Consider the following 72089-nt stretch of genomic DNA (forward strand, 5'->3'; position numbering starts at 1 on the left):
ATGGTAGGATTAGACGTGGGCCCCAAATCACTGCATCACTGAATTTTAGGATGTTATAATTATGGAGTATACTACCATGATAATAACTTTTCTTTACTCACCACTTGGTCCCATCAAAGCCACTATTTCACCTGGCCGTGCTCTACCATTGACGCCTTTTAAGATAGTTTTATCTTTGATTTTGACGGTGATCTTGTTGAATTCCATCTCCATGCCGCGTTGCGACTGGAATTCCGTCATAAGTTGAACTTCCTCCACCATTTTTTAATAGGTTATAGTACGTTGTCCTCACGATCAAATTCAGGTCGGGATCTGTGATGACCTGGAAGTTTGCGCTGACTTCGCTGTTAATTTGTATTTGTTTTACGATTTCCGCTATTTACTTATTAAAAATGTCTGGTGAAGCCAGTAAAATGCTGCCAATGAATCCCTCCGACGCTCCTGAAAGAAAATAATCACCTAAAAAAGTCCAACAAATTCGTCGCTGGCTAAGGTAGGCAGGCCGAGTGCGAATGGGGTTGGACGGGGATGATACAGATTGATAGAGGTGTCCGGATTTACGTTCTACACAAACCCGATGAGAATTTACAGAACATGTGCGAAAGAAGCGATGAATTATTGAATAATCAGATATTGTGCAATCCTTTTCAAAAAGGTTGTTGACCTTAACACTGGACATAAAACCATGCAATAAATATTGATTTTTATCGAACATTGGAATAACATTGTTATTACCGGCATCATCAAACGTTTTACAAGAGTAAAATATAAGTTGATAGTGGATGAGTGGAGTCAAGCAACAAGTACGTAGATTGACTATATTTTGGCATGATGACAACGCCGCAGTATTCACAACACGTGTGCGATGAAGGAATAAATAGTAACATCCAAAGCGGCAACCACACAGCTTACAAGTCCCTGTGGAGCATATGGCGGGGTACACACGCTCATCAGTGAAAGTGATACTTACAATACATGATACTGCGTGTATATTGACATGCAAAGTTGTATCGAAAAATTTGGGTTCAATGGTACTCACACCCTGTCTTCTTGTACTTCATACTATCTTTCATCTTGTGTAATCCAACACTCAACGGGGGCCTCAAATCACCAGCCGTGCTTGGAAGTATTTCGAGTAATGTTACACTGCACTGTCGCCCTTTACACCGGTAAATTCTTCACCAAAGAGACATACAAACCACGTGTATCATGCACATACATACGTTGAAAGTAGACTCACCTGCCGTCCATTCAATAATTTGTTATACACAATACAGGAACGGGAACTCTGATATTAACAAAAACGCCTGGTGCGAGCCCCGTTAATATATTACAGGCAGAGGTCACTCAATTATCACGAATATTAACAGTAATAAAGACGCGTTCCGTGGACACTAATTACATAACAGGGGATCATCACTTCATACACTTGTTATATAACCTGTCTCATACACTTGTTATATAATCTGTCTCAATTTTTTCGTTAAATTTATACAGTAAAATTTCAAAATAAAATAAATGAATAAAATAAATAATAAATAAATAAATAAAAATATCATTCGACATCTTTCGAGTGTGTGTGTGTGTGTGTGTGTGTGTGTGTGTGTGTGTGTGTGTGTATGTGTGTGTGTGTGTGCGCGCGCGCGCGCACACACTTTGTAAATCCTCAATTCCTTTCTTACATTCTCGCAAACCAGATCAGAGTTATTACACGTATTTCTATCATTACACTTCGAAATAAAAGTAGGGACCAGCTCGTTAAGAACAGTACCGTAAAATGGCCGTGTATTGCGACGATGCCGTTAAAGTAGAAAAAAAAGGTTTGTAATTATATACGAATTTGTGAAAAATGTTATTGTTCGACGTGAAAAACTATCATTATTGTTTATGAATAGTACAGATTAGTAATTCTCTCGAAAATTGACATTATCAAAGACGTTAAAATGTAACGGGATTATTATTATCGTAATGTATGTCCATTTTTCTTTGTTATCGTGTCTGATGGGGATGACGAAAATATGTGTCGGTTCCCCCCCCCCCCCTCCCAATTTTGGGATGTGTTTTTTGAAATGGGTTGTTCTTTTTCAAGCTGTACATTTTTAAATAGGGACTACTCTACATGATTTTTTTTATTTTGTTTTGTCTGAAATGGGGCCGCGGCTAATTTCTTGACCAATTTTTATACCCAAATTGCTGTATGGTCTAAAATGGGGAATTTATTTTTGGTCAAAATGGAGTCTGGGGTTGGCAGCATTCTAAGGTTGCACAACACTACCAGATAAAGCGACTGGTACCCCCCCCCCCACCCCAGGTACGATGCAACGTTGTATCTCACAGATTAGGATAAGGTGTGAGAGAGAGAGTAAGAATGAACCCTCGATCACCACCTTCATCATGTAGGCCTACATACTGAGAAGGAAGTCTGTGGCCTACATCAGTGGAAAATTAATGCATGATTATAGAAACCCATATCGTTCTACCCTTTTAACATATCGGCCATATAAGTCAATATTACATTTAATATTGATAATTTCCATTCTGAAACACACGAGCAGGTTACAAGCGTCTGTGTTACATGAAAAGTACATATACTAGTATATAACAATAGGCTGGACAGTTTTCAATAGACTTTGCACTTTCGTTATCACAAGTATACTATTTAAAGACTATTTGTCAAAGGGGAATTCCAAAATTACTGACAAACAATTTATAACAACTGGGTAGTGCGTATAACTATATATACTGCACAGAACTTGGAACGGCGACGACTCTCCACACGACAGTGCAATTACAGTGTAGAGTGTAACATTTCCAAGACTTAATTCACAACACCCGCACCTGTATTCCAGAAAGGTGTTTCGTTAAACACGTAAGTTTCTATTTTCACTTATTAAGAAGCGACACTTGTTTTAAAAAGGGCTATGCTATCATACTGCACACATAGCCAACAGTAGGAGGGTGATATGTGTACGTTTTGATACCCAAATTACATGAATCCAACCGCTTATAAAGCAATATTTTTGTGAATAGCTTGACCTGAAAAGTGCGTTGACTCTCCCATGTTCCGATAATGAAAACAGCAGACTGGTACTCGATGAATGACCCTTCCCGAAAATCGTCCGTGACAATATACATATAACAGAAGTAAGGCTAATTCGAACGTAATTCAATATTTTCAGATATCTGTAGTACTGTAAATTGAACTGGTTGGACGATCTTTCTTGTAAATATGGCGCAACATGAAGCATACATCCGTCAACATTTGGCAAAGGTAAGTATATTGTGTAAGAACCAGACTCGGATACCGATACATAGGTTACATTTTTAATTTACAGTTAATTTTTTATTTACGACCATCCCCTATCCACAGACTCTGTGTCGCATTATCATTATGCAAAGCTTATAAATATCTGCCTGGAATAACCGAACGGGAATTCCCCACACGTCACCATTACGCCAATATATATATATATATATATATATATATATATATATATATATATATATATATATATATATATATATATATATATATATATATATATATATATATATATATATATATATATATATATATATATATATATATATATATATATATATATATATATATATATATATATATATATATATATATATATATATATATATATATATATATATAACTGAACGACCTACAGTGGACGGTCGTGGTTTGAGTAAAGGCGTAATAATGTTACTATTTATAGCGCTTTCCCACACTGTGCTCAAAGCACATTCAAAACATTACCCCTGGCATGGACCTATAGTAACACAACGGCGTTTATACTTCCCTTAACGCCCTGGGGAGCATACAATCCATTACAGCCTCTATAAGCACATATTACTACTGAGCATTTGTATTGTAACCTCTAACCTACCAGGTCCCCTTTGTATAGCTAGCTGGGTTGACTACAGGGGGCCCAGGAACCGTGTGACAAACAAAACAAAACAAAACAAAACAAAACAAACAAACAAATGAATAAATAAATAAATAAATAAACTATCAAATAAATGGCAAATGAACAAGCAAATGAACGAACGACAAGTATAGGGACAAATAAAATATTTAAATATACTAGATATGTTTTTTGTACCCATCGATCACTATAAAAAAAATTATAGTGATGGGTACAAAAAACATATCTAGTATACCCCTACGAGTATCTGTTTATTTGCTGGTTTATTTAATTATTTTATCTGTCCCTATACTTGTCGTTCGTTTGCTTGTTCATTTGTCATTTATTTGATAGTTTATTTATTTATTTATTTATTTATTTATTTGTTTGTTTGTTTTGTTTTGTTTTGTTTTGTTTTGTCATACAGTTCCTGGGTCCCCTGTGGCTTGACTAGGGTACAATCATGTTTTGGTACAAACTGCAACCTGAAGATTCCAAGCCAACCTCTCTAACCATTCGACTATCATCACGCCATATTTAATGCATATCCTTGTTTTATGATGGGTGACGTTTTGTTTCGACATTTACGACATTTGTGTTTCTTTAATACAGTACCAATACAAAAATTTGGTCATGAGGGATTCCCTGAATTTAATACAAGTCTACCGAGATCTTCGACCAAAGATGGACTTTTATGGTGAGTGTTTGTAAAGTCATTGCCTTGACAACATAACACAACAGAATACAATAATGTATATAATATTCTACTTTATGCATACAAAGTCGTATTTGACTATGTCTTTCCACCCGTGGTAAAGCTGGAGCAGAGGATGTGTAAATGTGGCGCATGCGCGGTGAGTATGAGACGACGTTCCACCTTTGACTTAATTTACCCCCCCCCCCCCGTGATCTCTCACCTCGGCCTGGGGTTGTAGACAGTCAAAAGTGGTACTTCATCTCGTACTACACCTGGACAGAGATAGTGGTTAGGTGGGTCACAGGTAAGGTAAAGGTTGGGTAAATTTGACTTTTCGTGTATATGTTTACTTTTTATATGTATCAAATCATTATTAATATTTCTGCAGTTTTCAATGATGGCACAAGAAAAGAATTGCTGAGTTTCGAAGGTACTATACCAGTCACATATAGAGGTAAGCTTAGAAGAGAACATTATGTCACAAGCGGAGTTCTTGAGACATAAATTAGAGGAAGTGATAGTGTAGGCGAGTAGATGGCGTGCAGTCCTCTACTGGGATTTAGCCACAGTACATCAATTCTCTTACATTCAATATTGAAGCAAATGCTTAGAAATGAGATATTAGACTTGTATAGTTTACTGGATACGACTAGGAACCGACAGCAATGTACTGAATGAACACGACATAATAGTTAAATGTATACGCAAATGAAGGCAAGTCGCCATATTAGAGGTATATCATATCTTTCATAATGATTGATAAAGAAATCTTGATGTTATGTTTAAACTAATTTTTATTCGATTTCACAATTTTACATTCATGACTCCCTCGCTGTTTTACCCTCTGTGTCTATGTGTACTGTAGATTACTTACGAATATTCTCCAGGACCAAAGAATGAATTTACTTAAGGAAATACAACGAGGCGCTACTAATACCACGTCTCCCTTTGTTTATGATGACACGGTGGTGTATATGCAAATGTGTCCTTATTTTAGTAACGTGGTATTACAAATATAACAACGCACAATTATTTCAACATTGAGCTTGCGATCTACGCTGGATGACGATGTACCAAACTGATGAATACGTTTGATCACCCCAGTGTGTTTCTTTCATCTCTTGTTTTGTTCAAGGTGGTACATATAACATACCAGTTTGCTTTTGGTTGATAAACACCCATCCTTACAATGCACCTATGGTGTTCGTCAAGCCCACCAGTGAGATGCTTGTCAAGCCATCAAAACATGTAGACGCCAACGGTAGAGTCTACCTACCCTATTTACATGAATGGAGGCACGTAAGTAAGGTCAAATATAAATCCAAAGTTGCAGTATTGAAAAAGAAACAAACTATATCCTCCTTAACGACTTGTGATGATTCCCAAATATTTCTCTTCGTTCAGCCACGGAAAATACGAGTAACCTAAGGTCCTAGTCACTACCAGTCGAAAGATGAGTATAGTGACGTAACTACTAGTATTTCTGGCTGATGAAGGAAAGGAATGGGAATAATTGTGAAAAATCAGAAGAATTAATGGTGATTTTATTTTGAACAGCGGAAGCAATTATGACGTAGACGTGCGACAGGGTATAAAAACAAGTTTAATCTCCAGGTACAAAATATGTGATTCAATCAATGAATATCTTTGTTTTCTGTTTTTATATGTGCCTCTATAGCCGTCATCAGATTTGATTAGTCTGATACAAGTTCTGTGTGTGGTGTTTGGTGAGAACAGTCCTGTTTACTGTAGGCGAGGCGACCCTTCAATACAACCTTATCCCTCTAGGCAGACAACTAATTCATTGCCAAGTCCATGTGAGTATTACAAATTGTAATTATATCGTTAACGCATTGTCGAGAATTTATGCATGCAATCAATCAAATGCCTGTTATATTAATCTTTCTAATGTAGCTTAATAACTTATAACACATAGTTTCCATACAGCATTCAATGATTGGCTTAGACCGTGCCATGTGACCCATGGTGACCTCAATTTGCATAGACCGTGCACTTGTCACATGTTCTATTCCCCCTAAAGGACAATATTCATGAGCATGGGAGTCTTTCCAGTAATTTTCTTTGACTATGGAACGAATATGTGCTTGGGAATATGACGTGGTATAAAACACTTATTACCTGGCCTTTTTAGGGCACTAGCAGACACCATATTACCCTCGTGCTGTTATGTAGCAACTATTTCCCAGGCTTTCAATCTCGGGAAATAGTTGCTACATATTTTTCAACTCTCATGGTTATATACATCTTCTGTGCCCTTATGGCCAAGCAATGAGTATATTAGAGCTGGATGAAGGGGCACACAGCACAAAATCACTTATATCCCACACAGCCATTCTCACTGCAACCTATAGAATGGATACATAGTATTTTGCAAAAGAAGATTCTCAGGTTGTTGATGACTTTGAATAAAAACTATACTGATATTATATTATAGTAATATTAGGTGAGTGTAATACTAACACAATCTTATTTTCCAAGACATTGCTGAGAGAAAAATAAAATCTGTATATATGTATATATGCATATGTATGCCTATATATATATATATATATATATATATATATATATATATATATATATATATATATATATATATATATATATATATATATATATATATATTATATATATATATATATATATATATATATATATATATATATATATATATATATATTAATATATATATATATATATACACACACACACACACACATATATATATATACACACACACACACACACACACACACACATATATATATAGTTTTGTTTACCTTTCGTGGCTGTTCCATTCTGGGTCTGGTAGCTGGTTGAGTAGAGTGCTCGACTTGGAGGAGGAGCGTATGTAACTCGGTGAGTATCAATCTGCTAAGACAGTGCTCTATACCGCAGTGGCAGAGCGTAATAGTTAAAACTAACGTAATAGTTAAAACTATTACGCTCTGCCACTGCGGTATAGAGCACTGTCTTAGCAGATTGATACTCACCGAGTTATATATATATATGTGTGTGTGTGTGTGTGTGTGTGTGTGTGTGTGTGTGTGTGTGTGTGTGTGTGTGTGTGTGTGTGTGTGTGTGTGTGTGTGTGTGTGTGTGTGTGTGTGTGCGTGCGTGCGTGCGTGCGTGTGTGTGTGCATAGTTGCTCGGCTATGATGTAGGAATGTTATTATTATTTTACAGCAACTTCCGGAAGTCTAACTTCCAGAATGTCAGTACTGTCAATCGACAAAGAACCAGATGAAATATTGGGAGCTGTCCACATAGAAGAAATACCATGTTATCCAATGAACACAGACCCAAGGGGGATATGTGTTATCTTCAATGTGGAAACTTTTAAGCAGGATTTCCATACTGATGGAAGTGAACAGTTACCAGACAGACATGGTAGTTCTGAGGATATGAGTGAGTGTTTACTACTAGGCATTAATACCACATCTAAACTGAATGCATGTGTTTTGTCATAATCAATGTATGTACCAAATCATAATATTATGAAATTTAAAAGCATGCATTTTTAAGATATTGCCCAATTACCGGTAATGGTTATTTATGACAATGTTGATTATGATGTTTACCAGAATCTTATCAGTTGTTGTTACTATCATAAGGAACATGTGTAGTAAGTTCCATTATAATTAATTCAGTAATTGTTTAGGTATCATGACAACAGACAGACAGGCAAGCAGGCAGGCAGGCAGGCAGGCAGACAGACAGACAGACAGACAGACAGACAGACAGACAGACAGACAGACAGACAGACAGACAGGCAGGCAGACAGACAGACTGACAAACAAGCAGACAAAACTTAAACATAACCCCACTCTCTGGGCGATTTTAAAGGGAGTTTACAACAGTCAAGAAATTCTCTTACAGCTTACTTGCATCAACTGAAACTTTTTTCGCCTCAATTGTTCTTTCAGTAATGCACCGTTGCCTCATGGGTCTTAGCAGACATGAATATTTATTAGCTTCCAATACATATCCATGACTATTTATCTGAAGGAAATTAGCAAGGCCTGTTTTACGGCACCGTTCATAACGCACCGTCCCACGTCAGGCGGAAGAAATAACAGCTCTGGTTTGCGAGAATGTTCTCCAGAATGTAGAGTCACTGTGGCGTTCCCCTTTAAATGATGTTTGTCCGACTCCACACTGATGAAGTAAAGTTTCATTTTTATTCTATTCACAGATAAGTTGTATAACCTTTTCAAGAAACTTGGCTTTGAAGTGAAAGTGAAGATGGACTTGACATCATTTCAAATGGAAGATTTTTTAGAAGAGATTGGCAGCTTTGACCATTCTCTTTACAGCTGCTTTGTATGTTGTGTTCTGAGTCATGGTGGAAAAAACAAGGTATACGGTTCCAATGGGATTGCAGTAGACGTCGAGGATCTGATGGGCACTGTGAAGGGAACAAGATGTCCATCTTTGATCGGTAAACCCAAGCTTTTCTTCATGCAAGCATGTCAAATGGATGAGACGGGTACCATGGCAACAGATGGGGCAAATGAGTTAGCTTACACCATCCCAAATGAAGCTGATTTTGTTCTCTGCTATTCTACAACACCTGGGTTTCATGGTGTGAGAAGCCAAAACGGGGGATCATTGTTCATCAACACGTTTGTCAGTTGTATCCTACGGTACCACAAGAATCACGATTTGCTGAGTATTATGTACAAAGTAAATGATGAAGTGTCTCGTGGTAGTGCCAATGTTGACAGTCGACGACTCAAACAAGTGTGTACTCCAATGGCTACACTTCGTAAGAAAATCTACCTGCAACCGGCAGTGATTTGATACGAAAATCATTAGTTCAGAGCAACCGAGCGCAGTAAAACTAAAACTGTCTGCTGGCTGACTAGGTTGGTCTCGTAAACAGAGCTTATTTTGCTTCTGTGGTGATACATCGAATATGTTTACCAACAAGTAGGAACAAAGAGGATCGCTTTCTATAGGTGTGAGTCGCCTGTGTGACTCATCCTGACATTATGTCAAAGCTGAATAAATAAATAAATAAATAAATAAATAAATAAATAAATAAATTAGAAAAACACACACTTAAATTATAAGTATACAGAAATGCACATAAGGAAATTGTTCAAAATAAGTAAATAGTTATCACTACATTACCCTTACACTTCCAGTGCAGCAGTCGTCTGTTGAACACGCTTGGGGTCCCATGCTACGAATAAAGCTCGCCAGTAACTAAAGGACAAAACAAACAAAAGAAATTTACATGAGTTATGAAAGACATTTCCGCAAATGAACTCTAACCGCGGCCTCTTCAACGTAGTTGTGGTCGGAAATTGGGATAGGTAAGAACTTACATGGCATTGGTAATGATTGTGCAGCGATTTTTGGTGAGCTAATGTAAAAGACAGATGTAAAAGAAATCCAATTCGGTGGACTCTGATCTAAATTCGAATGTAGTAGTTTTGTTGAGCCAGACAACAATAAAATGTAGCAATTTGAGTATTTTTGTTGAGCCAGACGATATATAACAACAAAATATAGCAATGTGAATTGCTATCCCAGAAATTGTGAGTGTTTGTCATTTTTTGGATGTTCAGTCATTTGAATACCCTTCCCTCATCTTTGCACCATACGTCATAACATATTACAGTTGCTATGTCCTTCGTCTTAGTTTATTCGCAAAATGTTATCAATTTTTGAATATTTATTCATATTACTACACTACCCAATGTACACTGTGGCAGAGGGTGCGTGTGCGTGTAACAGATGCCGACGATAAGCTTACTGGTAAAACAAACAAACAAGCAGCAACAACAACATCATCATCAGTATAAGAATACGAAAAATAATTTTGTGTAGTCGACTGCGATTCACATCATCCCAATTTCAACTCGTCCCATTTCAACTCTCCCCATTTTTAACTCGTCCCATTTTCAACTCGTCCCATTTCAACTCGCCCAAACGTCAACTCGCCCCAACAACACTAGTAAACGTTTATAAATCTAAACGATACATGGACTCGAAGTACGGGGACCGAAAAAAATTACATGATTTTACCTACGCGGCCAGTTGAATTGAAGAGTAGCATTTCGTAGCAGAAAGTAGTGTGGATTTTGGCTAAGTGTTTTCTAGATCTAGAACTTATACTAACACAACAACTGGAATATCACTTTTCACATTAGGACTTCATGTTTACAACCCAAATAAGAAATAGTGATAATAACCTGGGAGATATTAGCGTGACTGACACGCTCACGACTTCCGCGCGTACGGGTTTTGGATGAAGACGTGTCTCCTCTCCCTCAACTAAGTATTGTAGTATGTGTTTACAGCGCAAGTGGTACTTCATTAGTGGAATACGAGATACCACAGACCCTCCAAACTGAGTACTACTAGCTTCGATTTCATATATGCACAGGTAAATTATATCGGAGTGTCTACTACAATTATATTGTAAAGAGTTGGGGCGAGTTTAAATGGGGCGAGTTGAAAATTGGACGAGTTGAAATGGGGCGAGTTGATCCGTTTATTTACAGAAATATTCATAAAAGATTCGAAAACTCGAAATTTCACAAATATGCTGAAGATAGCGAGTAGAATTCTTTATATAAGACATGTAGAGTAAATGGATATATATAGGAGTAGCCCACATGTACTAGTACTTAGTCAGTAGCCTAGATCCATGGCCTAGATCTGAGTAATGCCGTGGAACGTTGTGTAATAGCGCACTCTATAGTTCAGATGAAGAAATGACAGCTATGATTATAAAGATGGCTATTTAAGAATTGCACAATAAGTACGTAGACGAGTCACATTGCACACTCGATGAACCAATATTTTGCATGTGATAGCTGATTAGTTTGTGACCAAATATTGCCAAGTGGATATTCGTGAAAGGGTAGGTGCTAGCAATATAGGTTTGAAGAAGGGTGAAAACCAGAGATGAGAGTACACGGCTACGCAATCTCGAGGTTAATTACCGCATGGAAGTAGAACCCATGATTACCGGATCCTTCGTCGCTGATCGATCGATCACAGAACAGAAGGCAGCTCACCACAGCTGACCTGTAGTAAAAGTATACACTAATAGTTGTTTAGACTGTCGACAGTCGCTCACGCCTTTTTTCCTACGTTTATCTAAACTTAAGTCGTCGCCGCGCTCCTTCGGCTCTCGATATCAGTATGCGATTATATATTACTTGTAGTATTGCGACGGATCGGAGCGCCGCAACGACTTAAGTTTAGATAAAACGTAGGGAAAAAAAGGCGCGAGCGACTGTCGACAGTATATATTGTTGGATCACCCTATGTGATGTGTATGTAGCGAACGGAATACTACTAGTATGTTTTAGAGCGTACTCATACATACATACATACATACATACATACATACATACATACATACATACATACAGTACATACATACATACATACATACATACATACATACATACATACATACATACATACATACATACATACATACATACATACATACATACATACATACATACATACATACATACATACATACATACATACAGGATTGATTGATGGGTGAGTGGGTGGGTGGATGGACTGATAATCAATCTGTTACATAATAACATAACACATACAAAAATAGAGAAATTATGTGAATACAATCCTTTATTAACAGACTGCTGGACAACTGTTGAAATCCACAAGAATTTTTAAAGAGGAATCATCTGAGGTCAAAATATGCAAAAATGTACTTTATCTAGATATATAGACAGACAGACAGACAGACAGACAGATATATAGACAGACATACAGAGATAGATGGATAGATAGATAGATAGATAGATAGATAGATAGATAGATAGATATATTGATAGATAGATAGATAGATAGATAGATAGATAAAATAGGGAAATAGATGGAGGAATGGATGAAGGGATTGGTTAAGTTCTTTTATCAAGTGACACTTTGCATTCTTTATTCACAGCCTGAAATATCTACACTGTTGTACAACAAAATAAATTAACAGCATGCCACATGTAAAGATAGAAGAACTTGGTTTGAGTACCATATTTAGCAATCAGAATGGTATGAAGTTAGAGTTTAATAATGTAAGTGTCAAGATCAAAGACAAGTTTATCTTGAACAAAGTCAGCGGTATAGCGAAACCTGGACAAGTGGTTGCCTTGATGGGCCCAAGTGGTAAGCATTTTTTAAGTTTATTTGTATTAGCATTGTTGTTGCTAAGGGTGGTAGGTACCCTGGTAAGGCCAAACAAAAACAATTGTGTAGTTCCGATTACGCTCAATTTTAGAATAGGTGGGAGGTAGATAGAATTTTTATTTCATTTTCTGTCTAGTTCAGGTAGTTATGTTTTCCGTTGTTTTCCATATAGTCTCTGTGTTATTGGTTTTATCTCATCAGATGTACAGCTATTACAGATTGGGAAAACAGTTTTATTTGTCTTTTTAAGTTGATGTCAGTTTCTGCATCTACTATTTCTTGTGAGACTTCACAATTTTCAAGATTTATTATTTTTTCTTGAATGCATAAAAAAAGTTTAGGGTCGGCAATGAAAAACTAGGTGGGGTCGGGTAACCGGAACCAAACAATTTTTATAGGCCTAAGGTGACCCCATTTTTTAAAAATATTTCTCATTACTTTTTCATGGCAACTATGGGACGGTCGGTCGATTAAAAAAAAAGTAAAAAAAATAACAAAATCTTCTTCATGTTTCTTTGCCTCTCTGTTTCCTCCTCTCTATCTTCTTTTTATTGGATTCCTGGTAACAAGCCCTTTCCTAGACTCTAAGATACGTCGTGACGTTTCGCCCTCTTAGGGGTTGGCCAATGTTTGAGGGCGCCTCATCACGGCGTACCTTACAGACTAGCCCTTTCCCAGCTTCTCTACACAATTGCCATGTTCTCAGCCCCCTACTTGAATAACTTCTATGAAGACGATGATAAGACGTAAAAAAAATAATTGTTTGGTCCCGGTTACTCGACCCCACCTAGCTTTTCACTGCCGACCCTAAACTTTTTTTTACACATTCGAGAAAAAAAATAACAAAATTGCAAATTGTGAAGTTTCATGAAAAATAGTGGATGTGGAAACTGCCATCAACTTTAAAAGACACTCAAAAACTGTTTTTCTAATCTGTAATGGCTGTACAGCTGATAGAAAGAAATTAACAACACAGAGACAATTTGGAAAACAATGGAAAACCTGAACTAGGCACTCAAACAGAATAAAAAATACATAATGAAATAAAATAACAAATCTACCAACCCCACTTATTCTAAAATCGAGTGTAACCATACCGGAACCACACAATTTTTTTTATTACGCCTAACCATGGTTGCCATGGAAAAGTGATGAGAAACATAAAAAAATTGGGTTACCCTTATGGAAACAATGAGATTAAGTCTGCCTATACCCATAGACCCTCCACCCTGGAGGGAGGGTCTATGGCCTACCTAACCATCAGAGGTCTCTGTGTGGACTACTCATAGAAAGCTGCCTACCTAACCATCAGAGGTCTCTGTGTGGGCTACTCATAGAAAGCTGCCTACCTAACCATTCAGAGGTCTCTGTGTGGGCTACTCATAGAAAGCTGTCTACCTAACCATCAGAGGTCTCTGTGTGGGCTACTCATAGAAAGCTGTCTACCTAACCATCAGAGGTCTCTGTGTGGGCTACTCATAGAAAGCTGCCTACCTAACCATCAGAGGTCTCTGTGTGGGCTACTCATAGAAAGCTGCCTACCTAACCATTCAGAGGTCTCTGTGTGGGCTACTCATAGAAAGCTGCCTACCTAACCATTCAGAGGTCTCTGTGTGGGCTACTCATAGAAAGCTGTCTACCTAACCATCAGAGGTCTCTGTGTGGGCTACTCATAGAAACACATGTGAAGTACACTAACAATCTATCAAAATATCTCACTGTCATGTTCACTTTCACACTCCATCAATCTAAAAAGTAAACCTCCTATAGGTAGGTTGATAATTAGGAACTGTACAATACATTCTGATTGTGTACCATAGCAAGTTTAGAATGTACGTGATGTCTGCATTCAAGCATACCGATGACCTAGATTATGGGATGAAATGTCACAAAATATCTACTGCCCCTTTAGTCAATGTTAGAATGTACTTTGGATGTGAAGACCTAGATATGAGGGTAAGGTCACAAAATATATAGAGCCCCTTAAGTCAGGGTTAGAATGTACTTCGAATGTCTGCATTGATGTCAAGTGAAGACCTAGATATGGGGTCAAAGGTCACAATAGAGCCTCTTAGTCAAGGTCAGAGAATGTATTTGTTGTTTGTGTCAAACTGACAATGTATGTAGGGGAGTTCAACAATCTGATTAAAATCTGGTGTGGTGAAAGCAGCTAAATGCAAAAAACAAATGACACAAAACGAGGTAAATAAGCATTTAATCAGATTTTAATCAGATTGGGGAGTTCATTATTTTGTTACCATTTCATCGCTGTACTTGGTTCCCTGATACTGATAATGGTGACACTTTCAAATAAAAAAAATTGTATCTTGACATTTATATTCAAATTTTCATAGACAACAACCAGGGAAGAGTTACAGTAATTGAAATATGTTGTTTTGGAAATTTTATTTCACATCTTGAAAAAACGGGGTCTATATGTATAACTGTCTTTACCCTTTACCCCTCCCTCTCCCCCTCCCCCCTCCCTCTCCCCCTCCCCCCTCCCTCTCCCCCTCCCTCTCCCCCTCCCCCATCCCCATCCTAATTTAGCTTATGCCTCTTTCAATCAAATTTTGTCTTAACTTCAAAAATTACCCCTCCCCCTCAAAAAAATACACATGTACAACTCAGATTGACCTTTGTGTCTCCCCTCCCCTCATATTTACTTTATATCATTGCCTTTTTAAACTTAACTATTTTTTTTGTAATGAGTATGTTGTCATAACTTCGAAAACACCCTCCCCTCTCCCCATATTTACTTTACATTATTGCCTTTTTAAACTTAACTATTGTTTTTGTAATGAGTATGTTGTCATAATTTTGAAAACACCCCCCACCCCCACCCCATATTTACTTTATATTATTGCCTCATTAAACTTAGCTGTTTTTTTTTGTAATGAGTATTTTGTCATAACTTCAAAAACACCCTCCACCCTCCCCCCCACCTCCATGTAAATATACACATAACTGAGTTTATGTACCTTTATGTCTCCTTAATAATCTGTATATTGTTCATGCTGACTATATTCAGTGAAAACTTTTTATTTTAAAATTGACAGGTTCAGGAAAGACAACATTGCTAAATGTTTTAGGTGGACGTCACACAGACTTGGTCAATGGGTCTATTCTTCTTGATGGAGAGGTATTGAATAAAAGACTCAGAAGAAAAATATGTTATGTTCTACAAGAAGATATATTCTTTGAAAATCTGACATTACGAGAACAATTAGTGGTAAGTGGTAAGGTTAAAGCTCACTAGCATATCACATTTATCCACTGTGGACGTTAAAAGTATTCTGAACAACTGTACAAAATAATTTCAGTTTGTTTTTTTATAATTTACAGAAATTGCTCAAATAGCCAACTTAATTGGAGTCATGATTATTGAATAGTTAGAGTTGCCAGCTTTGAATCTGCAGGTTGCAGGTTGCAGTTCAACCCTGTCACTGCCATTTGTTTCTGAATGGTATCAAGTCCTTGAGCAAGATCTGAACCATGACTGTGCACCAATCAACTCAACTGTATAATTGGGGACCTGGTAGGATAGTAATTGCAATTCCACAAAAAGCAACATCTACTTGTATTTTGTGTGTATGACATAGATCTCTTGTCTTTACTGTCTCTATTCAGTATACAGCAAGATTAAAGCTACCCAGTGCAGCACCATATGCAGTCAAACTACAGAAAGTTGACGAGATTGTGGAGTTGTTAGATATCAAGAATTGCCTTGATACAAGTAAGATATATACTTATCTCAGTGAACTCTAGATGAGATGAGGTGAGGTGAGGTGAGATGAGGTGATGTGAGGTGAGGTGAGGTGAGGTAAGATGAGGTGAGGTGAGATGAGATAATAGCTATATTACAACCATATAGAAAATTAATTGACAATTCTATTTTGTCACATAAGTGTAATAAAGACATTAAACTTTTAGAGAACACTACAATTAAATAGATATTATTTCCCAACATTTTTCTTTGTTCAGCCAAGAAAAATGCAAGTAACCTAAGTGGTCTTGTCTCTACGAGTCCAAAGAAGAGTAGTGACAAAACCCTTAGGTCACAATTAGTATTTTCCAGTTGAAGAGAAATATTGGGAAACAATACTAAGCTAGCACAGTTTTCGGTGGCCATATTGGATTCTAAAATCACTCAATTTTTAGCTAGCACAGTATTTGGTGGCCATATTGGATTCTAAAATCACTCAATTTTTAGCTAGCACAGTATTTGGTGGCCATATTGGATTCTAAAATCACTCAATTTTTAGCTAGCACAGTATTTGGTGGCCATATTGGATTCTAAAATCACTCAATTTTTAGCTAGCACAGTATTCGGTGGCCATATTGGATTCTAAAATCACTCAATTTTGATGTCATTTTGACCTCTTTTTCAGATTTGATTTTTTTTCTTGATTTTAACTGACAACATGTTTGACTTATGCATGTTATAATTGTTAATATACATAGGGATTGGTAGTTTGGAAGCCAAAGGTTTATCTGGTGGTGAAAAGAAGAGAGCTAATATTGGATGTGAATTAATGACAGATCCAGCTCTACTCTTACTTGATGTAAGTTATCAAAATCAAAGTTGAATAGAAATTGATATTTACAACAATCTACTGTCAGGTGATGCCATTAGGAGGTCACCTGACCAAATGGCATAATATCACCAACTGAACTGTACAAGACTTCGTTTTTGACTGTAAATTAGTAAGGGATCCTGCTGTGTGTTTGATGTCTATTGTATTGTTACTTTTTACAGTGAAGAGTTGAAATGTGTCTATGTTCGTGTAAAAAACTACTGTCTATGTTCATGTAAAAAACTACTGTGTCTATGTTCATGTAAAAAACTACTGTGTCTATGTTCATGTAAAAAACTACTGTGTCTATGTTCATGTAAAAAACTACTGTCTATGTTCATGTAAAAAACTACTGTCTATGTTCATGTAAAAAACTACTGTCTATGTTCATGTAAAAAACTACTGTGTCTATGTTCATGTAAAAAACATGTTCAATTACTGAAATGTCAAAGCATTTTTATTTTCTCTGTTATATTCAAAAGGTATGTTCTCCTTTCTTTCAGGAACCTACTTCAGGACTAGATTCATTTACAGCACATAAACTGATGTGCCTCCTCAAAGATTTTGTGAAGAAATCACAGAAGACACTTCTAGTGTCTGTACACCAGCCTTCTAGTCAAATGTTTTACATGTTTGATAGCTTACTACTACTTCATGAAGGAGAGGTGAGTGTGTTGACTCATGATGGTTGAATCTGATAAAAATCCAAGTTTTACTGGTCACATATTTGTTCACCTTTGGTTTTTTTAGCTCCGCTGTCAGCGAAAGCTGAAAGCGTAGCTTTAGGTATAGGTGGGTATTGAGGTATAGAGAGTAGAGTGAATCATAGGTGTCCGTCAAACTTTTATATTTTTACTATCTACTCCGGAAGTGACAGTCGGAATTCTTCGATATTTGGTGTGCATGTTCCCTGGGGGGAGGCTATTCAGATTTGTTCATGCCAAGTTGATCTGTGCCATTTTCAATTTTTTATGATTTTTTTTCATAAAATGTCATTTTCATCAACTCCTTGAAAACCTCTTATTAGATTGCTTTGATATCTGGCGTGTTGATGCGCAGGGGGTAGCTTACTCAGATTTGTTAATTTCAAGTCAGCACATCCTCATTTTTATTTTTTATGATTTTTTTTTTGTAATTTGAAAAAAAAATGAATATGTTAATGAGCATAATGACCGACGCCATATTGGAAATCAGTCGACGAGACTTTAAGTAAACTGCCACTTTTCAAAAGACACTATTGACGTCAAACAAGCAATGTAATATGTGCTATAGTCATAATTCTACGCATTGGGCGCCCAAATGACAAGCGTTTGTTCGAAACAGGGTTGTAAACTTCAAATCCAATTCTGCACCTTTCTACATAATCAGCCAGTCCGCAACATCCTCATTTGCATACTCTATCCTGATTCGACCAGAAGCTGAAGGTGACCTCATTTGACCGAGCGATTTTCCACAGCAAGTATCTTGAGTATCAACACAGGACGTTCTTGGTACTCACTAAAATCACACTTCAGACCCACTATAAAAGTGTGATGTTTTCAGATAACATGTAACTTGTGGTTAATTCTATATTGTCGTGCAATTTGGAATGACAGTGAACCAGAATTCAGACAACTTGCGTAAGGAAGGGCATGCCAGGCATGCGGTTGAAGTTATGGCCGACAGTTCACATGTAAAGTTAAACGACATGAACGTGTCTTGCCTTTCCAAAATGCAAATATTTGGCAAGTAAAAATAATTAAAATAATTACAACTTTAATTTGGCTTCAGACTTTGCATTATGTTTTGCGTATCTTTCCCCGTTTTACATGTAAATCCGAAAAGGTTCTCTCTCATCATGTCATCAGTGTCAGTGATCATACCGCGCGGGGCTGCTTTGAGTACGAGCGAAGTGAGGCATGTTGAGGTATTTTGTTGAGAATTATAAATATTGCGAAATGTCAAGTACAAGGTTTAAATACAATGGAATGATGAAAAAAATGGCAGAGTCTGCTGACAGGCGCCGGTCACAAGAAACACTGTGAATTAAAATATCAGACGATGTATGTATTAATCGCCGACAATCCACCCGTATGCACGAGGGACTAACCCGGAAGCAAGTCGTTGTCAGCCATACGTTACAGTGGTAACATCGTCCGAGAAATCGCTGCGTTCAGAGTGTCATTATTCACAGAATTGTTGTTTTCGAGTGAAAACCCGTCTTGAATTGTATAACTCTAACAAATGAAGACATGTCAAGTTATATTTTGAAAGTTGTATCGCTAGTTTGAGACGATTTTCTCACGTACTATAGTACTATCGAGGCTTACTTGGAAGTAGTAGGACCTTACTCCAGTTCATCGGGAAGTTTAGCCAGTCCGATAATTCTTTCTGGTTTAGTTTACAACACTTTTGATCACGCAGATTTTGTTGTTGTGATGAAAAGAAATTTAAAAAAAAGATCATTTCAACCATTTCGTTGTGTTTTCTTTGTGAAAGGTAACCGAACATGAACGAGTGTTACCACTGTAACGTATGGCTGAGAATGACTCTCTTCCGGGTACTTGAGATTGTCGCCGTACGGAAACTAAGATGGCGATTAATACATTTCTTCCCTATATATATCTACCACAACTAGTACAAGTTGAATGCTGTTGACTTTGTAAATTTGTTAGAAAATTGAAATTCAAATTGCCTCAAAATTATTTTATATCCCTAGTTTATTTCATTCATCATTAAAATTTTCCAGGGTTACAGCTGTAAGACACTGGAATTATTTATAGCCAACCTCAAAATCCTCTTTTTTTCTTTTTCTTGTGTGCATTTCCCAGTCATTTTTTTCTGAGATTTTGTGCAATTTTTCATAACAGTAGATTTTTGTCATAAAATGGTGACTATGGTAGAAAAGTACAATACATTACCAACTTTTGTGTAAAATGTGTTTTATAGTGAGACATCATATGAAACCACTAACCACTTTATTGCATCGCTAAAACAAAACTGCATAGTGAAGAGCTGAAGACCTGAACAACTTCTACATGTCACCAAAATAAAAAATTAAATTAAAAAAAAAACAGCGGAGCTATTCTGACCGATAGGTCGCTTGTTTGCTTAAATTGTCCAATGTATTACATGTCTACTATGTGTTAGTAAACCATAGTATGAATTGAACTTTTGTCCCAAACACAAACTTGAAAATTGTACCTGAAATTTTCCACTGCATACTTCAGTTTTTGTCAAGAGATTGACCCAGTTTTCACCTACACTAGGTAAATATTCATGAGTTACCTGTGACCTCTTCGTATAGAGACTGGACATTATACAGAGGTGAACCAATTGTTAGCTGAAAGAATGTGTACCTTTTGTTATGATAATGTTGTCGAAAATGAAGTACACTTTCTTTTGCAATGTAGTTTATATAATGATATTCGGAATGTAAATTTTGATTTTGATGATAGTTACTCTGATTTGCCAGACAATAAAAAACTGAAGTGTGCAGTTGAAAATTTCAGGTGTAATTTTCAAGTTTGTATTTGGAGCAAAAGTTCAATTTAATAATTTTACATGTTGACATTTAGGTCTTGGTACACATCTCATAATTTCTCATTACTGATAGCATTCAGACAAGACTGCTCTGCTCTGTTTAACCAATGAGAATGCATTTTACTAACAGTGTTAGCTGTAAGGCTGGTTTTGATTGGCTATGTATACAAACAACTATTGAATATTATTTGTAATCATGAGAATTGTTAGGTGTAGAGATGGTAACCAAGGCAACATATGAAGCAAAAACAAAAGCAAATTTATCATTGAACTGAACAACTGTCCAACCACTCAATCAGACTGTAATCTAATGGGTGGAGTGGATAGAGTAGCTGATATTGAGATCTGTGAGTTGCCAGTTTTACCCTTGTATCTGCCATTTGTTCCCGAATGGCTAAAATCTTCTATAAGATGATTCCACCCTAGTCAATACAGCTGTATAATTAGGTACCTGGTAGGATCGAGTTTGCTGTATGAAGGATTTAAATCTGTGTGTTTATAGTGACTGTAATGGAGCATATTGTCCCCAGGGTCCAGAGTTAAAATAATGAAGGTTACTCTGTCATTATTGAGTCCATATCACAAGATATAAAGAGTGACTTGGTCTATGTTGTTTCCCATTCTTTTGTCAAGTACAAAACATACTAAAGTTGTTTTATTAGATACATTTCCAAAAAAATTACCAAGTTCTCAATCAGATATCATCTTTAAGTTTAGAAATTATGAATAATGAGTAATAGAACTGATAATGATAATATGTTTTATATGTTCATGTTTATTGCTGCATAACATAAAAATATATATAATTCGTTTCAACATTTAGAAATCATTTTTTTCAGACTGTATATTTTGGTGAAGCACCAAAGGTTGTTGATTATTTTAGCAGTGTAGGATTCCCATGTGATAAACAATACAACCCAGCTGATTTTATATGTAAGTATCCCTGAATTACTTGATAGTTATTGATATGTACGTTATATGTAAGTATCTGAATAACTTGATAGCTATTCATATGTACATTATATTCAAAGTTCTGCGATAGTATTCCACCAGATGTTAAATCAGAAATATTCCTGAACTTCACACGAAGGGAAAAGTAGGCACTCCAAGCCAATACTGTATTGGCATTCCCTACACTGTAAAGTGCACTGAGAAATATGAAGTGTGTTTGGACAGTCTCTCAATCAATGACTCAAGCATAAGTGATATTTTTGAGTTTACAATGCTTGCATCCCAATCCTTAAGAATATAGGCAATCACAAGGCCGAAAAAAAATGTTTCTTTCCAGTTACCTGACCCCATCTAGCTTTTCACACTGATCCTAAAGATTTTTTGACATTTTCAAGAAAAAAAATGATAAAATTGCAAAACCTGTGAAATCTAGCTAGAAATAGTGGATGCTGAAACTGATATCAACTTAAAAAGACAAAATAAAAATGTTCTTCCAATATTTAATGGCTGTACATCTGATGGGAAGAAACCAATAACACTTAGACAATATGGAAAACAACAACAAAACATACCTACCACTCACATATGAAAAAAAAAAATTGAACAATCTACCCACCCCACCTTTTGTAAAATTGAGCGTAATCACAACCACACATTTTTTTTGTAAGGCCTAATTCTTGAGGGAAGTTATGTCTTTAAATATTATATTATATAAAAATATAGTCTGCATTATTGAACCGTCATCACTGTGTATGAAAAATTATTAAAACAAATCCCTTCTTGCCATACAGTGGAGAAAGTACGAAGTACAGAGGAGGAGGTGAAAACCATTATGGACAACAGCAGAAATGCATCATGGGAAGCATTAAAACATATGACTGTGGTGGAAAATTCCGACACAGGGTATAATGGAGTAGCACATATGGGATCAGAGCTAACGACTGTAAATACGGAGGAAGGACCTAAATGGCAAACAACCTACATGGAACAATTTGTTATTTTAACAAGCAGGAGTTTTAAAGAATCCAGAAAAAAACTTATTTCTGGTGTGGCTGTAGCGGAAACACTTTGTTACTGTCTCATTATGTCAATGCTATGGTTCCAAATGGGACACACAGAAGATATGATTAATGAGAGAGCAGGAGCAGTAAGTGTAAATTTACCTAATAGTTTACATTAAAGTCATAATAACTTGTGCAGTGGCCACAAAGCGGCAGCTAGTATGACTAGTATGCATGCGCGTCCTATATACTATGCAATTTTTTTGGGGTGGTTTTACCCAAGGATGCATTGCAGTGCAATGACTACACATGCGTGTTCTATATACTATGCGCATTCTCCAAACAGAGGGTGCCATCTGCAATATCATCGTGAGGCAGCCGGTCACAAATGCATCTACTCTGCGCGAGCTTATGGGCTTTGCCTAGTTATGATATTACTCTCAATATATTTATGCTGCTGTACAATCAACAATAATCATTGACACGTCATCCGGTGTATCTTAAAATTTGTTGAGCCATACTGAATTAATTCCTCATTCTGACAAAATAAAAACAAATGATGCCCTCTATGGCAGGATTAGGAAAAATCAGACTATCACTGATTGTAAGATGTCAACCCTACAAATGTGTATCTGAGTGAAAATTATCACTTATTGAGAATTTGGAATCTTTAATAAAACAAATGTTTCAGTTTCCTTCGGACTTAGTTTGCCATTGCTGTATCAACCACATAGACACCACTCTTAGTTTGCCATTGCTGTATCAACCACACATTTTATCTTCGTTCTTTGCAGATATTTTTTGCTCTCTGTATATGGTCGTTTGTTTCCATGTTCCTGGCCTTACAGTTTTGTAAGTATTTACTTCAAATTGCAATCTTTTGAAAATCAATTTTTCGTTGCTTTTAATAAATGATTTCTAAGTATTTTCTAACATTTCTCACCTTGTTATCATGTCATGGCTTTCTCAGTAATCATCTCTGTTTGTACAAGTCATTACTCCAGGAGTCCCTTCAAATTTGCACTCATCTTGTTCCGCCCTCATATCTATGCCCGAGGTCTAGCAGCTAGACTTTATAGTACATTACATTATGTGACATTACATAGCATGGCATTACATTGCTTTACATTACATACATGACATGACATTACATTGCATCACATTATAGTACACAGCATTACATTACATTATGTTATGTTACGTTACGTTACGTTATGTTACATTACGTTACATTACATTACGTTACATTACATTACATTAGCCCACAAAGTTTTGCCATGACGATGAAAGTAATCTCATCATATAGATAAACATTTCATTCATTCTTAGTTCCAGGAGAACGAGTAGTAATCAACAAAGAACGGTTATCAGGACTATATCGTTTATCAGCGTACTTTCTCGCTAAACAAACAAGTGAAATACCATACATACTGTTTCTACCATTGATTGGTTTTACACCGATATATTGGATAACAGGAATGAACTACTGGCCTCCAGGTTTTTTTATATCCTTAACTGTTCTCATGTTAGGTGCCATGCTCGGTCAGGTACGTAAGACATTTTAATACCTCACCTTAAAGTGGCCATATGGATGTATTTATTTTGGATTTTTAATTTATAAAACAATTTTATCATGGTTTCCGACTGGAAAAATCAATATGAGATAACATAGACAATGTCAGTGTTTGTAACTCAGTACATTGCAAAAAACTACAAAATGTGTAAAAAGTTTATTGTACGTACAATAACAAACAATTTACACATTTATCACTTTTTTGCAATGTATTGAGTTGCATCATGGGACTTAGTTGACATGCAGATGTATTAGATGAACAGCCATGAATTCATGAATATTTATTGTTCACCTAATATACAGCTGCATGTCTGCTAAGTACCATGATGCAACAGTGGACTAAAGTAAAATAGAGTTTCAATTTGTTGTTTATTGCCAATCACATGAAAATCATGAAATGACTCTCCCGAACCCAAAGTTTATTGAAATGCATTTATTTTCTACAGTAGCATTGCCATTTAAGTATATAACAAAACAGAACATGTACATGTTATTCCTATAGGCCTCTAGCCTTCCTTGTCTATGTTTGTAGTAAGACTCAGGTCTGTGCTCAGAAAGTTGTTAGACAAGAAGCCAAGGATGACAAGGTGCACAGTCTGGCAAGACCTCGACAGCACCATCGCACTGTGCAACCTGTGGTAGTCTAGTTCCTATACAGTATCGCTACGACTCACAGTCTAGTCAAGGCCATGACGAAAGGTGTAAATTATGGTTCAACCCCATAGTGAGCGAAGCACGAAACTGCGCATGTCACTAGTAATAAAGGGCTGTCATCACCACTCATTAAATATTCATTTGGTACAACTGTTTTGACGATGTCCAACCAGGACTCCATTGCCAGTCCTTTAAACTAAATCACATGGGGATGCAACAACATAATCATGTTTATATGAATGCTGTAGGAGGGAGCACAGGAATGTGTGCTGATTAAGGGACTTTGACTAGATATAGGGTTAGAAACCACAGTTGGTATCCAGACTAAACCTGTGGCCATTCTTAAAGTTATCAGAATTGCTTGTGGGTCTGTCTGGTAAGACCTCGACAGCACCATGGCGCTGTGCAACCTGTTGCCATTTTCAAAGTTATCAGAATTGCTTTAGGGTCTGTCTGGCAAGACCTCGACAACACCATTGCACTCTGCAACCTGTGGCCATTTTCAAAGTTATCAGAATTGCTTGAGGGTCGGGTCCGTCTGGCAAAACCTTGACAGCACCATGGCGCTGTGCAACCTGTTGCCATTTTTAAAGTTATCAGAATTGCTTGAGGGTCTGGTCTGTCTGGCAAGACCTTGACAGCACCATTGTGCTCTGCAACCTGTGGCCATTTTCAAAGTTATCAGAATTGCTTGAGGCGAGACCAATGGGCTTCAAGTGAGTGAGATTTGTTATTAGTGCATTCGTAATTGAAATGTGATTATTTTTATCTCCACAGTCTATTGGAATGTTGTTTGGACTACTTTTTGATGATTTAGGCAATGGTATGGTGTTTCTTGGTATGCTATGCATGTACAGTCTAGTGGCTGCTGGGTTTTATATCAAGGCATTTCCATTTTGGTTGCAATGGACAAAGTATTTATCATTTTTGTACTACGTGTACCAAACCATGATGACTGTTGAATTCACCAATAATAAACCATTTATGTAAGTATGCAAATAAGCATTAATGAATGGCATATATTAGCATAAAAAGGAATAAATTAGCATAATTACTTGTAAATCCGCATAAATCAAGGCATAAATTGGCTTAATAAATATATAAATTAGCATAATTAATAATTATGTAAATTAGCATAAATCAATGACATGGATTAGCATAAAAAGGTATAAATTAGCATAATTAATATGCAAATCCACACAACTCAAGGGCATAAAATTAGCATAATCAATGTATACATTAGCATAATTAATATGCCATATTCCAGGGGTATGTTTAGGTGACAAAACATTTGTCATTGTGTGGCCAGGGTGACCTGGCTCTATCTTGAATAATATTACTCATGTTGCGTGCAGAAAAAAAAAATGTCAACACATTCAGATAGAAAGCTATCATGTTTTTCGTAGATTAAGCAATTATCAGAGAGAAGTTAATTTGCATAACTATGACATACTGTCTCAGAAGTGAGGATACAATATCTAAAAAAAATAGGGAACTTGCAAACCCGCCATATTGAATGTTGCATCATGGGAAATGTGATAATCAATACTAATCAAGTAGTATTGTAAACAATAATGTTACATTGTTTTTAACCACAAATGATCAATTCATAATCACCCTGACAATTGTGGGAGGTATATTTTATCAGCAGCTCCAGATTAGGTGTTACGATAATCTTAGAAAATCCCACAGTCCTTTGCGTCTGAGCATGCTCAGTCTGGATTGCAAGTTCCCTATTATGCTGTTTACTTCTTTACTACTCTTACACTGCCCCCAGTAATCTTTTACAGTGACCTAACCACAAGTGTAATGTACACCATCTTAGTTTGCCAATAGCTAGTCCATCTGCTAGACCTCGGATGTTTTTCCGATACAATGCGACACACGACAGAACATCGCTATCGAGGATGGAACATCCAAGGTCTAGCAAATGTCATCAGGATATAAATAACTGCCAATCAGAGAACCGCATTAGCGACAAGCACAAATAGAGGGCAATAGCTAATTTTTCATGCATATTCATCTTAAGGAGGGGCTTGTAAAAATAACCACCAATGCGTTAACTGAAATGTGTGAATGACAACGTCTACACACTCGTCAAACTCACAATTACCATAAACCGATAAGACATAGTAATGACATAAGTGTGTTTGTCAACACCTGCATGCAGAGATTGAATATATTAAAGTATATATATGCATATATGGCCCAACCCACCGCTTATCGTAATCTCTATGGAATGTCCGGTCTGAAAATGACATTTGCTAGACTGTTCGGGCAAGCCCTCACTGCGAACTTTGTTCGCTTATAGTATCGAAAGAAAGCCTGAACGTCTAGCAGCAAGACTAGCCAATAGCTTGTTTTTCATTGTATGTTAATTTTAATTTTAATTTTTTTTTCAGATGTAATATGGAATGGTCGAATTATGAAGAGTGTGCAGCCTACAATGGAACCAATGTGGTAGAAATTGCACCAGAATCAATATTAGACTTTTACAATATTGAACTACCAATTTGGTTTAATATTTGTGTTCTTGTGTTTACTTCAATTATTTTTAGACTTTTGACATACATACTACTCAGATATTATCGTAAACCAAAATAAATTTACTATTTTGTTCAAAATGGAAGATGATAAAGGTGGTATTTAGATATTTGGGTTAATTTACACAGGATTAGAAAGCTGACTAAAATGTGTTTATGGAACTGAACAGTTATTGTTACAGACTGTAACTGTAACACTGTATGGCCATAAAAAGGCTAACCTCTCACACAGGTAATTTCTGACAGTATTACTGTAGAATGACTAACTGCTGACATAACATTTCCTAAAAATGGTTAACCTCTGACACAGTATTATAGTCATACAAAATGATTAATTCCCGATATACACATTAAGATCTAGGTAGTATTTAGAACATCCTAGTATTAAGATGTAGGTTATAATTCCAGTGTATATATGTGTGCATATACCAAGAACCATATAACTATGGGTTCATGTGAAGCCCTCATAATGGTTCATCTGATTGGATATACAAGGCCTAAAAAAAAATAAGTGGTTCCGGTTACCTGACCCCACCTTATTTTTCACTGCCGATGCTAAACCTTTTTTTTTACGTATTCAAGAAAAAAAAGTCAAATATTGTGAAGTCTAGCAAGAAATAGTGGATGTGAAAACTGACATCAACTTAAAAAGACAATATAAAACTATTCTTCCAATCTGTAATGGCTGTACATCTGATGAGAAGAAATAAACAACACAGAGACAATTTGGAAAACAACAGAAAACACAACTACTTGAACTAAAAAAAAAATCTACCTACCCCACCTATTTTAAAATTGAGCGTAATCGAAACCACATAATTTTTTTTAGGCCTTATTATGCTTTCTTATTATGCTGTCTATCTACTCTGACTTCTATTTTCAGGTGGTATTAATTCAGGCACATCACACCATACGCACAACGTGTGCAAAACATTAGCATAAATTTGTGTAGAATTTGATGTACATTGGTCACTGGGTCATAGTTACATATACTGATTGTGTGATTAAAATATGTCTAATTATGTATTTGACCAATCACAGTCTATGGTGGAATGTCATTCAAGACTATCTGGATATAGGAGTCAGAGTAGACTTGGAAGGACAGCAAAAATTCAACAAAAATCAAAATGTCAGTTAGGATAGCAGAATAGACTGTATTCAATAGTTTTTCTACAGATAGGTGACCAATACACAATAGGTGTATAATTTTGCCATCGTTTTCTACCCAATCAAAATAAGCCTTGCAAAAGCTTCAATATCAGACTACATAACAAGACTGTTATGAATGTATTTATATTATACAAGGATATTTATTAGGTACCAGGTCATAGAGGTCAGAGGTCATTACCTAAGGTCATTTTTACAGCTGAAATAACTATATTTGACCCAGTTGGATCTATATCATAGTTTTTATATTATACAGTTATTCCGAGTTTAATATTTATATGTTTATCACCTGTTACATGCAAGTAAACTATTTCCTCTGTTTGCCACAATTATTTAGTGTTCATATTTAAATGTGAAATGCACCTTGGCAATAAACTCTTTCAACTTTTATTCTTACTTTGTTCAAGAAAACTCCAACCTATTCTCAGTTAATCAGAGGTTGTCACACAAATTTTTTGAAATTGAGGTCAAAATTATATAAAAATTAAGCCATTTTAGAATCCAATATGGCCACCATTTTAGAATCCAATATGGCCACCATTTTAAAATCCAATATTTTTTTTTATGGTTGCCAAATCCAATATGGCCACCAAATATTGTGTCTATTCTGTGGGAAAATAAACAATTCTTGATTTCCTTGAAAACAAGGCAGTGAACCCCAAATTTCTTTCATTCAAAATGACCAGAGGTAATATTAGCTTGCAATATGGCAAAGTTTGGAGAGATTTTTAATAAGAACCTTGGTTTTCAGTGAAATTCAACTCTGGCACAATTCTACATAAACTTAGTGTATAAGGAAAGCAAATCAAAATCACTGTGTAGCTTCACCATTTGTTTAATTTTACTATAAGATTATATATTTATTCAGTTTGTGTTTAATGCTAGTGTATGCTGTCTAACAGTTACATTTTTGTTGTTATCAATAAATATACCGGTAAACATTTTTTACATTGTGTTTTGAGATTGTCTTATATCTACCACAATACATATATATGGCTATCTATCTATCTATCTATCTATCTATCTATCTATCTATCTATCTATCTATATATATATATATATATCTATCTACCTATCTGTCTGTCTGCCTGCCTGCCTGTTTGTCTTTCTGTCTGTCTGTCTGTCTGTCTATCTATCTCTGTATATCTCGATCACTCTGTCTGTCTATCTACCTATCTGTCTGTCTATCTATCTATCTATCTATCTATCTATATCTCACTCTGTCTGTCTATCTATCTATCTGTCTATCTATCTGTCTATCTATCTATCTATCTATCTGTCTATCTATCTATCTATCTATCTATGTCTGTATATCTCACTGTCTGTCTGTCTGTCTGTCTGTCTGTCTGTCTATCTATCTATCTACACAAAACACATCTTTGCCCTCAGATGATTCCTCTTGAAAAATTACTTGTGGATTTCAACAGTCCTCCTGTAGGATTGTATTCACATAATTTCTGTATTTTTGTATGTGTTATGTTATCAATGTAACAAAGATTGATTATCAGTCCACCCACCCACCCACCCATCAATCAATCCTGTATGTAGGATGCTGTATGTATGTATGTATGTATGTATGTATGTATGTATGTATGTATGTATGTATGTATGTATGTATGTATGTATGTATGTATGTATGTATGTATGTATGTATGTACCATGTGTGTCTGTGTGTGTGTATGTATGTATGTATGTATGTATGTATGTATGTATGTATGTATGTATGTATGTATTTGTATGTGTGTGTGTATGTATGTATGTATGTATGTATGTATGTATAGATGGATGAATGGAACACAACCTCAATTTGTGTAAGGTTTGTAGAACGCCATAACAATTACGACTGTAAAATGGTGGGGGGGGGGGGGTTACGAAAAACTATCACCTCTGGTTTTCACCCTTCTTCAAACTTATTTTGCTACTTTTCACGAATATCTACCTAGCATAGCAATATCTGGTCAAATACCAATCATTCAACTGCAGCTATCACATGTAAAATATTGCTTCATCGTGTACCAATGCAATGTACCGTCTCGCCATCTATCATATCAAGCACTCATTTCCTCATCTGAACTATAGAGTGTGCTATTACACAACGTACACTGACCCAGAGTACTGACCCGAAAATGTCAGTGTTAGTAATTATGTGCATCTACCGTTCTACGCCTTCGTCAGTTGGAAATTATTTTTGACTTCCTCCCGATAATATTTGGAAATATGTAACCTAAATATTCCTTAGTAATGAAAATTTCTACTCACAGTGTCTAAAAAGTTCTTGGAAGCGGATCCCAAATTTTCGCCGACATCTCGTCAGCATCGTCTGCAGGGATGTACTACATGTACTATACAGTACTTAGTATTGTGACGGTCTTTGAAGTCACACGTGAAATGAGCTTGAGAGAATTCTTGCCGTCATTAGAAATGATACCATGCAATGAATCCCGGCAGTGTATAGGTTTATACGGAAAACGCGCCCGTTTTCCATATCTCGTCCCGAACAAATACACGTCCACTGTCTATGGGTAAACTTATGATAGGTGGCGCTGTTTATTATTATGGTCATGTCAACAAAACGAGACTCCTCCCACAACGTCTTGGTTGATCGATGCGTGAGGGCGCACCAACAGAAGAAATAATAGTAAATACTGAGACTTGTAAATTGTAACTTGTGCAAGTCTACTGTTTTGCTTTGTATGGAGCAATTCGATTGAAATTTCATAGAGGAGATGGCTCAGTTCATTTTACGTCATTTCCACAGTGCTTATTTTATAAAGGGGAACGTCACTCCAGGAAATACATGTAGTAACAAAAACTTTTGGTTCAGGAGAGTGATTTCATGCTTTCACATCACAAAACGTTTGTCCGATTGCCAAGAAACACCAAATTGAAACTCTATTTTACCTTTATAGTTCTCACACCGATACACCGTTGATTCATGAGACTCACACCGATACACCTTTGATTCATGAGACTAGGAAGATATACATACTCAATGTGGTGTTTCTTTGTACTAAATCTCGCAAAATTCATGGGAGGTGAAATAGCTCCAGAAATTCGCCAGTTAAATTCTATATTGTGTATGTGTCTTAAAGGACGAAGGCGTAGATGCACATAGATCAAATTACTACATATAAACACTGACATTATTTTGGTCAGTATGGTTTACATGTAATTAATTTACATTTTAATTTAATCGACGTGTTTTAATTAATCAAAAACAAATTATGGCTTGAACAAATTAATTAAACCACAATTTAATTAAATCATCGGTTTTTAATTAATAATTTGTGGATTGGACTCCAAAATGGTCTTTTTAATTAAATCGATGTTATTTGATAAACAGAAAACGTGAGCGTAGACATTCATTGCAAGTTATTATTTATCATACTTGGCACCATGTAGAATTGATAGTATGAGCAGAAAACGAGCTCCATTTGAACCACCCTTCTGGACACCTTTGCTTGAACTTTTTGGGGGAAGAAATTCCCACATTCGTGGTGGTTTGCAAAAGACCCCTAGTTTATATGTAATTTGTATTTTCATGTTATTCATTTTGTGTTGAAATGTATATACTTCACGATTCTAAAATTGTTTTAATTATGGACAAGAAAACAATGAGAATTGGACCATTTTGTGATACTAATCTTTTTATTCATATCAATTTTTCTATTCAACAAAAATCTGGACCAAGACATCGACCAAACCCATTTTCGTAATGGGTTTGGTTCAAGTATCCATACAAAAGTAGTGCTATTTTTTCTCGTTTTGTTTTTAAGGTTAATTTGTGTGTGTGTGTGTGTGTGTGTGTGTGTGTGTGTGTGTGTGTGTGTGTGTGTGTGTGTGTGTGTGTAGATGTTTGTCAATTGTGTAATCTAGTAAGACATCGACCTAGTCGATCCGCCGCTACTCAAGTTATCTCACTAAAACCAGTAAATAACAATCGGTATCTTTGTAAATATGGTAAAAAAAATTAGTAAGCGCATCACTTTTTATGAACAGTACCAGTATCTTGTCAAACCACGACTGTACTGCCAAGCGAGACGAAACTATAGTCGTTGGTGGCGCCACAGTTCTGCGTACGTACGTTAAAAGACCGATCCTTTTCACTGATGTCTAAGAACGGAAAACCACTCGCCATCATTTAACTCCAAAATTGTTTGTTGAGTTCCAACTAGGATAACGAAACGTTATATTATACAAATGTGACAGATATTCAAATATCAGTTTCTCAGTTTCAAAGCGATGCCCAGAACCACCGTATCTCTCACTCCGTTCGTACAAAGAACACTCCGTCCTGCTCTCAGCACCAAAGTAATGGAAAGGCACGGACTTTTTGTGTGGTTTTCTGGAAAGAAAAGGTTACGAACTGTATCAATCCTTGTCAACTAAAACAATAATGTAGATTGAATTAATTAATTAATTAATTAATTAATTTCATTCTCCACCGGGATATCCTCGATACTCAAGCTGATCAGACGGTCGTTTATAACTTTTATTCTACCCATTTTGAATCAGGATACATACACAGACAGACAGACAGACAGACAGATAGACAGACAGACAGACAGACGGACAGACAGACAGACGGACAGACAGACAGACAGACAGCCAGATACATACATACATACATACATACATACATACATACATACATACATACATACATACATACATACATGCATGCATGCATGCATGCATGCATACATACATACATACATACATACATACATACATACATACATACATACATACATACATACATACATCCTATGGTCCTACTTTAGTATTCAGTTGTGCTAAAAAATGTCGCAGTTGCAGCCAATGCAGGTTTACATGTAGCTGTATGTTGTAAGGTGATTTATTACTCTAAGCTTCTTCATTTACCTGCAGGTGTCATATTTGGCCATTCCATACACTGTTACATTATCACACGTGTTTAAAGCTAACATCATTGTACGCCAGCCTGTAGTCAACCAGTTACCAGTTCTGTGAACGAAATCCATGTAAATCAATCAATCAATCAACCCATGTCATATTCCAGTTACTGACGACCCAGGTATATTCATCCTGTACATGCTGTATATGATGTTGAGTTACCACGGCACCTTCTGCTAACATACAAAGTTGTTTTTTTAGGAACCACCACCCTTTAACATTTCCCCGAAATTAATATAATGAATTACATCATGGGTGTATACATCAGTATTCATATTTATTGTAACCATTTTTCCATAAGCCTGCCACCTTATAGCTCTGAAAATGAGACATCGTTATTGGTTAAAGACTGAGCCTTCAAATCCATAGTAGTTTCCTACTTACCTCTTTTCCAAAGCTATTCGTTCGAATATGATGGACGTAAAAGCATACTCCTTGGAAGTTTCTACATAGAATTCCACGTCTCGATAGATCTTTTGCAATCGTTTAGCATTATTGAATGTTTTACCAGTGCCATCATTTCGCATTGTTGGCACTGGACCCCACACCACAACATACTTAGGTTTTGTAGCACCCTGAAAGAATGCGTTAGGGGTTCTAACGACATGACCCAACGACGAATGGGCAATGTATCTCAATGTGGTTCGTTGGCCAACGTCATTGCTATAGTCGACGGTTGGATTGTTGTTCATTCTGAAGATGCATTGATGTTGGTCGATTTCTTTTCCCGCCTTGGAATGCAGTATATGACCAGACGATGAAATAAGAGCACAATTAGAGCAATGTAGGTCAAGTTTCTGAAACAAACGAAAGAACAGTCAAACAAACAAACAAACAAACAAACAAACAAACAAACAACTATTTGATCTAGCCTCTCCCCTAAGATACGTCGTTTGTTCAGCCCCATCAGGCCATGCTCAAAGTGTTGACTGATAGAGTACGACACACACCAACTACTATGTAAACGTACCTTTTTGTAATCTAGCGTCACAAACCCCATCGGGTCATCAACTAGTGGGTCCGTCATATTACGTGGATTACCAAGTATCTTCTGAGCAATAACATCAACAAGTGGTTTCTTCTGTCTCCTAGTTACCTTCGGCTTAGAAACCTTTCGTTTCTTGGGCGTCGTGACTTTCTTGGCTTCTACCACACGAGCATTGTGTGTTTGTACACCTGTATCTTGTTTCTGAGTGTTGCTTCCATCTGTTGCTGTACTGCTGATAGATGATTGTGAGTCGTTGTGTGTTGTATTACTGGTAGCATGTAGTCCATTTTCTATACTGTCGGTACTGACGTCATAATGACGTAGAGATTTCACTTGTTCCTTTAGACGATCTGAAGTCCAATACTTGGTAATATGTTGATTGAACACAACAAATTCTATAAACACGATGATGAATATTACACATGCTGCAACATGTCTGTAATTCATTTCATTTGATGGTAATTTCGCACAAACTTAGCTATTATTGAATTCGATGTTCCTATATATATTACCAACGGCCCAGCGTCTCTCCTTTAATAGATAGCCTCGTCGCGTTAGATATCTTGTACTGCACTACCTGCTATCCCCGTGTCAAGAAAAATATATTACAGGTCTTATGGCGTACAACACATTCGTTAGTGGTCTGAGTTTCAACAAACAACATGTTTCCACATCGACCTATGGAGAGACTAGATAGACAACGCTCTACGTTCTTGCCTGTTTATAGTCCATGGCATGCTCTCCCTCACGTTGTAGATCTCCGTTTCATACCAGGTAAAAACACACATATCTTACCGTTGTATACTTAACTTATCTGTACTCTTGGAAATAACTCAGAATTCAGACCGAAATAGCAAAGAAGCAGCCACAGGTTTTAAAGACACATTGACTTGGTGAAAAGGTAAATGTAAATTCACTTTACCCATCCCAGTTGTTACGTAATGTCGACACTATACATTGATAAACAAAGAATGACATCTCTTTTGTTAACATATAGACCGTACACGAAGGGTCTATGGGTAACCTTACAACTATAAATAAAGAGTATTGTAATCGACGTGCTACCATAAAAGCAATACAAAGAACACATCGCGTCATCCGAGTGACGTCACTCCAGTCTGCGACGTCACTCCAGTCTGCCTCCCTGACCAGTTCTTACCTCTGGCTGCGACATGCTCCCAGAACCAATAAGTGTGCGGAAAAACTGCAACCAAATCACTTCACATGATGTAGTACACCTTAGAGACCCATGTGGATTAGGACGGCAATTGGATGACTGAGAAAAACAGAGCTGTGGATAAAGGGGATTGTAAAAAGAAATGATCTTTTCTGACCCATCAGTGCCTGTGATTGAAACACGGGCCTTTATGATATCGTCAATAGATATGAGATGAGCGCAAACCCATTTTTGAAAAAGAAAGAAAGAAAGATGACTTAAAAACTTAACACTTGACCACCCCTAACAATCAAGGGCTGTTGAGAAATAAGTAACTTCAAAGTTTGTTGTCGGTCACAATAAAGTCATTTGTACGAACACTTTTATTTCGTAGAATTCACACAAAAATCATTGACACAGAGAGTACTTGTGAGTTAACATATCAACGACGTGGGTTTATTTCAAATACATGCAACGCAACGCTAGCTTCGAGAACATCTGGAAATCCTGCTGATTTGAAAAGCGACCGTAGTTAGCATAGCGGCGAAGGTGCTACCATGGAAGTATAACCCACGTGGTTATACTTCCATGGTGCTACGGTCGAGGGTTTGGCAACAGTCAAGGAAGAATCTGTATACCGGAGATACTGTCATACTTCGGCTTCTGTTCGTCAACTTGAACCTTCCAAACGAAGATCAGAGGTCCGGTCTTAGTACAATATTATTATAACTCGTGTATTGAGAAGACAATAAAAAATACTAAAATTTAGTGAAAACCATGCCAAGGTTCTTCTCCCTCTTCTTCCAGAATAACTTTTAATTTCAAAATTGTGAACTCAGACCCTGAAACTGATCGTTATTAAATGAAAATAAATCGAAAGAGTCAATATAGGTCCTATTACCAAAGGTCCTTTTCTATGTCAATCACCCCATTATGCTGTTAAACTTTTTCTCTCTAATATTTAAAAGTTTACGACCATTGTGAGTACTAGTATTTACTTTAAAGCTAAACATATGGTTTATGGTATACAATTTGGCAAAGCTACAGATCGTAGTGGTTATTTGTCAGTTTTACGAGGACGAGGAGCGTGATTATAGTAGCAATGGAACTATGTGAAATATTAACACTGCCACCATCGACAGCCTGGCATGAACAAACACAACTTACTACTAAACAGAAAAGTAACCGATTACTTTGGGTTTAATAACACTTGGTACAGAATGTTGGAATTGGTAAATATTTATTGCATTTCATAATATGATAAGACGCTTTACGTCATCTTTTACGTGTATATGAAATTCCCATGAAATTTGTTTGTGAATGTGAATGTGAAATTTTGTCTGTGGTTAATACGTTAACATTTTCACGATGTTACTAAACATGTGCACACAGAGGTCGCTAGGTTATCAAATGTATAACGCACCGTATTTCACTTGATAACAAACTATTACACTGTATTCATTGTACACCGTGCCAATGTAACCATGGAAAATGGCTGTTCGCAATCGTTCAACCATATCAATCCGAACAGATGGGTTGGAGAAGTACATGATGATGTTGGCCAAAATGTGTTAAAGGTGGCGGGGTGGGGGTGGGGGTGGTTTTAACGATAGATAATAAGAGATTTACCTTCTTCATTTTAGGGGAGGGGAGGATTAATAAGCCTGACATAATTACATGGAATATTTTTTTCTATGTTATCCCGTAGTACTATATTTTCAAGCTATGCGTATGAATAAAAAGTACGTGACTAAGTAAATCGGTACATGACCTTAAACCTAGACTGGTAAGGTTAGAGTGTTTTGGTCAACTTGGTGTTTTAACGCAACCTGGTGTTATAGCAACTTGGTGTTATAGCGCAACCTGGTGTTATAGCGCAACCTGGTGTTATAGCGCAAATTGGTGTTATAGGGCAACTTGGTGTCGACAACATGCACAACAGTCGTAAATCTGAGGAATAGAAGAATCATCAGGGAAGATAACTTTTTATCAGGTATGGTGAACGACACATCACTTCAGAACATACTCTGCCGATCTTTACAATTCAAATAATGACTTGAAACAGAGTGTCGTCTGCTCGACAAAAATCTCACTAACGATGCTATAATTCACCGTCTGGCGTCTACCTTGACAAAAATGTTACTGGCATTACTATATTTCATCGTCTGCTTAGCCATTTTTTTTACGACAGTGCTGCGAAAATATCACAGATTGTGCGGAAAGATGCTACTTTGACATTTGCGACATTGCACTTTTGTAATCTGTAATATATATATATATATATATATATATATATATATATATATATATATATATATATATATATATATATATATATATATATATATATATATATATATATATATATATATATATATTGAGCAATCTCAAAAAATGAACAGTAAAATAAAGTAAGCTTAGGTGATATAAAATAAAATGGCGACCTACCTACCATAGTTAATGACGTTATGTTATCTGTGAAACAACTCATTTTTTTTTTAAATCTATGCTTTTATTCATGAATGGAAGTCTTGTGACAAAGTAGTTCGGCAGACCTGGATATCCTGTAAATGGACACAAGCTGACTACGTTTTTATGCATAACTTCTGCTGTTTACTTAAAACATAGCCCCTATACACGTGTAGGCTTCTCTGACTTTTTACAATGATGTATACTATTGTTCCTGTTCAGCGCCATAGAATATTACGTCGTATTGGATTTTGGTGCTATACAAATTCTTTTGATTGATTGATTGATTGATTGATTGATTGATTGATTTTTCTACTTCCTGAAGTGTAATTAAACCACCCACTTGCAATAGGGAACTTGCAAACCAGCCATGTTGAATGTTGCATCATGGGAAATGTAATAATAAATACTAATGAATTTGTATTGTAAACAATACTATTACATCAATTCATAGTCACCCTGACCATAGTCCTTTGCATCTGAGCATGTTCAGTCTTGATTGCAAGTTCCCTATTGACTAGTATTAAGACCTAACTGATAAACGATCCCATGACGTCATCTCGATGACGTAGTCTATTATACCTTAGAAAATGTTAAGAAAATCTCTACTTTGCACTCAATTATTCTAACAATGTCAGAAAAAAATTGTATTGTCTTAAAAGACATACATCCATGTTATCATTCATACTAGAATAGCTTAATCAAGACTTTAAGTAAATATTTTCACTTTCAATAAAAAATACCCCCCATGAACTCGGCTTTTGGCACTTTAATAACATGTGTAATTCTAATGATTTGGCGCTTTACGTCAAGGACGATGACACAGGGATCAAGTGGTATATTTTGAAGTCTGTTATTATTGCCTACAGCACAGGAATGGTAAGAGGGTTATCGATAATTTGGCCAAAACACCTTTGAAATTCTTTAGTCTCAAGTGGTATACACTGTAAAAAAATATGTTAAGACACGTGTTAATGAAAGAAATCATTGTAAGAGGAACATCACTTACTCTCAGTTTGGTTTGCAGTATTAGAATAAATGCCTTCGTGTCTACGTGCAAAAGTTTGGAAGTGTTTACCATATATATCTGGTTTCGCTCACTCAAGTACGGAAAGATAAACTTCTTAGCTTGCTGATCAATATTTGTACTTATACACGCATGACATACACATATATATACTTCCGGGAGTAGACGGCTTCAAACACGTTTTGATAATGAAATAACGTCAAATTAGTACCCCCCCCCCCCCAACAAAAATCATATTAACTTAGCTTATACCCTTGTAGTGTGTTAATAAACAAACAGTCGTAACTAATAAGTTTACTATCGAAATCACGATAAGATTATTGTATCAATATAAATTATTTGATTGGTTAACTACGAGTGTTTCAATTAATTTGCAGGATATCGTCCAATCAGACAGCGGGTTAGAGAAGTCTCAGCACGCGAGATGAAACATTGAATACTTTGCTAATTGTTTGGTGCTACCTACACAAGGTCACGATGTGGCCAATACGGAGATCACTTCTGCGTTACGGTTTTGTATTCTTGCTTTTTAACACTGTCTTCCTTATATACTTCCATCTCGAGAAAATACCAAAAACATCTCAACCTTCTATCGCATGGTCAATCCATGAACCTGTTCCAAGCATTACAAAACCAAGTATACCAAGTGATGAAAAGCAAACAGCGCCACCAAGGGCCAAAAGTTCATCGACAAAAGGCGGTCCTTACCAAACAGCGCCACCAAGAGCCAGAAGTTCATCAATTAAAGACACTGTTTATGTTATTAACAAAGAAAATAAATGTGCAGATTCTCAGATGTTAACTTTGTTGATACTAGTTTTATCTAATGCAGATGGAGGTTCGAGGCGAGCTGCAATAAGAAACACTTGGGGTAGAGGTTTAACCCTCAATGTGAGTGACAGCCGTGTGATTTCTTTGTTCCTTGTTGGGCCTACCACCAACAGTTTTCTGCAACAGTCCATAGAATCAGAAGACTTTAGTCACAACGATATTATTCAAAGTAGTTACTTATTGACGTCATCAAATGTGTCGTCATTGTCACGTGATGTATTGATAATACACCATTGGGTGAGAAATTACTGCATCAACACTCGTTATGTGTTGATAGTTGATGATACAACATTTGTAATACTGGACAATGTTCAACGTTATCTTAATACAATTTCAATGGTAGATTTTGCTGGTCGTAAAGTAGATAACAACTATCGCCTAATGAACCAAAATCAAAGTAGCATTAATTTGGAATTTGGTAGACCTATTGATAAATGCCAACCATTTTTACTGTCGGTCGACGTCATTCTTCGAGTGTCAGTAAGGTTGCAAAGAGGTGGGGTCCCACCTAACAAGAGTTTCAACTCTTACTTTCGTATGTTAGAAGAAAACCAACACATCTCCACAGTTGACATCGAACAATTTGACATCAATGGAGCAAGGAGAACACACTGCGGTCTACAAGACACTTTACTGTCGTGTAATGTAGAACCTAGACTCATGTACGCACTTGGGCAAAGTTTAGGTGATGAAGTCGTCGAGAATACAACATCTCAAACTACTAAATCCATGGAAAATTTCAATTCAAGGCTTGAGAGAAATGGGACATATGATCATTTTCCATTCATTATATTCCCAACAAATGCTAAAAATCCATGTGGAGATCGCGAAGCAATTTTTCTCCTACTGGTAACAGTATCAATGCCCAAGAATGAAGAAGTTAGGCGCAGCATTAGACAAACTCGTGGACAAATTATGGAAATCGGGGGTGAAAAAATAATTCAAATATTTTTTATAGAAAACTTGTCTGATGACAGACTATTAAGAGAAAATGACAAATATGATGACATCATTCTTTATGATGTTCACAGAGTTGATAATAGAACTGATAATACGCCAACATTTCTGAAATTTCTAAAGTGGGCATCTACACATTGTCAAAATGTAAAATTCATTGCGAAAGTTGACGATGACGTGTTCGTAAATCTTCGGCTCCTCGTAAAAATGTTGTTAAAATCACCCGGACGTTGCTTTTTCGCTGGTTATATTTTGGATGTTACAGAGACACTAATTAAAGAACATACTAATATTTCTAGTATATTAGAACATAACTTGTCCGAAAGAATTCCTCCTGTCCCGAGTGGGTTTGCTTACGTTATGACGTCTGACGTAGCTAATGAGCTGCTATCGTCTGCCCGGCCGGAAAGAGTTTTCCCGCTTGAAAATGTTTACATGGGCATGCTACTAAGTTATCTTGGAATTTCACCACTGCATCACAACGGATTTGATATTTCAGGTTCTAGACAAAGTATATGTGACTTGAAAGAAATCATTGCGTCAAATAACGTATTGAGTGACGTGATGTACGCAAAATGGCGAGAACTGGAGGAATGGGGAAATTTCAAACACTGCGGCCAAAATAATATTGAATTGAACCACAACACGTGGGAAGGAATAGGTATTGAAGATGGGAAAGTATTTGGACTAGAGTCAACAACTATCAAAGGTCATAGGGCTGGGCCGTTCCTTATCAATCACCCTAAGAGATGTAAAACCATCAATACAACTGATGTTGTATTCGTACTGGTGGCAGTCCTTACTCATCCAAAGAACAAAAAGTTGCGTAGAGCCATTCGAGAAACCTGGGGTAGCTCTGATTTTGAATTAGGCCTTCGAATAGAAACTGTGTTTTTCATAGGATTAGCCGACAGCGAAGAGGACCAAAAGTCAGTTGAGAAAGAAGATTTCGAGTATGGAGATATAATTCAAATCAATTTTGTTGAATCTTATGAACATTTGGTTTTGAAAACACTTTCTATTATGAAATGGGCGTCTGAATATTGCACAAATGCTAAATATTTAATCAAAGTTGATGATGATGTGTTTTTGAATTGCCATAATTTGGTAGAATTTTTACAATACTCTCCAAGAAAGAATTTCTACATGGGAGAAATAAGAGCTGGCACAGATGTTATCAGGTATGCATGGCACAAGTGGTACACGCCATTGGGGATTTGGCCAAGTGATTCTTATCCGCCCTACGCCAATGGTCCATCATATGTGTTGTCAATGGATTTGGTTACCAAAATCATAGAGAAAACCAAGGAAATTCCAATATTCAAATGGGAGGATGTTTATATTGGTATTATTTTACAGCAGCTCGGAGTAATGCCTTACCCACACATACATTTTGACTTAGAAGGGATGTATCGCCATCCATGTATTTTTCCATCTGTACTTGCTTCTCATGGGTTTACTGCGGAAATGAATATATATTTCTGGAAAAGCTTGCAAAACTCTCCCAATTTTGAGAAGTGCTACGGACTAACTTTGGAGAGACTGAGACCAACCTTTTATCCAACTGCCATTGAGGAAAACCCATCGATTCAGTCAGTGACCAATTTGAATAATACAATTGTGATGTACCCTCCTTTCCAATATTTTTCAAATCGTGAAATCAATTATCAGCCATTTCTTCTTATACTTGTGATGACGTCACCAGAGGAGTATTATTATCGTAAATACTTCCGTCTAGAATTCAGTCGGTTAGGCATCCTTAGTAGCATGATTATGGTTCGTTTTGTCGTGGGCACGTCTAAACAATTCAAAGATGAACTGAGGATTATCATTAAACATGAGCAGGAACTTTATCGAGATATTTTACATCAGAAGTTTATTGACACACCACAGAATAACACCATGAAACTTCTTTCAGCTCTCCAATGGGCTACTGCTTCAAGGTTACCAGGAACATTTGTTATGTTTTTAGAAGCAACTGTTCACGTGAACATCGAAAATGTGCTGCGTCATTTACTTTCAGCACCGAAAACAAATAATATATTTTGTTATGTGAAATCAGGTTCTAAAGTTGTACGCTCACCTCAAAGTGAATGGTATGTATCAATGGACGAATGGCAGGCAGAATATTACCCGCCACATTGTGATAAAAGAGCGCCAACAATAATGTCGTTTGATGTTGCAAAAAAAGTCGTTGATACATCACAAAAAAGACCAATAATAAAATTTTATGATGTTTATTTTGGAATTCTCCTTCATGATTTGAATATTACTTTACAACATGGAGACAATTTCAGTGTTGGAGGACCTTATAAACCATTTTATGGTAATGAAGACTTTTGTACGATTACAAAGAATTTAACGTGGAATGGTTTGACGCCATCAACTTGCCATTTTATGCTGCGACGACTTTTGAGTGATTTTCCAAAAAGATGTCAAACTGGGTAAATGGCTGACATTGTCAACCATGGATAATTTAATAATTGATTCACTATATGATTGTGATTTTAAAGAGTGGAATAAAATACACATTGCATATGATATCAAGTAGAGTCACTGTTTTATTGGCACTTAATATGGATTAAAACAACATGGTGGAATTATTGAAGGAAAGTGGTTTTAGAGATCCCATTGAAGGTAGACAGATGTGCCGCCCAAAGCGGGCATAATTATAATTCGCGATGTTTTACACTAATCTATGCAAGCTTCAAATTCTATGTAATTTGATACATACATTTATGATACCAAGGTGCAAATGTCTCGGAAAAGTTGTTGGTGCATTTCATATAATTTAGAGGGCGTTATATTCTCCACTTCCGGTTTGAGTTGTAGAATGGGCAATTTGGTACATACATTGAAACACTAGCGCATTTGTACAATAAAACTTGATATATTTTTGTTTATTTCAATGCCAATTAGTCAATATTTTAAAATGCAATTTTTAAACTTCGTCGAATTTTGCACATACATGTATTTCATTTATTTGTTCTTTATTTAATGTGCCCAAGATTAAAAAAAAAAAGCGCCAATGGCGTTGTAGCACAACTGTGAAGTTTATGACAATGTTTTGAAAATGTTTTATTTATCCATATGCCAATCCATTCATGCCGACATACATTAGCAGTATTACATGGTATACCCCCTTTTCTGGTTTCGAATATCACTGAGAATGGATTTGAGTTATATTTCAGAAGAACAGTCACTAAGCTGACACTTACTTGTATTTTAGATGCACACACTATGCTAGCAGTTTAAGACTTGTATTTCAGAGGCACACACTATACTAGCAGTTTAAGACTTGTATTTTAGATGCACACACTATACTAGCAGTTTAAGACTTGTATTTTAGATGCACACACTATACTAGCAATTTAAGACTTGTATTTTAGATGCACACACTATGCTAACAGTTTAAGACTTGTATTTCAGAGGCACACACTATACTAGCAGTTTAAGACTTGTATTTTAGAGGCACACACTATACTAGCAGTTTAAGACTTGTATTTTAGATACACATGCTATGCTACCAGTTTAAGACTTCTATTTTAGATGCACACACTATGCTAGCAGTTTAAGACTTGTATTTCAGAGGCACACACTATGCTAGCAGTTTAAGACTTGTATTTTAGATGCACACACTATGCTAGCAGTTTAAGACTTGTAATTTAGATGCACACACTATGCTAGCAGTTTAAGACTTGTATTTTAGATGCACACACTATGCTAGCAGTTTAAGACTTGTATTTCAGAGGCACACACTATACTAGCAGTTTAAGACTTGTATTTTAGATACACACACTATGCTAGCAGTTTAAGACGTGTATTTCAGAGGCACACACTATGCTAGCAGTTTAAGACTTGTATTTTAGATACACACACTATGCTAGCAGTTTAAGACGTGTATTTCAGAGGCACACACTATGCTAGCAGTTTAAGACTTGTATTTTAGATGAACACACTATGCTAGCAGTTTAAGACTTGTATTTTAGATGCACACACTATACTAGCAGTTTAAGACTTGTATTTTAGATGCACACACTATGCTAGCAGTTTAAGACTTGTATTTCAGAGGCACACACTATACTAGCAGTTTAAGACTTGTATTTTAGATGCACACACTATGCTAGCAGTTTAAGACTTGTATTTCAGAGGCACACACTATACTAGCAGTTTAAGACTTGTATTTTAGATGAACACACTATGCTAGCAGTTTAAGACTTGTATTTCAGAGGCACACACTATGCTTACAGTTTAAGACTTGTATTTCTGAGCCACATGCTATGCTAGCATGATATTTTTCATCACGAGTCCGGTTTACATAGATCTTGGAGGCGATCTCCATTTTTGATTTAAGGTTTAATTATGATTTATAAGGAGGGCAAATCCAAATTTGACAACATAGAGTCCACTTATTGTCTCGTTTTGTTGCACAAGAGGTAAGTAGGTTTTCAGAAACCTTTAGACTTGTGGTATAGTTATACGAATTAATAGCTCGCGCAGCAGAAGCAAAGCTGCCGCGTAGCGGCTCAATAACTAGTACGGATGCACGTCGTATATTCTATGCGAAAAAAATTGATGGTTATCCCTGGTTATCCCATGGATGCATTGCGGCGCGCAGTGACTACGCATGCGCCTTCCATATACTACGTGCATTCTCGATCTCCATGCGCTACCGTATCGTCATAAAGCATTGGTTGTGGAAGTGTGGTTTTGACATTTATATTGTCGATAATTGATTTTTTTAACATGTTCTAAAAAGAATAACTACTTTTCTATGTTTGTTGGTACAGTAACATTCCTAAATCATCGAGTTGAATTGAGAAATCGTGATGTTCGGCAACATGTCAACAAAACATTTGTCCAAAGACCAACGTACGTTGGTGGAGGGTCTATGATAAGTTGGCTGATTGAAAATGAACAATATTAATCTAATGGCTATGATGGTTTTTGAAACCAACAACTGCACAGTGTTGACTTTCTTTACTTCTCGTCCATGTCAGGGAATTAGATGTCATTCAAAAAAATAAATTTTGATGGTCAATACCCCTGGAAAATGACCCAAATCAAGTGTATCAACCCTGGCCAAGGCAGCCAGTCACAAATGAATCTACTCTGCGCGAGCTTATGGGCTTTGCCTAGTTATGATATTACTAAGTTAGATAAATATAATTTTTTTTTTTAAAAAGCAGATGGTTTTGTCAATAAAAAGCTGTTATCACTGGCATTTCCGTTGTTGAAACCTTTCTCATGCCTAATGGATTCTTGTGTATGCACAACTCAGTACAATAATGATAACACAATACCAAGGAAACAACGTCTGTTGACAATATGCTTCCATTATTATATGACGACATTTGAAGTGGAAGTCGAGTAATACAATTTTAAACACTTATGCAGGTTGAATAGAGCAGATCGGGGAGTATATATATAGTTTTTATATATAATCCCGTGAAATCAGTGTAGGTGACAGAAGGGGTGGCTAAAATAATGCTTGAGTTTCATTTGACGGGGCTTAACATTTTTTGAGAAGAGAGGGTGAGAGGAACTACACCATTTGTTTAACCGTAAATTGAGTACATTTCCTAACTGTAGCTATATGCAGACAAATTGCATGATATAGTATCAAGATGACTGAATAAGTTCTATCTAAACTCGACCTGAAATATTTTGCTATCATTATATATGGTTTGTTTTATCCTTGTCAAGCATTGTGAAAAAATGAAATCGACCTACCTACGACATGTGATGGGTTAGGTTACCCGTTGACCAGCATTTTTTATTTTTTCTGACCTTACATATGATATTTAATTGCGCATGCTAAAATAGATATTATGTAAATTGCATGCAAATTTATGTAAATTAGCACTTTTATAAATTTTAAATGCATGATTGCACCAAAACAAAGTTCTGCCCCCCCCCCCCGGCAATTTGGTCAGGCTACGGCCCTGAATATGTAAATTTAGTTGTTACCCACTGAGAAATGTTGATCACACAGCCCGTTTACGTGCGATATGTAAATGATATGCAAATGTAGTATGTCGATATACGCGAATCAATAGCGAATGACGTTTCAAACTTGTTCATATAAGCCTACATTGATAAAGGCAGTGGGGAACTTATCGTAGTGTCATTCAGCAAGCGAAAAACCACAAAGCAATATGTTGCGAACATGCTATTCTCAACGTGGAAACTAAACTTGCTGCACGCACGGGAGGCATTCGAAACGGTTAGCAACAACAACGACATTATGTGGTGAGTTAGCAGTATTTCTTTTTCAATTTTGGCAAAATATACAGTTCATGGACGTCATAGACAAGAACTGGCCCACTCCTATCCTCAAAATGATAAGTACACAGACAAATGTCGACTCAGATAAGAGGCGATGCTCATGGAAGGTAAAATTGATTTTATCCTTTTGAGTCGTATCAAAATTTTGAAAAATTAATAGTCGAGTTAGCAGTTGATTAAAATTGACACAATCATGATATTAACTGCTGTGTAACGTGGCGGAAGAAAAGTCAAACACGTACACGTTATCTTCATAATGTTTTCTGGTACGACTAGTTGATGCATTTATATTATTCATAGAAATCAAAACGACAACTAGACACATTTGTCTATCCAAAAATATATAAGATTAAGAAAACTTTAGACACAGTTTGTACACAAGCGAGCGTGAGTTGCGTGCCTGCGTGCCCGAATGGCTACGAGCGTGAGCGTTCATCTGTGTCCGCTTGTCTGTCCGTCTCTTTGCCTGTCTGTGGTTCGTATGTATGTATGTATGTATGTATGTATGTATGTATGTATGTATGTATGTGTGTGTGTGTGTGTGTGTGCGTGCGTGCGTGCGTGCGTCTGTCTATCTTTAATTGTTATAGTCTGTCTGTCTGTCCTCTGTCCGTCTGTTTGTTTGTCTATCTGTCTGTCTGTCTGTCTGTCTGTCTGTCTGTCTGTCTTTCTTATAGTCTGTCTGTCTGTCTGTCTGTCTGTCTGTCTGTCTGTCTGTCTGTCCGTCCATCTGTATGTTTGTCTGTCAGTGTCTATGTGCACGCTATCAGCTTTACTTACATTGTTTATGTGAGTTATTCCAGTTGTTCACACCATGCAATGTTTAAAATGGTGTATTTCAAAATCATATCACAACCAAAATTGATATTTATCTCATTTCATTGATTGTTATTGGGAATTTAGAATTACATATTGATAAACTGTGGGTTTGCTAAGATAAAAGGAACTCATATCTTATTACTGTAAGGCTACAAAATATTTAGACTTCATCACTACATAATATTATATGTGAACCATCTGTTCCCCATCCAATGCATATTGACACAGTGGCTGTTATGTCGAAAGAAAATAGCTGTAAATCGAATTGTAAGTGTACTTTCATCAATATTAAAATTCTTTGTATGATTTAATAATAACGTGCATGCCACAGGCTGGTGTTAGCCGTTTGATAACACTACTCTAGACTATGTCTAACCCTCCTTTTATGTTCACAAAATGTCAAACATCGGTGTATACCATCAATATTTGGTCTGTCAATGCATGTTTCTATATTAATTAAATAATTAATTCCATTACGTGTTTTATATAACAATACCTAAAATATTGTGTTCGACATATTCGAATATGAATTAAATTGTTGGCAGTTATATTGCAAGGCAGGGTAAAAAAATTGAAAATGACTGATTGTAGTTTCATTGACTATCTAACTACCTACACTTGATGAAAACTGACTTTATTCAAGTGTCCACCTCCCTATTATGAGGTCCATGCTTTCTTCGAAGATATTAACCTTTGGCCTTGACTTTGCAGCCATTTCTTGCCGATCACAGACACTTTGTTGCATTTAGTTGTTGCCAATTTAAGTCATGTCCACAGGTAACACAGAAGTTGAAAAGTATACACAAGGTTGCTTTTAGAGCCCATATGACCTTTTACTGAATGGCGGCCATATTTAGAGGAACAAAGTGATATTTGACCTCGACTTTCACATTCTTTTCAAAGTGATGTCTACAGAATGATAATACAGAACAAAAGAACGAGAACGAGAGAAATATATACCACAAGCATTACTTTTGGTGTAAATATAGATTGACTTGAATGGTGGCTATATTTGTAGTGAACAATCATGACTTACTGCATAATTCAACAAGTTTAATGTATGGAGGCACCATAATTCAAGTGTCTATCCCAATATTATTGAGTGCAAACCTTCTCATGAGACCTTACCCTTCGACTTTGACCTCAGGGTCAATTATCAGAACATATCCATTTCCTTCATATCACAGTCACTTTTTGGCATTTATTTGTTGTCACAAATTTCGGATTCTTTTAAATCATATCTCCATATTCAGTCACTTAGAAGTAAAGTATTAGAAGGGACATGAGTTTTTACGATGACATGCTGCCTATCAATCCATTCCTGTATGCAATGTACAAGCTTAGTAAAGCACTGTGCATAGATATTATATAATTCGGATTTGACACAATATCTTAAGTTCACAGGATTTTGTTCAGAAAATATCAAGAAATACACAAACAATAATAAAGTTTATTTTGAAACAAAGAGTACATCGTAGTCCAGTACTCTTTTTTACTGACGTTTATGGCCACATGGGGCTGTATGCCCATAACGGATGAAAACTTGGACAGATTTTTGTCTGATACCCCTTTACAACATGGTGCAACATGTCACATGTAATACACATTGATTTTGATTGGCTAACTGACAAACATTTCAATTAATTTGCAGGATATCATCCAATCAAAAAGAGGGTTAGAAAAGTCTCACGAAATAAGATAATCTTCAAGAAAAGTTGACTGCTTTGTTCGGAGCTCCCAAAATAAAGTCACGATGTGGCCAATACGGAGATCGTTACATCGTTGCGGTCTTGCATTCTTACTCGTTAACATCATCTTACTTATATACTTCCATCTCGAGGAAATACCAAAAATATCTCAACTGTCCATGGTGTGGTCATTACGTGAACCTGTTCCAAACATTTCAAAATCACCTCTTCACTTTGAAACTTTGATCTTCGATAACCAAACGCTTGGTAAGGAAGTGACGGCTGTCAAAACTGTATCTAAACTTACAGGTTCAGATCACATCGTATCCAATGTCAATGATGAAAAGCAAACAGCGCCACCAAGGGCCAAAAGTTCATCGACAAAAGGCGGTCCTTACCAAACAGCGCCACCAAGAGCCAGAAGTTCATCAATTAAAGACACTGTTTATGTTATTAACAAAGAAAATAAATGTGCAGATTCTCAGATGTTAACTTTGTTGATACTAGTTTTATCTAATGCAGATGGAGGTTCGAGGCGAGCTGCAATAAGAAACACTTGGGGTAGAGGTTTAACCCTCAATGTGAGTGACAGCCGTGTGATTTCTTTGTTCCTTGTTGGGCCTACCACCAACAGTTTTCTGCAACAGTCCATAGAATCAGAAGACTTTAATCACAACGATATTATTCAAAGTAGTTACCTATTCACGTCATCAAATGTGCCGTCATTGTCACGTGATGTATCGATAATACACCATTGGGTGAGAAATTACTGCATCAACACTCATTATGTGTTGATAGTTGATGATACAACATTTGTAATACTGGACAATGTACAACGTTATCTTAATACAATTTCAATGGTAGATTTTGCTGGTCGTAAAGTAGATAACAACTATCGCCTAATGAACCAAAATCAAAGTAGCATTAATTTGGAATTTGGTAGACCTATTGATAAATGCCAACCATTTTTACTGTCGGTCGACGTCATTCTTCGAGTGTCAGTAAGGTTGCAAAGAGGTGGGGTCCCACCTAACAAGAGTTTCAACTCTTACTTTCGTATGTTAGAAGAAAACCAACACATCTCCACAGTTGACATCGAACAATTTGACATCAATGGAGCAAGGAGAACACATTGCGGTCTACAAGACACTTTACTGTCTTGTAATGTAGAACCTAGACTCATGTACGCACTTGGTCAAAGTTTAGGTGATGAAGTCGTCGAGAATACAACATCTCAAACTACTAAATCCATGGAAAATTTCAATTCAAGGCTTGAGAGAAATGGAACATATGATCATTTTCCATTCATTATATTCCCAACAAATGCTAAAAATCCATGTGGAGATCACGAAGCAATTTTTCTCCTACTGGTAACAGTATCGATCCCCAAGAATGGAGAAGTTAGGCGCAGCATTAGACAAACTCGTGGACAAATTATGGAAATCGGGGGTAAAAAAATAATCCAAATATTTTTTATAGAAAACTTGTCTGATGACAGACTATTAAGAGAAAATGACAAATACCATGACATCATTCTTTATGATGTTCACAGAGTTGATAATAGAACTGATAATACGCCAACATTTCTGAAATTTCTAAAGTGGGCATCTACACATTGTCAAAATGTAAAATTCATCGCAAAAGTTGACGATGACGTGTTCGTAAATCTTCGGCACCTGGTGAAAATGTTATTGGAATCGCCCAGATATTGCTTTTTCGCTGGTTATATTTTGGATGTTACAAAGACACAAACTAAGGAACATACCAATATTTCAACAATATTACAACCGAATTTGTCCAAAAGAATTCCTCCTGTCCCGAGTGAGTTTGCTTACGTTATGACGTCTGACGTAGCTAATGAGCTGCTCTCGTCTGCCCGGCCGGAAAGAGTTTTCCCGCTTGAAAATGTTTACATGGGCATGCTACTAAGTTATCTTGGAATTTCACCACTGCATCACAACGGATTTGATATTTCAGGTTCTAGACAAAGTATATGTGACTTGAAAGAAATCATTGCGTCAAATAACGTATTGAGTGACGTGATGTACGCAAAATGGCGAGAACTGGAGGAATGGGGAAATTTCAAACACTGCGGCCAAAATAGTATTGAATTGAACCACAACACGTCGGAAGGAATAGGTATTGAAGATGGGAAAGTATTTGGACTAGAGTCAACAACTATCAAAGGTCATAGGGCTGGACCGTTCCTTATCAATCACCCTAAGAGATGTAAAACCATCAATACAACTGATGATGTATTCGTACTGGTGACAGTCCTTACTCATCCAAAGAACAAAAAGTTGCGTAGAGCCATTCGAGAAACCTGGGGTAGCTCTGATTTTGAATTAGGCCTTCGAATAGAAACTGTGTTTTTCATAGGATTAGCCGACAGCGAAGAGGACCAGAAGTCAGTTGAGAAAGAAGATTTCGAGTATGGAGATATAATTCAAATCAATTTTGTTGAATCTTATGAACATTTGGTTTTGAAAACACTTTCTATTATGAAGTGGGCGTCTGAATATTGCACAAATGCTAAATATTTAATCAAAGTTGATGATGACGTGTTCCCGAATTACCATAATTTGGTGGAATTTTTACAATACTCTCCGAGAAAGAATTTCTACATGGGAGAACTAAGATTAGGTACGGGAGCTATAAGGCAAACGTCGAGCAAGTGGTACACACCATTGGAGATTTGGCCAAATTATTTTTTTCCGCCGTATGTAAGTGGTGGGTTGTATGTTTTATCAATAGATTTGGTTACCAAAATCACAGAGAAAACCAAAAAAATTCCAATATTCAAATGGGAGGATGTTTACATTGGTATTATTTTACAGCAGCTCGGAATAATGCCTTATCCACACATACATTTTGACTTGGAAGAGATATATCGCCGCCATCCATGTATTTTTCCATCTGCACTTGCTTCTCATGGGTTTACCGCACTAAGGAATAGGGATTCCTGGAAAATGCTGCAAAACTCTTCCCATTTAGACAAGTGCAAAGGACGAACTCTGGAGAAGGTGATACCAAATTTCTATACGTCTTCTATTGGACACAATCCAACGAGTCAGACAGTGAACAATAAAACCATGGCTGTGATAGACACCCCTTTCCAATATTTTTCGAATGGAAAAACTAACCCGCCATTTCTTATAATTTTTCTCATGACATTACCAACAGAGTATGATTATCGCAGATATTTCCGATTGCTGTTCAGTCGGTTAGGTACCCGTAGTAGTAACTTGATTATGGTTCGTTTTGTAGTTGGTACATCTACTGAATTCAAAGATGACGTATGGACAGTCGTTAGTCATGAAAATGAGCTTTATAGAGATATATTACAACAGAAGTTTATTGACACACCACAGAATAACGCCATGAAACTTCTTTCAGCTCTCCAATGGGCTACTACTTCAAGGTTACAAGGAACATTTGTTATGTTTTTAGAAGCGACTGTTCACGTGAACATCGAAAATGTGCTGCGTCATTTACAGTCAGTACCTAAAACAAATAATATATTTTGTTATGTGAAATCAGGTTCTAAAGTTGTACGCTCACCTCAAAGTGAATGGTATGTATCAATGGACGAATGGCAGGCAGAATATTACCCGCCACATTGTGATAAAAGAGCGCCAACAATAATGTCGCTCGATGTTGCAAAAAGAGTCGTTGATATATCACGAAAAAGACCCATTATTAAACCGTACGATGTTTATTTTGGTATTCTACTTCATGATTTGAATATTACTCTACAACATGGAGACAATTTCAGTGTTGGAGGACCTTACAAAAAAATCTATGGTGATGAAGACTTTTGTACGATTACAAAGAAGTTATCGTGGGATGGTTTGAGACTATCAACTTGCCATTTTATGCTGGATAGACTTTTGAGCAATTTTCCAAAAAGATGTAAACGTAGATAAACGGCTCACAAGGTCAGAAATAGCACAATGGTGTTGTACACAACTGTAAAGATTGTGATAATTAAAAAAGAAATGTTTGTCCACTTGCCAATTCATCGATATCCTTGTTTTTGCGTATGCAGTATGCACCATCATTTTAGTATTGCTATGTGTAGGTTGGTAGTAGCTGGATGACTGTATAATGTTTTCAATATTTATCTACTTGCCTAATCAACCCTGTTATCTTTGCAATATGCACAACCATTTGGCTATTGCTGTGGGTGTGGTCTTGTTGCTATGCAAACATGGGATCATTTCTTAAATATTTATCCACATGGCAACCATCTCGGGTTTTTTATTTGTAATATACATGCCATCATTTGACTTGACTGTTGCTATGGTGTGCAATTTGTTGCAAGGCATTGTTAGATATATTTTCTGAATGTTTATTCACTTGACTACCCGTCCCTGTTTTTCTCTTTGCAATAAATGTTCATTTAACTTGCTATGCATGTGGTTTTGTTGCTAGGCATATATTTGCATACATGTTGTGGACCAGTTGTGTCAACATGTTCGCAATATTTTTTCTTTAAAATATCTATTTTGATGTTATGTAATATTTAGGCTGTCTTGTGGTGTGTTTTTGTTCTTCTCCAGATTATGTGTCCGTAATAAAGTTTTAATAATAATAATAGTAATAAATCCACTATCATGGTAAAGAAACAAGAAATTCTGGTTTGAATGGGTGTCTACTATTATTATTGTATACATTTTTTTCCATTCTGATTAAGGTCATCAGAAACAAATAGCTCCAAAGGTGTCTTGCACAACTGATATTAAAATCGATGCTGTTATTTTATGTAAAGGTATTCCTTTAGTATTTAGTTCTACCTAGTAGTTTTGAAGTTTTAATTTTTCACCAACACTCAGAAATAATATATATATATATATATCAATGATTGCATAAACATCTGATAAAATTTCTTCAAATACTAATTATTTTGGAGGTTGGCTGCTTCATGGTACATTGGTTTTGAATAAAAATACAAATGTCCAATTGTAGGTGGGTTTTCTTATTCATTTGATGGTAGAATTGACGAAAATGAGAATTGTCACCAAAGCTTACTGAAATATGTTGGCAAAGCTGGTAATAAAGAAATATGTTGAATACTCAATTATGTACAACCTCTACATGAAATGGTTTCTTCTTTCTTCTAGACAGTAGAACTGTACTTGTAATAGGTTTAATTTATATGATCTCTCACTGAATTTGAAGGATACCTTTATTGGAAGATTGTATCTGTGTTTGTGTTACTGTAATTATTTTAGTGTGTATATGCATTTTAACGTGCCTTGTATATTTTGGTGAAGCGAAAGGAAAATTTCTGTAAATGGACAATAAAGTTCTATTCTATTCCAATTTGACTTGTGTGGCGACTCCACAGCAAAACTGTTTTCAAAGTGACTAAGGGACGATCGCACAATGTCACACAGGCTTAATAAATGAATTTTGTTCATCTAGGAGAAAAACCTCCCCCCTCTAAATGAACACTCACAAGTGTGACATCATACATTTATATATGACGTAAACCATGATGAAAATTGTAGCGGTCACACCACTATGAATGATGCAGTGTGAAAATTAAAATACTACCAGAAACCAGCACTGTATCTCACATCAGAAGTAAATTTTAATCAAGTTATCGACATCTCAGTAGTAAATACAGAACCTGTTATCACAGAAGGCGTGAAACTTTTCGAAATTAGAAGTGCGAAATTGAAGTTCAGCAACCACATTGATGAAAGACCTCCTGCCCCCTAACAAGTAAAGTTGTTTATTCAGCTTATGTGGCACTGTGTCTGGTAACTACCAACTGAATTCTCTATGCCTATAGCTACATATCTGGGTATATAATAACCAGTCCTGCACTTAGTACACTGCAATTCAAAATTTAGTAACTGTAGCAACATACAGCCAAACATGGCAATATATCTGAGTTAACAGTACACATATGCACTGTCAACTTACAATATATTGTCATGTTTGCCTGTATATTACTATAACTCAGAAAGTACACATGCACGGTCAACTCAGAATATATTATCATGTTTGCCTGTATAATACCAATAACTCAGAAAGTATACATATTAACTGTCAACTCAGAATATATTATCATGTTTGCCTGTGTATTACTATTATAATAACTCAAAAAGTACACATGCAGTCAACTCAGAAATATTGTCATGTAAATGTCTGAATATTACTATTAATAACTCAGAAAGTACACATATTCACTGTCAACTCAATATATTGTCAACCTGTTATATTACTATTAATAATTCAATTTTATAGAAAGTAAACATAATATGTGCTGTGGTATGACTAGTGTGTGCATTAGTATCACAGATACACATACTGCTGCAAGTTAAAAATAATAATGATACACAACTATCTTGATCTTGTTTTATTTTTAAAAAACACTGATACGTGCTGACCCTTCACGAGTAAGTTTAACTTCGACCAAAATCATGTATAGAAAATTTTAAAAGATTCTCTTGAGACAACAATGTGAAAGCATTGCAATAGATATGAATTGTCCAAGCTTTCTTGAAAGCCAATTAGAGGCATTTTATGTGTGTGAACATTTGTAGTGTGTGGATATTTCTGTAGTATACATGAATGGAAATGTGTAATATGTGTATAAGTGTGTACATTGTACATGTGTTTGTAAATGTGATTCCATGAGTAGTATGCATGTACATGTGTGTGTACATTGTAATGTGTATGTAAATGTATAGGTGTGTATACATGTGTAGCATATGTATTATTGTATGTATGCATGTGTGTGTACATGTATGTTTACATGTGTGTGTGTATGTCTGTACATATGTGTATCTGTACATATGTGTATGTATATGTGTGTACATGTGCTTACATGTGTAGTGAATGTTCACATGTGAAAGTGTGTGTACATGTGTATGCAGTACATTTATTTTAACTTATACAAGTTGTTTTTGTTGCCTGTTAAGTTATCCCACAAACAATAAGTCACGTCATATCCATTTCATTTTCTTTCTCACACAATTTTACAAGTATGAGGTGTTGAACTAATCTCAACATCTCAGTTTTTCTTTCAACAGAGGCCATTTTATCCTAACAAGTTTTTCTTTGCATTTCAGTTTTGTTTTCTGACATAATCATTCACTAGATTGACCTCTGTTTGACCTCTAGATAAATACTACACTTTCCCATATCTTTCATTACATCCCTACTACAACAAGAATACAAATATTAGACATCCAACAATGGATCAAGTTTCTTTCACATCTGGTCTGACGTACAAACTCCCAGACAGCCCATCCTGACTTGTTGGATCTGTCCTCACTCAGCATGTCACAAATTTTTTCTCCTGATCAGTAGCATATTTTGTATCATGATAAACGGTTTGTTGAATAATACAAATTGTTCAAAATATTGACATTGATAATTCAATAATTAAAATAATAAAAGATAAATATTTGGCAACATATCGTATTTCTTTCCAAGTTACACCAAACTGTGAACATCACAATCTTTTTTAATTAACAGACACAATTTCTACTCTGTCGAAAAATTGAAACTGATCAAAGTTGGCGTGATACAGCTGGTTTCCTTTCATATTCCAAGATTATCATATTTTTAACACTCTTAGTTTTAATAATATATTATTGAAATAATGAAATTTGAGAAGTCTATCCATACAGTAGGACCCTTCCTGCTGTTCATACGGATTACAATGTACATGGGATAAGGCAGTGTCGTACAGCTAGGATATTTTTTTTATAAATCATATTATGGTTATCATATTTTTCAATGCCCTCTGAATAAAACATTCGTGTAATAAATGCAATTTGATCAGTCTAGCGATGAGGATTACATGGGATAATCCACCATGGTACAGCTGCATTTTTTTTTTGAAATCATAATATGATTATAAGTTTTTTTAATACCCTTTGTTTAATAACACATTTTTATAATAATGCAATTTGACCAGTTTATCCCAAAGGATTACATGGAATAATTCTGTTTGTGCTGGACCGACTTTCTCTTTAGTTTTGCCGAATTTTTAATCCTTATCTCACCCGACACAGGTTTTTAAAGGAAAATTCCAGCCACATGTTACTGTACTCTAATTCTTAACATCGGTCAACTTTCATGTGAAAAAATATTATCACTATGTATATAATTTCTAGATATAAATTGTTGTCCATTATTTTGCCATATTGCTCTGAAGAAAGTGCTCTTATAATACCATACCTATGATAGATGTTACTCAGAATGAGGCCTGGGGAACTTACCAATGGACAAGACAAAGAGATTTGGGTAGCAATGATGTCATTTAATAATAATAATAATAATAATAATGTTGATTTCTTATATAGCGCTTTCCCACTCCGTGCTCAAAGCGCTTTACAATTATTACCCCTGGCTCGGATCAGAATAGCACAACGGCCCTTTAGTCTTCCTCAACTCCCCGGGGAGCATACAATCCATTGCAGCCATTTAAGCGCATAGGATTAAAGCCTTCACATTGCAACCTACATCCTACCAGGTCCCCAGTTATACAGCTGGGTTGACTGAGGCACAGTCGTGGTTCAAATCTTGCCCAAGGACTTTAGCCACTCAGAAACAAACAGCAGGCAGCGACGCGGCTCGAACCTGCAACCTGTAGATTCCAAGCCGGTCACGCTAACCATTCACCCATCATGACTCCCCGACTCATTTCCTGCAAGATTTCCCATAATGCCTTGCAGAAATCCCCAAAATGGCAGAACACCTGAAAGTGCGATACTTAGGGCTTTTTTTTTTACAAGATTTCGAAGTTGAAAACTTACCACAGTGACATTTATCACACAAAATCATGCGTAATTTGATAGCAGTAATCACTATAAGTATAAGTGTACTAAAGGCAGAAATACATTTGACTGGAATTTTCATTTTAATTAATGTGTGCAAGTTACAATATTCATATATATTTTAAAGTTATAAATACTAATTATAAATAAAATGCTATCATATGAAATATTTGGGCAAATAAATATAGTGAATACCTTTCCATTTTTTCATGAATGCAAAAATGAAGTCCTTTGAAAATGGATGAGAGGAAAGCAAACAGTTACGCTCTCCTGCATCTCCTTTCAGCACCAGCAAAAAACCTACTTGATAGCAAGGTATTAGTATATCTGTCAATAAAGTCTGAGTTCGTAAATCTGTCTTGACCAGTGGTATTCAACACAGTCCTCTTCAAACTGCCTAAACAGGATTTTTTCCTAAATAGATGTCTAACACATTGACAGATTTCAACAACTATTTCGTGGTAATACTACGTAACAAGCAATTGGTGGAAATCAGAATGTTGTAGGATAATGAAATCTAAAGTATAATGCAAGTATTTCCTTCATACAGTAACTCTCGTTACAATGCCAGACATACCACCAGCGTCTGTCTCTTCAGACTACCTTATACAGTACTCAGTCCAACCTCACAATTCCTCAAACATGAAAAACATATAATTTATGTTGACCTACGGTATAACAATATGAGATATACCAGTACCAACCCTACTATGGAGGTTTCGGCCTATGGATTGGGACGTTATGCACGGTACCCTTCTCATGTTCAATAACTGATAGCAAAGGTAGTGCCATACCACACTCTCTGGTAGTGTGTGTAGTGCAATAAAGATTGAATCGTAGTAACCATTGGTAGATATGTAATAATACATCAAATAATATTCAACAATTATATTTCCATAGACCATTCAATTATCCACACTATATACCTTACTACAAGATTCTTTGCTAATAATTTCTGTAAATGCATTAAAATTTAGATTGACTTACTTAAAGTTGAGTTGATTATTTTGAAAATGAAAATAAAAAGTACACAAAACCTTGATTAAAGTAAAGTATTCTGATTTTTATAATGTCAATGTAGATGCATGCCTTTAATGACACTATAGGTAATTTTTTTTTTTTTTTACATCTATTATCACTTCATTTATTTTTACTTTTTTAACCAAGTGATTCTTTCAAATATGATTATCTATAAACACTAGTCAAAGAAGTATAAAAACTCAAATCTGAAAAAACTGAATATTTTTCCCCCCCTTTTTTTTCTTTTTTTTTTATTTATTGTCACCTAATGTTCAAAAAATTTACATATAGGTAATATTTTGGTGTTGCAAAGTTAATGGAGGGGGGGGGGGGGCTCCTGCACATTTTAGTATAGGTAAACCAAAACAAATGTATTGCAAAATAATAATAATAATAATTCCACTATCATGGTAAAGAATCAAGAAATTCTGGTTTGAATGGATGTCTACTATTGTTATTTAGGCAATTTTTTCCATTCTAATTAACCCTTTCAGGACTAGAAACTTTCCCGCCAAAATTTTTGAACAAAAATTCTTGTTTCTCTGTAATTTTTGGAAAAAGATCAACTTTATTTTAGACCAGAATTCAAGAAATATTACTTCCCAATGAAGTAATATTCTTAAATTTTATAAAAATGTTCTTACAATCAAGTTTCTATTTATTCCAATGTCGTCTCTAGGAATGAAAGGGTTAAGGTCATCAGAAACAAATAGCTCCAAGGGTGTTGTGCAAAACTGATATTAAAATCGATGCTGTTATTTTATGTAAAAGGTATTCCTTTAGTATTTAGTTCTACCTAGTAGTTTTGAAGTTTTAATTTTTTACCACAACTCAGAAATAATATTTGCATCACAAATTGTAGAATAATGAGTCATTTCAACCCGAGCAAAATATTGGTGTATACAGTGATGTAGATAAGGCGTAAAAAAAAATTGTGTGGTTCCGATTACATTCAATTTTAGAATAGGTGGGGTAGGTAGATTTTTCATTTTATTTTACTATATTTTTTTTCATGTGTGAGTGTCTAGTTCAGGTTTTTCATTGTTTTCCAAATGGTCTCTGCATTGTTTATTTCTTCCTTTCAGATGTACAGCCATTACAGATTGGAAGAAGAGTTTTATAGTGTCTTTTCAAGTTGATGTCAGTTTCCACCCACTGTTTCTTGCGAGACTTCATGATTTTCGTGATTTTATTATTATATTTCTTGAATATGTCAAAAAAAGTTTATGGTCGTTGTGAAAAACTGGGTGGGGTCGGGTAACCGGAACTAAACAACTTTTTTTATTTGGCCTAAAGACTGAAAGGCAGCCAGCAAAACAACCAGCTATTCAGCAATTTCCTATTGGCTACTTTCTGAGGAATTTGTGTTTCAACCACGACATGTATATATCCACTGAATAGAGCATTGATATCCACAGTTGATTACTTCTAGAATGTATGCAAAGCAGAGTTGTCATTGAATTGTAAATACATGTACATTTATTTTTGATGTGAGATTAAATAATTAGTTTTGAAACCCTTAATTGTTGTATTTAGTTTGTGTCCCCACTTCTCTTAACTTCTAAATGTTTTGGCCACCTGATTACAAAAACAACCAACCCTCTACAGAAAGGCCACCTTCTCTATAGTGGCCACATTTTGTTAGTCCCTTGGCTGACCACTATACACAGGTTTGACTGTAATTGTATATTCATTTAATTATCATTGATGAGTATAGCTCTTCTTCTACATAACAACACAGCCTTTCTCTTTTTTTGGTGGTGGAGATGGACTTCTAGCAGTTGATGAGGAATTTGTACCATGGGAAGAAGACCTGCTTGTGGGTACTGAATATGAAACTCCAGATGATCTAAGTGAACTGGTTGATCCCTGTGAAGTCGATGCAGGATAAGAACTGGTACTCCAAGATGGCTGTCCTGAAGATGATCCAGGTGTACTGGTATATCCATGGATACCAGTTGATCCCTGTGAAGTTGATGTAGGATAAGAACTGGTACTCCAAGATGGCTGTCCTGAAGATGATCCAGGTGTACTGGTAGATCCATGGATACCGGTTGATCCCTGTGAAGTTGATGCAGGATAAGAACTGGTACTCCTGGATGACTGTCTTGACGTTCCAAGTGTACTACTAGATGTATCTATCTTGTATGTAATCAGGTACTCTGGATAGCATTGGTCACGCTCAAACACCACATAAATAGAAGGATTGGACTCATCATCTACACAGGAATCATACAGGTCACTGTTCGGAATGTGACGGTTTATCTCTGGTGGTCTTGTATATGAACTCTTTCCCTGAGTATAACGACCAACTAGAACATTGACAAGGAACATATACTTATATCCATCATCATCTCTGGTGCTGTAACTATCACTATACTTTGCATTAACTGCAAAGTATGACCCATTTCCATACACAGTACCATTTGCTCCACTGACACGAAAATCAAAGTTCTGTTTACAGATCTTTGGTACAGAGTCTTTCTTTGTACCATGGAACAAATGCTTTTCATAGGTTGGTATTTTCTTTGCTTTCATTTGATTCTTGGCCCTGAAAACAAATCATAAATCAAAATATTCTTTATCATACTAATATGACCATATCAATTATTGTTGCTGACATTTAATATGAATATCATATGATGTTTCCTGTCCCATATCAATTATGAAAAGTTAGATAAAAGATTGACAAACTACATTACACTGATTCAGAAACAGCAGGTTGATGTGATGAGCAGGTTCTGTGTTGAATATCAATGGAAATGCATTGAATTGTATATTTATTTTACATTTTCATATATATTCTCTTTGCATTCTTGACCATGGGCATATGATAAGTCACCTGATATCTCATCTTCAATTGTCTGTATTCATCAATCATGCCATTTTGAAATGATTTACTTTCAGGGCCAAGAATCAAATGAAGAAAACTTTAACTTCAATAAGAGAATTCCAACTATGAAAAGTCATAGTGATAGATCTTGGAGGGGACAAGATCTATACCCTAATCATAGATCTTGGAGGGGACAAGATCTACGCCCTAATCATAGATCTTGGAGGGGACAAGATCTACGCCCTAATCATAGATCTTGGAGGGGACAAGATCTACGCCCTAATAATAGATCTTGGAGGGGACAAGATCTATGCCCTAATAATAGATCTTGGAGGGAACAAGATCTATACCCTAATCATAGATCTTGGAGGGGACAAGATCTATGCCCTAATGATAGATCTTGGAGGGGACAAGATCTATGCCCTAATCGTAGATCTTGGAGGGAACAAGATCTACGCCCTAATCATAGATCTTGGAGGGGACAAGATATATGCCCTAATGAAATCAATGCCTGGACCACATAACTGACAAAGACTGAAGTGTGTAGTCAATAATTTGGTACTTCAGTCAAACATTTCAGGTAACAATTTTCAAGTTTGTGTTGGATCAAAAGTTTAATGCAACACAAATATTTTCATAATAGTTGATATTAGTCGTCATTCCTGGTACAGTTATAATAGAAAACTTGTTGGTACTCTGTATTTTCACAACTAAGTGAACATTTGGTTATGATATGATGTGGTAGATGAAAGAGAAGAATAATGATTTCCTTACATTTCATATTTCTGCCACCATTCAGGATTCTGCACTCGTTCAATGTGAACAATTTTTGATTTCAAAGTTGGCATTGTTTCTCTGAAGCGTCTCATTACAAATCTATAGTCTTCTGATGACGTATTCAATCGTAATTTGATAAATTTCTCATTTCTAGGTATAGCAGCCCACTTGGATGGTAGCTGACCTGTTCTCCGTGATTGTGGATTTAGTTTTGCACTGTTGATCATAAAATATTGAAATTATGACTTGTTAGAATTTGAAACAGATAACATTACAGGTGGCAATATTATCACACAACAAAATTCCACTCTTAACAATGTAAATTACTGTTGATCACTGGTTGGAACAAAGTGTCAATCAACTTGGGTATGCTTGTTGATTGGTTGGACAAACTGTCAATCATTTGGTCATCCTTGATTGACACTTGAGCATGCTTGTTGATTGGTTGGACAAGGTGTAAATCATTTGGTCATCCTTATTGATATGTTAGATAATATTCGTGACCTAGCAACTTGTAGTGACAATGTCCCCTTAGGTCACAAGTATTTTTCCTTGGCTGAACGAAAAAAAAAAATTGGGGAATAACATCTAAATATGCACCTACATGTATGCATAGGAAGTCATTACATCATGGTGTAGTACAAGAAATCAAATGACTGTTAATTCTATCACCTATAGTACTGTATGCGTAGTTTGCAGACAGAAGTCATGATGTCTACCGAGGAATTAAATTATTGTTATATTCATTTTCCTAGGTGGTATAATTCTAAATCAGATAACATCAGTTTCATAATGTTAATGGGGTACATTACCTTGCAATATTTGTTTTGACTTCATCTCTAGAGACAAACACAGGTCTCCGTCTAACCTTTCTTGGTGTAAATGTTTCAAGGTTGGTTTGTGTCATGTTAGAGAAACTCAACTGATAATTGAAATTGCCTGCTCTGAAGGAATACCGTGAACTCTTATCCAAGTATGCAGACTCTATACTATAATTGTTGGCTTCACCAGGCACCTGTAAATAGACGAGACGTGAATACAACACATTCTAGGCATAAAGACAAAAGATTGTACAGTTTCAACACTAGGAGTGCTATTCAGAAGCAAAGACGTGAAGGCAACAATAACTAACTGGAGTATTGTATTTGTAGCTGTCTTTGGAAAATCAATATTTCCAAATGTTTCAATGCTAACATTGATCATGTCTCAGCCATGCTGTATAGTTTTACTTATTTGTTTGAATTGATGTTACATCATAGACCAAGTATGTGTTTTTAAATCAATGAATTGCAACAACAACAAAAATTAAAAATATGCAAAAGGATTATAACAGTTTTTGTACATACAGGCACAGTCTATGGTACAGGAAGTGATTTTTATCTGCACATCATAACTATTCATCCAAACAACATCAATACCTTATACCACTGGGTCAAGAAATGATCATTCTCTATATTTGAATCAATTTTATGTAACACTAGATGAAGTTAACAGTCTTTGACATAATGTTAGAAGAAAAGGGGTGGGGTGGGGGGTTTGGGGGGGTTTATATCTGTGTATCATAACTTACCAAACTACTGCCATAGGGCTCCCACATGCTATGCACATTCTTAAAATACCACACCCACTGCGTTAATAAATCCTCTGCGTTTGAAACACTCACGACACTAGATGAAGTTGACAGTCTATGTATTCGACAAGTTTGGGATACTGTTCCAGATTTATAACTCAGCTCAGCAGTCATTGAATCAAAATTGATGTCCACAGATTCTATATCGGTAGGTTTATTATGAAATCTAGAGTAGAAGATAAAAAAGAATAAAAGTAACTCTTAAACTGGATATTGTTTTCAAAGCTTTCAAAGTTTGTGTATATATTTTTCTCTTCTGGTGGAATAAATTTCAATTCAATTCAATTCAATTCAAGCTAACAATGACATGGATGATGACTTACATAAACTATTAGTATGTAAAGTGTGCTATTTGTGCCATGGTATCAGCTACCACACAACTACTGGTTTAGAACCCTGATAAGGCCTAAAAAAATATAATTGTTTGGTTCCGGTTACCCATTCCCACCTGTCGACCTTAAACTTTTTTTTACATATTCAAGAAAAAATTCATAAAATCGCAAAAATTGTGAAGTGAGAAATAGTGGATGCGGAAACTGACATCATTTTAAAAAGACAAAATAAAACGGTTCTTCCAATCTATAATGGCTGTACATCTGTGATATGAAGAAATAAATAACACAGAGACCAATTGGAAAACAATGGAAAACCTGAACTAGACACTCACACATGAAAAAATATATAATAAAATAAAATAAAAAAACTACCTACCCCACCTATTCTAAAATTGAGCGTAATCGGAACCACACAATTTTTTTTATTAGGTCTAAAGCTGAACAACACAACATATCTTACACTGGTTTAGAAGTCTGATAGGGCTGAAGAACAACACGATGTACTTTACATGCATTACATGTATGCCTAGGCTAGCCAATTGTTAACAATGTGCAAAATTCAATTTGAATTGAATCAGCCATTTCAGCAAAACTGATGAAACAGATACTGACAGACAAACAGACAGACAGACAGACATCATAACCTTCTCGTTAAAACAGGGTCATCAATTAACATAATTAACATTAACTTTTCTTTTTTTTAAATTCCAAACCATATTTTAAAAACTTTAAGTTACAGGTAAGAAAGCATAAACTGAAACTGTTTTTTCCCCCCAAAAAAGATAGTTTGTCAATTATATATTTCAGGGACAAGCATATTAATGGAAGATGCAAGTCTCGGTGGACTTTTCATAAGTTGATTTACTTTATAACTTTCACACTGCCTTTCTTTTTACCTTTCTTCTAATACTCAATAAATTTAACTTACTCTGCTGTAACAGACTTGCTGGAAGTTGATTCATCACAAAATGCCTTTTCTATCACTTCATTGACATCCAGGCGGAAGATGAGTTGTTCTTGAAGACTTAGAATCCACTGGTATGGTAGGATACAGTGATGATGCTGACATTGTAAGCCCTGTGTACACTTTCCTAGTATGTTGTCTATACATATAGGTGTTGTGAGATCATCAAGAATATTCACATCTAACTTCAGTTTTGGCTTTTCTGTAGCTGTGATGTTATCTTTGTTGATATTTCTACCACTTTGATCTAAACCTGAAGCACTAGCAACATCATCTTGTACAGTTTTTCTTCTGTCTCTCCGATTGGTATTACCACACACTGTATGTCTTGCCTGTCTGAATTCTTTCTCTTCCATTTTAACCAAGACAGTCTTGAATATAACTTGTTCCATTGACTCCCTAAGATGTCCTAGGCTGTACTTCTCCAAAATCTGCTTGGTGTGTTGTGAGTTGAGATCATGACACAGCTTGCAGCTCTCATCATCAGCTGTTATCTTACAGTGTCTTGTATCATTAATTATGCGTCCTTTACAGAGATGTAAGTCCATACAGTTCTCTCCCTTGGTACAACTATCACTTTGGTAGTCGTTACACACAAACGGTACAGATAATCTCATCACTGTTAATACTTCATCACTACTCAGATCTTCCCACTGTAAGCACTTCAGGATATTTTGTGTCACAGGCTCATCAAGAGAGTGTTTAAATGTACATCTGTCTCCAAATCTACAAAAACCAGCTACAAACTGTTTACAGATGTGGACATTTTTGCAGGTAAGTTTGGTACAACCCCTTCTTGAATTATAGTCGAAACACATTCGTGCTCTGTTTTCACAAAGAGAGACATCTATTATCTGCCCATCACTATTTTTAGTTGCTGGGAATTTCTTCTTATGTTTTGTCAACCACTGCTCAACGTCTACACCAGCAGGAAATAAATCTTTGTGCTGGTTTAATTGATCAATAGTTGCTGTACCATTGTAGTTCTTCAATAGCAGTTGAAAGACATCTGATGCTGAAGGTTCAGGTACAAGTGGAGATATACTTCGGGTACAAGATTCATCCCTTTCTCTGTTTTGAAGAGGTTGTATCTTGCTAGTTTCTTTATCTCTTCTGTGTCTTCCACGTCCATGGCTAGTAGATGACCTATCACTCCTCCCTCGCCTGCGTCTACTGTCAAAACGGTGTTCAGAGTGTTCTCCAAATGTTGATGACAGATTGGAAGATTCAGAACATATCGACAGGTGTTCATCATCATCATCATCATCATCATCACCACCACCACAGGCACCATCATAACCAAGGTGTGTTGTATTGGTATATAGAAGATTCAGATCTCGTCCTTCCTTTCTTGTCCTTTTAGCACCATTGTCAAAATTAAAATTCAGCATTGCAACATCAAGGTTCAGCGTTTCCACTGTGTCATCTAGAATAATTGTATCAAGGACAAACATGATGACGTCATCATAAACACCAAAATACTCGCAGACTTTCTGGTTATGTGGCTCTTTAATGCTATGGGATAAATCACATGGTATTGGATATTTGCATACTCCTTGCAAATAATTTTGACATAGATGTAGTTTCTGACAAGAGTCTTGTACATTGCGGCAGCTTTTCCTGTTGTAATCGCCACAAATGTTGGGCAAAGAATTCCTCACAATTTGTATCAATTCCCGTTCGGTGTAACCTCTTAGTTGCAGCATAGTTAATACATGTTTGTTTTCTTCTGAATAAAACATATGAGATTTTATACAATATCCTCTGCACATATCACTTATGAATTCTCTACAAATGTGTAAACGGTTGCAGACAGGTCTATCCTGACAATATCTCTCTTTCTGATAGTAATGACACAGCTTTACACCACTACATCGACGGGTCATCTGGTTGGAGATTCTTTCATTGGATTCATTCAAAATGCCTCTCCTTGGGGTTCGCAATTCATGTTTGGGGTATAACTCATCTGGTTTGTTGAGTTTTGATCTGTCATCATTTCTTTTCTTCTGTCCTCTTGTTCTGTTTCTTGATCTCCTTGTTCTCCTGCCTCGTCCTGCAAAATCTGAGGAAGAACTGACATTGGATACTTCTGAAGTGACAGAGGAATTGTCATCTTCACTCTGGTCCAGATCTTCACTCAATTTAGGGATGGAGGGACCATAAACACTGATTCCACCTGTAGCTAAATCAGACCTATTAAAAATGACTGTCTTTACACTTCTCTCTTTGTCTTCATATTCTTCCAGACCCATTCCTGGTTTTCCAGACATATCCAAATCATCATTTTTTTCCCATAGCTTTTCCAGGACACCATCCAAAATGAATGTATCCAGCACATACTCAATCTTTGGAAGAAATATGAAAATGTTATGAGAATCACATACAGCTTTGTTATGTGTAGTATCAACTTGATGAGACAGCTGCAGGCTGCAGAAGACAGATTTGCAGGTACCCTTGACAAAATTTTGACAAAGGTGAAGATATGGACAAGAGTTGTTGTGACATCGATTCCGGTTGTAATTCCCACACACCCTGGGAAGGGACTCCTTGATTTTGGTAAGCACTTGATCTTCAGAGTAACTAGAAAGGGATAATCTCGCCAGAACTTTGTAGTTGTCCTTAAATTTGACAGTGTGTGATTTTCCACAATCACTGGAATTCTTACAAACACCACTGAGGTATTCTCTACAGAGATGTAGTCTTCTACAGTTTGGAGCTTCTGTACAACACTTTTTTCTTTGATAGAAATGACAAAGATGTACATGTGTATCTGTGGAGTGAGCTATTTGGCCAATCATACTGTTTGGCATAATTGGTCTTGGAGCCATGTGGCCAATCATACTGTTTGGCATAATTGGTCTTGGAGCCATGTGGCCAATCATATTGTTTGGCATAATTGGTCTTGGAGCCATGTGGCCAATCATATTGTTTGGCATAAGTGGTCTTGGAGCCATGTGGCCAATCATACTGTTTGGCATAATTGGTCTTGGAGCCATGTGGCCAATCATACTGTTTGGCATAAGTGGTCTTGTCGATGCAACCTTCTTGATACCACTTTTTCTGTTTGCATCTCCAAAACTGCTTACTACATCACTGCCTGCTCTTGTGTCTTCTGACTTATTTGCAGGGTGTCCAATTTGGCGCTGATCTGGATCATCCTCACTAAGTAGGATTGTGCTCAATATGAACTCAATATTCATCTTGAATATATTCATCTTGCATTTTTTGAAAACACTCCTGTTGTGTGGATTCTTGAGTTGATGAAAACGCTGACACATTTGATCTGTTTTACAGATACCTTTGACAAAGTTCTCACAAAGATGAAGGTTGGGGCAGGAGTTCTTACAAGGCTTCATATTCTTGTAGTCAGCACACACTTTTGGGAGTGATATCTTAGCAAGATTTATTAGCTCATCTTCACCAGAGTTGATAAGCTTCAATCTTCTAAGTAGAGTCTCGTTGTCTTTAACATGAATCTTATGTGATTTCCTGCAACTGCGTCGACCTTTGCAGACACCACTCAAAAAATCTCTACAGACATGAAGTTGTTTACATTTAGGTGACTTGTTACATTTGTTTAACTTCTGATAAAAATGACAGAGCATAACATTTAGTCTTTTTCCACTTCCATGAGGAATGACAGCACCATCGGTATTCTCCTCATTTTCAACATCTCCCTCCCCATCATCTCCCTCTCCCTCTGCATTTATTTCTTTTTCTGTATCTTCTTCGACGCATTCCTCAAGTCTGTTACCAAAACTCTTTGTAGTGATGGCATCATCAGAACGTTTTCCTCCCTGATAACTCTCTTCATCATCTGTGTCTTCATCTGAGGACAGTTCTTCTTCAGTATCATCTTGCACATCTTCTATTGACTGATTGTCTCCTAAACTTGTCTCTTCATTCTCCATTGATGAAGATTTAAGATTTCCAGACACACCATGTAAATGATCAGCTGAAGGTGCGCACACACTTTCCTCCAATAAGTCATCATCAGAAATTGCTGTAATTAGTTTATTGTCGTCAGTTTTGCTCCCTTGAAGGTCAATGCTATCTGTGCATGCATCTTTAAATTCATTTCCAGTTTGGTTATCTTGACTTTGATGCTGGTTTGTGACACCTTCAGTAAGTAGGACAGTACTTAAGATGAACTCAGTGTTAGGAGTGATTGCCTCAATCTTATACTTTGTCAAGATTTTCTTATTGTGTGGAGCTTTGACATTATGGAAACGTCCGCATGGTTTATCCATTATACATACACCTCTGACAAAGTTTTGACACAGATGTAGCTGCAGACAGGGGTCATCCTGACACGGTGCCTTTCTGTTGTAGTCACCACACACTTTAGGAAGAGAATTCTTGGTAAGATTAACAAGCTGTTCTTCAGAGTATTTGACAAGCTTCAATTTTTGCAGGAGCTGCTTGTTGTCTTGGGTGTGAAACTGGTGTGATTTTTTGCAATTGCGTTCTTTGCTGCAAACATCACTCAAAAACTCTCTGCAAACATGGAAGTGTTTACAGTTGGTAGACTGGTCACATTCATTCTGTGTTTGATAGGAATGACAGAGCTTGATCTTCAAACACTTGGTGATTTGGCTATCTCTTCTGTTATCTGACACAGGTTTATGATCAACATGTTCCAGATGTTCTTCTAAACTTCCACCTGAAGTGGTGTTATCATTACTTCTGGAACTACATGGAATACCAGAGATACCATTATTTTCTTTATCATGTGCAGCTTCTTTAATATCTTCATCTTCCTCTGAAGTTATTTCTTGTTCTGCATCATCATCATCATCATCTACATAACCTGTCTGTCCTCTGATACCAACACTACAGATAGTGACAGAGTCACCAGTACTGTTGTTGTCCTGTTGACGATCATCATCATCATCATCATCATCATCATCATCATCATCATCATCATCATCTTCATCATCATCATCATCATCATCATCATCTGCCTCGTCCTCTTCAGTCATTTCTTGTTCAGTATCACCTTCTACAGATTCCCTCTTTCTCCTAATATCAACACTATTTGTAGTGACAGACTTAGAGTCACCAGTAATTTTTACATCCTGTTGGCTTTCCCTGTTACCATCTTCCAGCTCAGCATTATCCGTTCCGTTACCAGGTACTGGTATGTCCTTGTCCTGTGCACTATCACTGGTAAAACAACCATCAGTAACTGTAGTCTTCTGTAAGCAGTCACTCTTTTCTCCAACTTCTAATACATTCTTCTCCTTTTTAATATTTCGTTCCATGAATTCACTTGGCCTGTTGTTCCTCATTATGGTCATTTCCTTTTCTGCACTTTCTCCAACAAATTTGGTAGTTATATGGTTATTATGTACACTAAAATTGTCTGGAGTGGTAGAGCAATTGATGGATTCTTCAGCATGCACATCTTCCCCTTCGTCTTCCTTTTCCACTGGAATCACTTTTTGTTCTCCATCTTCAACAAAGTCATCTGGCCTCCCGTCAGGAAAGACAGAGGCACCATGATGTTCTTTGCAAGGAAAATTTTCCATACCATTACCATCGTTCTTTCCAAGTGGAACTTTGTGTTTTCCATCTTCATCAGTCATTTTGTTCAGAAACAGAGAGACATAATTACTTTCTTTGCTCGGCAAATCTTCGTCAACATACTCCTCCTCATCATCATCATTGCTATCTTTTTCTTCTTCACCTTCTCCAGCATCTGTGTTGCCAGGGTGTTCACTATTAAAAAGCTTCTTCAAATATTGCCATCTTCCCTCATCAAAGGTAT

General features: G+C 36.2%; 4 protein-coding genes across 5 annotated transcripts in view; 1 reads left to right on the forward strand and 3 right to left on the reverse strand.

The window, feature by feature from the left end:
* LOC144451504 (uncharacterized) overlaps nucleotides 1–272 on the reverse strand; it is a 12386-nt gene extending 12114 nt beyond the window's left edge. Inside the window, exon 1 of the mRNA XM_078142370.1 lies at nucleotides 102–272. Coding sequence (XP_077998496.1) covers nucleotides 102–261 — 160 coding nt within the window. The 5' untranslated portion in view covers nucleotides 262–272. The remainder of the gene's footprint in view (nucleotides 1–101) is intronic.
* Nucleotides 273–3229: 2957 nt separating this feature from the next.
* LOC144451699 (uncharacterized) lies at nucleotides 3230–28159 on the forward strand. Its single transcript, XM_078142601.1, has 17 exons — nucleotides 3230–3271; nucleotides 4530–4614; nucleotides 5003–5068; nucleotides 5750–5913; nucleotides 6293–6431; nucleotides 7819–7850; nucleotides 12675–12792; nucleotides 15873–16045; nucleotides 16444–16549; nucleotides 17278–17378; nucleotides 17894–18055; nucleotides 21752–21845; nucleotides 22655–23010; nucleotides 23659–23716; nucleotides 24194–24411; nucleotides 25869–26077; nucleotides 27494–28159. Exons 1-17 carry the CDS (start codon nucleotides 3230–3232, stop codon nucleotides 27693–27695), a joined length of 2325 nt encoding a protein of 774 aa, XP_077998727.1. The 3' UTR covers nucleotides 27696–28159.
* Nucleotides 28160–32688: 4529 nt separating this feature from the next.
* Nucleotides 32689–36009, reverse strand: LOC144451129 (alpha-N-acetylgalactosaminide alpha-2,6-sialyltransferase 3-like). Of its 2 annotated transcripts, XM_078141902.1 has the most exons (5): nucleotides 35884–36009; nucleotides 34707–35087; nucleotides 34121–34533; nucleotides 33686–33787; nucleotides 32689–33146 (listed from the first exon to the last, which is right to left on the reverse strand). In XM_078141902.1, exons 1-5 carry the CDS (start codon nucleotides 35896–35898, stop codon nucleotides 32939–32941), a joined length of 1119 nt encoding a protein of 372 aa, XP_077998028.1. In that variant the 5' UTR covers nucleotides 35899–36009; the 3' UTR covers nucleotides 32689–32938. The 2 variants fall into 2 exon arrangements, with proteins under 2 accessions (XP_077998028.1, XP_077998027.1); XM_078141901.1 differs by lacking the exon at nucleotides 35884–36009 and having other exon boundaries at nucleotides 34707–35792.
* A 19538-nt stretch (nucleotides 36010–55547) lies between these two features.
* The window catches only part of LOC144451700 (uncharacterized), a 20822-nt gene continuing 4280 nt past the window's right edge, over nucleotides 55548–72089 (reverse strand). Inside the window, exons 2-6 of the mRNA XM_078142602.1 lie at nucleotides 66284–72089; nucleotides 64961–65186; nucleotides 64203–64405; nucleotides 63388–63606; nucleotides 55548–62331 (exon numbers count right to left, since the gene is read on the reverse strand). The exon at nucleotides 66284–72089 is cut by the window's right edge and continues 791 nt beyond it. Of these exons, the coding sequence (XP_077998728.1) occupies nucleotides 61506–62331; nucleotides 63388–63606; nucleotides 64203–64405; nucleotides 64961–65186; nucleotides 66284–72089 (7280 nt within the window). The 3' untranslated portion in view covers nucleotides 55548–61505. The remainder of the gene's footprint in view (nucleotides 62332–63387; nucleotides 63607–64202; nucleotides 64406–64960; nucleotides 65187–66283) is intronic.

Source organism: Glandiceps talaboti, chromosome 21 (assembly GCF_964340395.1).
Source record: "Glandiceps talaboti chromosome 21, keGlaTala1.1, whole genome shotgun sequence".
Lineage (NCBI taxonomy): Eukaryota > Metazoa > Hemichordata > Enteropneusta > Spengelidae > Glandiceps > Glandiceps talaboti.

Excerpts from the sequence above, each read along its gene's own strand:
- LOC144451129 (XM_078141901.1), bottom strand. The coding sequence starts at position 35,171 with ATGAATTACAGACATGTTGCAGCATGTGTAATATTCATCATCGTGTTT. Across the intron at positions 34,534-34,706 it reads TGACGCTAGATTACAAAAAG|AAACTTGACCTACATTGCTC; the intron begins GTACGTTTACAT and ends CGTTTGTTTCAG. Across the intron at positions 33,788-34,120 it reads CGAATAGCTTTGGAAAAGAG|AACTGGTAACTGGTTGACTA; the intron begins GTAAGTAGGAAA and ends TTTCGTTCACAG.
- LOC144451699 (XM_078142601.1), top strand. The coding sequence starts at position 3,230 with ATGGCGCAACATGAAGCATACATCCGTCAACATTTGGCAAAG. Across the intron at positions 5,069-5,749 it reads TATACCAGTCACATATAGAG|GTGGTACATATAACATACCA; the intron begins GTAAGCTTAGAA and ends GTTTTGTTCAAG. Across the intron at positions 24,412-25,868 it reads TAGGTGCCATGCTCGGTCAG|TCTATTGGAATGTTGTTTGG; the intron begins GTACGTAAGACA and ends TTATCTCCACAG.